At 40.3% G+C, this 71698-nt stretch overlaps 3 protein-coding genes across 12 annotated transcripts in view; 2 read left to right on the top strand and 1 right to left on the bottom strand.

The window, feature by feature from the left end:
• The first annotated feature begins 648 nt into the window (after window positions 1–648).
• On the top strand, window positions 649–21374 carry dnai4 (dynein axonemal intermediate chain 4). 3 transcript variants are annotated; one of them, XR_006372283.1, is made up of 18 exons: window positions 649–786; window positions 886–997; window positions 1362–1519; window positions 2873–2979; window positions 4913–5084; window positions 5188–5327; window positions 6499–6654; window positions 6757–6942; window positions 7137–7285; window positions 7759–7845; window positions 9030–9184; window positions 9499–9659; window positions 10809–10903; window positions 10996–11094; window positions 17271–17494; window positions 17601–17754; window positions 18075–18202; window positions 21348–21374. XR_006372283.1 is itself a non-coding variant. In XM_044133372.1 (17 exons), exons 1-17 carry the CDS (start codon window positions 728–730, stop codon window positions 18138–18140), a joined length of 2280 nt encoding a protein of 759 aa, XP_043989307.1. In that variant the 5' UTR covers window positions 649–727; the 3' UTR covers window positions 18141–18599. The 3 variants fall into 3 exon arrangements, 2 of the variants coding, with proteins under 2 accessions (XP_043989307.1, XP_043989308.1); XM_044133372.1 differs by lacking the exon at window positions 21348–21374 and having other exon boundaries at window positions 18075–18599; XM_044133373.1 differs by lacking the exons at window positions 886–997; window positions 21348–21374 and having other exon boundaries at window positions 689–786; window positions 18075–18599.
• On the bottom strand, window positions 19024–30134 carry LOC122840761 (dual specificity protein phosphatase CDC14AB-like). Of its 5 annotated transcripts, XM_044133376.1 has the most exons (14): window positions 29773–30134; window positions 28708–28798; window positions 25981–26056; window positions 25788–25880; window positions 25607–25686; window positions 23877–23943; window positions 23705–23767; window positions 23456–23543; window positions 22701–22931; window positions 22478–22616; window positions 21255–21492; window positions 21090–21181; window positions 20438–20560; window positions 19029–20344 (listed from the first exon to the last, which is right to left on the bottom strand). In XM_044133376.1, exons 1-14 carry the CDS (start codon window positions 29807–29809, stop codon window positions 20296–20298), a joined length of 1467 nt encoding a protein of 488 aa, XP_043989311.1. In that variant the 5' UTR covers window positions 29810–30134; the 3' UTR covers window positions 19029–20295. The 5 variants fall into 5 exon arrangements, with proteins under 5 accessions (XP_043989309.1, XP_043989311.1, XP_043989314.1 ...); XM_044133374.1 differs by having other exon boundaries at window positions 19024–20560; XM_044133378.1 differs by lacking the exons at window positions 28708–28798; window positions 29773–30134 and adding exons at window positions 26185–26375; window positions 26558–26577 and having other exon boundaries at window positions 19034–20560.
• Window positions 30135–43044: 12910 nt separating this feature from the next.
• LOC122840762 (xenotropic and polytropic retrovirus receptor 1 homolog) overlaps window positions 43045–71698 on the top strand; it is a 59681-nt gene continuing 31027 nt past the window's right edge. For 2 of the 4 annotated variants that reach the window (XM_044133380.1, XM_044133383.1), the window contains exon 1: window positions 49822–50290. In XM_044133380.1, coding sequence (XP_043989315.1) covers window positions 50222–50290 — 69 coding nt within the window. In that variant the 5' untranslated portion in view covers window positions 49822–50221. Of the gene's footprint in view, window positions 43440–49821; window positions 50291–71698 lie in introns of those variants that run through there. The other 2 variants (XM_044133381.1, XM_044133382.1) reach the window with 2 other exon arrangements.

A 71698-nucleotide genomic window follows, 5' to 3' on the forward strand; every position in this document is an offset into this window, starting at 1 on the left:
ACAGAAATCGCTTATTATGTAGCAAATTTGTAAAGATAATATACATCAATGTAAATGGTTGATGAATAAAAAGGTCAAATGGGCCAATTCCTCAGAAGATACGATTCATGAAGGAGCAGACAGACTGGAAGTTTGTAGATGCGAGTGCCTTGGGTTATAGTGTGGAAAATTATATTCCGTATTTTCCGGACTATAGAGCGCACCATACTATAAGCCGCACTTACAAAACAAAAAAACAAAACAAAACAGAAAAAAACAACAACTGGAAACGCACACACACACACACACGCACACGCACACACGCACACACACACACGCACACACACACACACACACACACACACACACATATATATATACAAGTCGCATGGTACAAAGAGTGGGAAAAATGTAGCGGCTTATAGTCCGAAAAGTACGGTACATATTTACAGCATCAGTGAAAACATCCAAATGACCATATAAAATTGAAAAGAGAAAACCAAACCAAACCAAAACAAAATAAAACAAACAAACAAACAAACAAACAAACAAACAAACAACAACAACAAAATGATCAGTCCCACAGTTCCATATTAATGAACCACACCCTTCAGTTCATTCACCCCAAGCTGGGGTCGGTTAGGGTTAACTTTAACTTTCAATCGTCGATAGGGGTCAGTGTTTGCCCTCTTCGCCGCAGTGACTTTGTGTTGCCCCGACAACAAGCCACAACAGAAGCCGTTCCATCATGTCTACTTCTGTAGCAAATGAAGGGGAAAAAATGAGATGTACAGTGATGCTGAAGCCGTAAGTTGACAGCTCAGTTCATAAACATTAAGTTCGTTAATATATTGTTAAATAAAAGCATTGGTAGCTGTGCTAATTTACCCTTATGGTGTTTCGTAGCTCTAAACGCGGCAGCAGCTTGCTCGCCTTGTCCAGCAGACGGAGTTTTACTTTCAGCGGTAGCAAAATTCTGGACAGAATGGCAGGTCCTACTCCGAGACAAGTTGTTCGGGTAACTTACACCGTGAACTCGACAAATAATTACAAATTCTTGTTAACCGCATGAATGCCTGAACAAAGGCGCTGGGTGACGCACCATGTACAGATGTTACAGTTCTTACCATTTGTTGCTAGTGTTCCCCTTCTTCTCCCTATTTACTATTAAATTAAGTGCCTAAGAAAATCTAAAAACATCAAAGGGGCTTTGTAGCCTAATATTTACTAAATTATGTCATATTAACTAAGTTAAAATTTGTAATATTTACTGAATAAGGAAATATTATGCATTTAAAGAAATGTACTTGCTATTTTGCTGCTTTTAAATGTTCAGAGGTGTTCAATGCAACAGATATAGCCGTCTGTTCTCCTGTGTTCAGGTGTTTGATGAGGAAAACAATGATGTGACTCCTCAGCCATTTTACCGGACAGATCTTGGAGCAGAGCCAGGCAGCAGGTTCTTGATGGATGAACTCTCTGCTGGATCAACATCAGACCAGACAACGTTCACTGGGAGCTTCACTATGCCTTTTTCAAGGTACGAGAGCTCAGTGCTGTGCACCAGCAGGAGGTGGGGAGTTGACCTGTTCAGGAGGGGTTCAAGCTGTTTATTCAGCAGCTCTTCTGTTTACAGAGTATTATCATCATTTGTACAGACATTTTTTTCAGTTGTATTATACCTTGTTGCTCATAATAGTTCTCTTAAGTTCCATGTCAAAAATTGACAATGATGTAATGGCGTGAAGAAAAAATTGTGAGCACACACCAGCCAAGTTCCAGATGAAAGTGGCCAAAAAGTAAAGACGTAACACATGTAGCATCAAACCCAGATAGCAATGTTTAGAACCCTGGTCCCCCAGAATGCAAGTAGTGATAACAAAACCTTCAGCTGAATGAAGAGCTCCAAAATTTAAGATTTACATGGTTATCTATTCAGTCATAAGGAGGAAGTCAGGAAATCAATTCCTTGAAGACTTATCAGGCCAGCATCCTACCCAGTGATTTAAAAGCACTCTGTGATGCAACTAGACACTAAAATTCTGACTGCCTTTCTGTAGATGTTGTTGTTTCAGCTATGGTTCGTTGTAGTAGAAATTTCCCCAAGTGGAAGCAGCTGAAGGTCTCACTTCTTTTTGACAAAATTAGTCTGTATTTGTCTTTTTTGAGGGGCAACTTTTCACAGGAGCTGCTGGTCATCTCCTATGCAGCCATTAGGCAGTTTAGCCTGTGTTTATCTATCACTTTGTGGTTTGACTCAGCCTCAAAATAGGATTGGTTTAAACTACAATGAACAATTAGGTTTGCAGAAACCATTGTCAGGGCTGACCAGCTCCACATCCAGGACTTGTACAGGATTGGGAATAATCCCACTTGAGCTGTGGGATTATTCCCACAATTTTTGTTGACAAAAATTGTGTAGATCTTTTCCTTCAGGTCTGCATTATAAAGCGCTATTTTCAAAAACTAACATTGTTAAATCATCAAATAGCAGTGGTGGGCACGGCTAGCTAAAAAGTTAACTGCATTGACTGAACTTTTTTAGCTAGCATAAACATTAGTTTAACATTAGTTTAGTTTATGTTTAATGTAAACTAATGTTTATGTTTAATCATTAACATTAGTTCTACTAATGGTAAAGCACTATAACAACCTAGGAGTTAGCAGCAGGTAATGCTAAGGCACCAAATTCAACCATGTTGATACCACCATGTGCCATTAGAAAATGTGAGAAAGCTCTAAAAATCATTCACATACAATATTGAGGGTAGAGCTCTTCAAAATTCAAATAAAATACAATTCAACAACCTTCCTGTCAATCAGTGTTAGTGAGGAAGATGCTTTTTGTCATGATGACTATGTAGTAAACATCTGCTCTGACGTTGTTTTTCAGGTCCGTTTTGGGTAGCAGCAGGATATCCAGCCAGTCAACCATAGAGTCTGTGAACGAGGAAATGGAGGAAACATTTTGCAGACGTGACTTTCCCTTCAACTTACCAGGTTCATGACCACAATATATATCAGGGGTGGGCACTCCTGGTCCTGGAGGGCCAGTGTCCTGCAGCTCTTAGAGTCTCCCTGGTCCAACACACCTGAATCCAACAGCTGAATCTCCTCCTCAGTGCAGTCGGGTTCTTCAGAGTTCTGATAATGACCTCATTATTTGACTCAGGTGTGTTGAAGTAGAGATATATCTAAAAGTTGCAGGAGACCGACCCTCCAGGACCAGGAGTGCCCACCCCTGATATATACAGTAACTTGCAAAGTATTCACACCTCTTCAACCTCTCCATATTTTGCCTTATTACAACCATAAACATAAATATATTTCTTTGGAATTTAACGTGACAGACCAACACAAAGTGGTAAACAATTGTGAATTAGAAAAAACATAATACATGATTCAAACATTTTTTTACGTATGAAAACTGAAAAGTGTGATGTGTAAAAGTATTCAGCTCTCTGTACCGTATTGATGTAGTTTTGCCCAGTCTTCTTTGCAAAACAACTGAACTTAAGTCAGATTAGATGGAGAGCATTTGTGAACAGCGGGTTTCAGATCTCGATTGGGTTAATGTCTGGACTTTGACTAGACCAGTGTTTCCCAATTCCAGTCCTCAGGGCCCCCCTGACTGCATGTTTCAGGTGTTTCCCTTCTGCCACACACCTGGATTGAATCTTTGGGTGATTAACAGGCTCCTGCAGTACTTGATGCCTGCAGAAGATGTCATGCAATCATTTGAATCAGCTGTTCTGGTATAGAGGCACATCTAAAACATGCAGTCAGGGGGGCCCTGAGGACCGGAATTGGGAACCACTGGACTAGACCATTCTAACACATGGATATGTTTTACTTGAAATCATTCCATTGTAGCCTGTCTTTATGTTTAGGGTGCTTGTCCTGCTGGAAGGTGAAGCTCTGCTCCGTTCTCATGTCTGTTGCAGACTCCATTGTCCTGTATTTGACTCCATCCATCTTCATATCAACTCTGACCGTCTTCCCTGTCCCTGCTGAAGAGTAGCAACCTCAGAGCATGATGCTGCCACCATCATGTTTGTCAGTGGGCATGGTGTGTTCAGAGTGATGGGCAGTGTTAGTTCTCCTAACAGCGGCCTAAAAAGCTGAATTTGGTTCTGGTCTGACCAAAACTTATTCTTCCACGTTTGTTGCGTCCAGCATGGCTCCTGGAAAACTGCAAACAGGACTTCTAATGGGTTTCTTCTTGCCACTCTTCCAGAAAGATCACATTTGTGCAGTGATGACTAACAGTTGTCCTGTGGACAGATTCCTCCTCTGAGCTGTGGATCTCTGCCTTTGGTCCAGAGTCACCATGGGCCTCTTGGCTGCATCTCTGATCAGAGCTCTCCTTGTTCAGCTGGAAGTTTAGGTGGACGGCCTTGTCTTGTTACAGTTGCTCCACACGCTTTCTAATTCCAGATGATGGACTGAACAGAGTTCTGTGAGACGTTCAAAGCTTGGCAAATCTTTTTATAAATTTTTTATTTGAAAAAATGTTTTGAGTCAAATCAAGTTTTTTTCTATTTCACATTTCCATACCGTTTTGTTTTGGTCTTTCACATAAAACTCAAAGGAAATATAATTAAATCACTATGGAAAAGTTCAAGGGGTATGAATACTTTTTCAAGCCACTGTATTTAGAGATGTACACACCGACTGTGACTTTACAACCAGTTTCTTTGCACTGGTTTTTGTAAAGCTTTGCTGCTGCTTCTATGTTTTGAGAGTGTAGATCGTTACCAAAAGCCTCAGGTTTCCAAAAGACAGCCGACGTCTCCAAATGCAGCGTGTTTCTTGACTAGCTGACGTTGAGAGCTCAAAGCATAAATCAGATATTTTGTTCTACTCCATTCATTATGCGCGTTTCTGTTCCTTACTGAAAAAGACACCTTTTTAACATTTTTCTGTTTTGTAGAATCTTTGTTGCCAGATGAAAAGAGGAAAAGAGGCTCAGTGAAAGAACAAATGACACAAGCTCTGTTGAAAGGGATTAAAGACATTCTAATCACAGAGACAGACACTATTACTCTGCTGGACATTCCCCCTACCTTAGTGTCAGTGAATGCTGATGATGCAGATGTCATAATGTAAGAGAAATTGTTTCTTTTTTTTTTTTTTACCAATATTTAAATAGATTTTATCTCTGATTGGAAGACGCTATTGTTAACTCAACCTTGTTTTGTATTTCAGAGAGAGAAATAAACAGTATTCTGAAGTTTGCAGAAACAGAGGAAATAATGAGCAGTATGTGGAGCGAGGCATGCAGACACTGAATGGAGCAACTAAGAACAAACAGATACAGAACAACCTCATGCTCATGGTGGACACAGGTTTGGTTCAAGACAATACGTTCACTAAAAAAAGTATATACCAAACTCAAAAAAATTAAAATGTTTTTTCCCATTATATAAGTGAAGAAAATCTGACAATGTTTTTTATGTCAAGAATTATTGACATAAAACCTATATATTGCTGAACAGGGTTTCCCCCAGTGTTTTGTCAGCCTGGTGGGTCACCAGGCTTTACTTACCCCACCACCAGGCTAAGTGTTGTTTGTTTCATTTAAATAGGTTTTTCATGGGGGTTTTTTGTTGCGTGATGTCAAACCTTTTTGCTTGACAGTGTCAAACTTTGCTAAGTTTTAATTGTTATTATTAAATGTTACGCCGTTTTGAAGCTTAACAAACCTTAGAAAGATACAGGGCCAACCCTGAGAATCAAGTTATTTAAAGATAAAATTTAGTTTCACACAAATACAAACATTCTAGCATAAATGTTTGGCTGGACCGTTCAAGGTTGCTAACAAGCTAATTTCCTATTTGCAGCTCGACAAATCTTTTCTATAAACATTACATATGCAAACATAAGACCATTTAGAGTTTAAAACATTTGAAATCAATTCTAATGTGGACAAGAAGCCAGTTAAGAAACTTTAAAATCAGTGATATGGGAGTTTGCTTTCTGGGCCTCATCAGCATTCTGGCACCTGATATCTGAAGTTTCTTTTTGTTAGCACAGCAATGTGTCTCACATGTTGTAAAAGACTGAACTGAATCAAGTCTCTGCATTGGACTAGGACTGAACAGAGTTTTGACCTGGCCTGAACGATTCATTGTCAGTGTTTGAAGTTTTTCTGCTTGAATTTCTTTGACAAAAACTAAAACTTTAGTTTTGTTCATATTTAACTGAAGGAAAATATGTGCTATGAATTAATACCTAAAATATGTTTAAACATTGCAGTAATGGGTCTGATGTCATCAGGAGATAATGTTGTCAGCTTAGCTATGAAAATGACTACATGAATGCCATATCTGCCAATGACCCTGCATAAAGATTAAAGAGAGTGAAAGCTAATATTGAGCATTGTAGGACACCATAGTTTACATCATAACATTCTGACAAATAGTTTTCTTTATAGATATTCATCTTCAGTTTTTAAACACAAACATAATCCTTCATACAGTGGAAGTGTTTTAAAAAGAATTTCATCCCTATCTATAGCCACGATTGTGTCCACCTTCGACATGTATGCACCTCCAGAGCAGGAAGTGATGGTTTACAGCCCTGAAAAGAAACAGACCAATGATGCAGAGACTGTCGTGGACTCCAGGAGAAGTCCAGAGAGGAGTCTGTCCCTGACCAGCTCAGCTAGTACAGGTAACCTGGTACAGGTGACAGAGTTGAAGTCATGTAAAAGAGATGTCTGGCTTCAGTTTGGTTGTTTTAAAACCAATGTAACTCACACATATTCCTTTACAGTTATTTCTTCCTGTTCGCTGAAAGATGTAGAAACAGTTGGCAGCAGTTTAAACACACAAGTAGACTTTGAGTTCATCATGATGTCAGATCAATTCCAGTACTCCTTACTTCTAATGGAGAGGACCGTACTGCGGAACAACTTCCAAAACCAGCTGGCTGCTTACAGAAAGCTGCCTTTGCTGGAAGGTAATTTCATATATATATATATATATATATATATATATATATATATATATATATATATATATATATATATATATATATATATATATATATATATATATATATATATATATATATATATATATATATATATATATATATATATATATATATATATATATTTGAGGTCAAGAAAGTGATTACAATGATTTTCTCAGACCCTGACAGACTTGTAAAACCCAAAGAAGAGGAACAGAGTGAAGCAGAGACTTCCTGCTCTCCAGCCCTACAGTGTCTCTGGGTTTTCCATTGTGAGCTCAGCAGAGGCTGTAGGGTCAGTAGCATGGCCTGGAACAAAAAAAACCCGGTAAGACACACACTACCCAGCTGATACATGTACAGGAAAAACTGTGTAACAGGACATACATTGAAATAATAATTTCCCACTAAACATGACTTTATTAAGTAGGCATCTAGAATCCAGATTTTTTGGCCCCAAGTTTCACCAAAAATGCTTTCTTTTTCTATTGTCATGTTACATTTATGGCACAAAATGTCACTGATGAGGTATTGCCTTCTATCCTCATTTCCTTTGTGAATAATTATCAGTATCAAAGAGCAGAATCATAAGTTGCATTTCCACTGACCGTTGATGTTATACTGGTCTTATTACCATTAAGCCATTTCCTTCAGCTTCTGGATTACAATTAGCTGCTTGTTGACTTCTAAGCCAAGACCTCACAATGAACATTTTTATGTGTCTCTGTTATATAATTGCACAGTTGTTGCCACTGATATCTTCACCTCATCATAACATTGACTGTGGTGTTTTTGTGCCAGGACCTCCTTGCTGTAGGTTATGGTGAGACTGACCACAGAAACCATGAACAGGGTCTGGTGTGCTGCTGGTCTATTAAAAACCCGACGGTATGACTGACTTCATGTCTCCTCAGTAATCAGATGTTTGTGTAGTGTCAGTAATAAATCTGGAGGATGTATAGGTTAGGACAATAATCAAACACTGCTGTCAAATCAAACAAGATGTTCTGACTGTACCATCCATCCATCCATCCATCCATCCATCTATCCATCCATCCATCCATCCATCCATCCATCCATCCATCCATCCATCCATCCATCCATCCATCCATCCATCCATCCATCCATCCATCCATCCATCCATCCATCCATCCATCCATCCATCCATCCATTTTCTCTTCACCCTTGTCCCTAATGGGGTCAGGAAGGTTGCTGGTGCCAATCTCCAGCTACGTTCCCGGCCACCCTGGACAGGTGGCCTGGACACTTTAATTCCCAAGGAAGCAGCCCATAACATCCGATTATAAAATCAGATTGCTAACCAGAAAATTAGATGCCTTACAGTATTTGGTTGTTTATAAAAGACCTTTGCAGAGGCAGAAATCACACATCAGAGTGCATGCAAAATCTCTCATTTATTCACAGGAATAACAGCAGATATAGTGTCACAAACAGTTCACCTCTACACTTTGTCCATGTTTGATCATATTACTTCATGCTAAAACAATGGAACAGCTGCAGCATGCAGGGCATTGACATGCAAGGAAGTTGCCATCATCTGGTCTACAGTAGTGTTGGGTTAAAAATCCTGTAGACCTCCACCATGTTTTCCTGTATGTTGGCCATTGACAACATTTCTTACCCAACTACTGGTAGATGCATTTATTTCTTTTTTTAATTTCCTTTATTTAACCAGGTGAACTTCATTGAGATCTAGATCTCATTTTCAAGAGGGACCTGGGTAGGTTACAAAATAAAAAATATTGCAGTTGTCTGCTTCATGTGTGAGTGTGAGGGTGTGTTTGTGTGTGAATGACTGAATGTAATGTGAAGTGCTTTGGGGTCCTCTGGACTTGATAAAGCACTGTACACATACAGGCCATTTACTGCTTCACTGACAACAAGTAGCTTTACGTATCAGTGTATAGAATGTTCAGCAGCCTTTGGACTCGTGATTTCTACTACATTTGTTCTGTCTTGTCATTGTTAGTCTCTAGTTGTCCTTCAAGATAGGTGATGGGCTGGTTAGGTATGTAGAAGCTTCAGCTGTTTTCCTTCTTCTCTTCTTGCAGTGGCCTGAGCGAATCATTAACTGTGACAGCGCTGTGACAACTGTGGATTTTTCATCCAACAGCCCTGGGCAGCTGGCTGTGGGGATGTGTGACGGCAGCATTGCTATCCACAATGTGCAGAGTGCAGATAATAAGACACCTTTCATCAGCAGCCGGTGAGGAATAAGTGTTGGTGGATGGTGCGGCTCTCTTATCATTATTTAAAGATAAGTTCAATTAGAGATGCACCGAAATGAAAGTATGGCCCAGTAGTGACACCCGATATCAATATCGCTGTCATAACTATTCCACAGTGTGAAGAAATGACCATACTGTTGAGATTCCTTCTCTGCTTCACTATGACACGCCCTCTCTTAATACACACAGCAACAAGATTGAAATAAACTTTGATAGTTAACACCAATGCCAACATCTGGTACATCCCTGAGTTACTTTCCTAGGTTGCTGTTCTGTTTCTTCCGGTATGCAGTGAATGTGCCAAAAGACACCTTGGACCAGTGTGGCAGCTCAGGTGGAACCAACAAGAACTGAGCTTCACTGGAGAGGAGAAGGTTGAGTCTCTGTACTCTGTGGGAGCAGACGGCAGAATCTGCAAGTGGTTTGTCATCAACGGTGGCCTTGACTGTACAGGTACAGTTCTCCACTGTAAAATCTGCCTTTTCAATTTCCAGCTCACAGTCCTCTTTGAGGCAAAATGAAGCAACACCTTATTTAAAGCCTCTATGGATTTTCCTAACATTTATATGTGAAAAACAAGATGCATATCCATATGTTCCAAAAACAAGATGTGTAGATATATGAAGGATTAATATAGACATTTAAAGGGACAGTGTTATATTAAATCAACTTTTTTGAGCTTTACATCATGTTATCAAAAACATATCTGGAGTGTTGCCTTGATTCTTTCATGTATGTTTTGAGAATTCTTTTGATCTCCCATGGCAACCATTCAGCTGTGCAAAACGCCTGGACCTAGTGCCACCTTCAAGATGCACTAGAAGGTTGTTGAAGGATTAATAGAGGAGTGATATTGTGATGACTTCCTGATGGTGGAGTTTCAGAAAGAGCAGGAGTTTTTAGAGACACAAGCCCAATTTCAAGATGCTAAGTATCAAAGTGCAATTTCTTTTAAGTCATATTTGATATACAGGTTGGGCCATAAGTTTCCATACATAGGAGAATGCAAAATGTATATTTCTTTTATATTTCAGATTCCCAAGAAGATGCATTTGACAGAAGAGTAGAGAAATGAAATTATACTGATGGCTGGATCAGGAAGCAGTCACATGGTGGCACGAAACTTTAACAGAAAACATGGAACGAGCATCACACACAACACTGTGGCAAAACTTATTTGCAAGTTTCAGAAAACTAGAAATGTGCAGTGATTGGACAGAGTCCCGCAAAAATAAAAATGGTTGTCCAATATAAAATGTTTATTGTTTTCTATGTATGGAAACTTATGGCCCACCCTGTATATAGTTGTTTAGTTGTTTTTATAACAACTGAAAGTAATAGTTACTTGATTGTGCTAGACATTTCCTCTATGTGTTTGGACAACACATAATACTACCACTTTAAGATTTGAAAAGACTTTAAAATGTTTCTGTGAGCAAATTTATTCCCACTTCAAAGAGCTAAAATTACTACATTGGTTGTTGTGAAACAAGCTAGATATTAAGGGTAGGTCGTTGTTTTGTTAAAGTCACCCTTTTTCTTCAGTTAAGATTATGCTCTTAATAAGATTAACAACTAAATATTTAATTTGTTATTGTATAGACCTGATGAAACTCAAGCAGATGAATAATAAGAAGACAGCAGAGTGTGTGCTGTCTGTTCTCACCCCTGGTCTGTGCTTTGACTTTCATCCAAGTGTAAGTTGCTCCAGAATATCTGTAAGTTACTGGCTGCTCACATGCCAGCTGGCTCATAGCATGTTTCTGTTTGTGGCACTATGCTCCTACAGGACTCCAACATCTATTTGACTGGTACCTGGGAGGGAAACATCCTCAAGTGTTCCTGCTCCAACGGTCACCAGTTTCTGGAAACTTACAGGAAACATCTTGTACGTTTGACACAGTAAAAGTCACCTCCTCTTTCTTCCACTGCAGTGAAATCCACTAAAACTAGGTCACACTTTTTTACATTTACAAACATAATATTACTACACTGTAAAAAATGAACTTAGGGGGTTATCAGATTAACAAAAGAATATCATGTACTTTTAACTAAATAATTTCATGTTTCAAACAAAAATGTGATACAATCATGTTGGATAAACAAGAAATTCAACAACTTCACGTTTATGAAATTTAATCATGTTGAGATAACATGATTCATTATAGTCAGACTGATGAAGTGCTGAAGCCGAGTGAGATCACAGGATGTCACGCGAGTTCACGCGAGACAATCGTTTTTGTCTCAACTTGAATAACATGTATTAAAGTTGAAATAACGTGATTCAATTTAGTCAGAGTCATTTCCCTCCGAAGAGGGTCTAGTGAGATCAGGGGATCACGAGAGATTATGAGACATCACTGTTTTGCGCCTGGGAAAACTTCAAAGTGGTTTTAGTTACACATTAAACTATAGATATTAGTTTTTCTCTGCAGGGAACTATTGGCATTTAAGAACTGCACTGTGACAGTGCAGTTCTTTCTTTCAGCATTTAAGAACTGTAAAAAAAGTCTTTTTTAAAGAAAACAACTTTTTTTGAATTAACGTAATTAAATCATGGAAAGGATTTCCACATGATTAATTAACTTTCTTTCAGCACGAAGCATGTTAGTTGAGCTAACTTAATTTTCATGAGTTGGATCAACTTAATAAGTAGTGTGAAGGTATCACTGTAACATAAGATGGTTTCTCCAGCGTGATGTGGTGGTGCAGCGGTTTAGCACACTGCACGTTTGGAGGCCTTAGTCCTCAACACAGACGTTACTGGTTCAACTCCCGGTCCTGGCAACCTTTACCATATCCTCACCCTGTCAGCCTATGATCTCACAATAAAAATATGAGCCACTAGAGCCGCAAAAATGCTTTGGAGGAAAAAAAAAAGAAGTTTGTTTCAACTAAATTGCCATTAATCTTAGTCAAGTAAATTATTTGGTCCAAAGCTGGTTCTTTTAAATTACATTGGGTCCAAATGAGTAAATGAGTTGAATCAACCTAAATAAATTATACTGAGCCAACACATTTTCTTTAAATTGGAATAACCAATTAACTTAATATATTAAGTTCAGCCAACACGTTTAATTTAGAATCAACCATAGAATAACCGTAATAACATAGGTTGAGCCAACACAATTGCTCTACATTGGAATAACCTTAATAAATTAAATTGTCCTAACACTAGGGTGACCATATTTTCATTTGGGAAAACCAGGACACCTTGGGGAGGCTGTTCTGTAGGCTATTGGAAAAAATAAATTAACAAATGAGCTAATTGTCTCGACCCGGTCTGAAAGCGGGGAAACTCTTTTGTAAATCGTCGGTAAACATACATTTGCGCTTTGGCATGTTGTTGGTGTACTGACAGCCACGCTATTTATCTTCTGATGAAGAACAGGGCTGCCCGCACTGACTCGGCTCAGGGTTAATGTCACACGCAGCGCCGGGCGCAGTGCCCTAGTGCCTGTAAATTTAATGGTCCAATGAAGGTAATTTAAAAAACAGGACATTTCCTCACTTCCTAAAAAAAACCCGGGACGCTTGGGACAGAACGTGAAATACGGACATGTCCCGGGAAATACGGACGTTTGGTCACCCTACCTAACACATTTGCTTTAAATAGTAGTAACATAATTACGTGGTGCTGAAATAAAGCAACGTAATCAGGTGGAAAACCTTTCCATGATTTTTTTTATGTTTATCCAAAGAGGTATTTTTTTTCAGTGTATGGTGGGATGTGATTAGGAATTTTATCAAATTATTTTAATTCAATTCAAGTTTTTTCATCCTGGGCAGTACAGTGAACAATGTTACATGGTAAAAACAAGCAACAGTTGTTTTGTACGAAGGTTTTCTAGCCACAGTCTATTTTACAAACTCTGTCAGGCTTGTCACAATAAGTAATAAATCAATTATTTATCCATAAGATGGATTTATCCATCCATCTTCTTCCGCTTAACCGGGGTCGGGTCGCGGGGGTAGCAGCTTTAGAAGGGAGGCCCAGACTTCCCTCTCCCCAGCCACTTCCACCAGCTCCTCCGGAGGAATCCCAAGGCGTTCCCAGGCCAGCTGAGAGACATAGTCCCTCCAGCGTGTCCTTGGTCTTCCCCGGGGCCTCCTCCCGGTGGGACATTCTCAGAACACCTCACCAGGGAGGCGTCCAGGAGGAATCCTGACCAGATGCCCGAGCCACCTCAATTGGCTCCTCTCGACGTGAAGGAGCAGCGGCTCTACTCTGAGTCCCTCTAAGGGAGAGCCCAGCCACCCTACGGAGAAAACCCATTTCGGCCGCTTGTATCCGTGATCTCGTTCTTTTGGTCATGACCCAAAGCTCATGACCATAGATGAGGGTGGGAACGTAGATCGACCGGTAAATCGAGACGCCGGATGGTGGACCAGAATCGCTTTTTGGCTCAGCTCTCTCTTCACCACGACGGACCGGTACAACGCCCCCTTGACGGCAGACGTTGCGCCAATCCGCCTGTTGATCTCCCGCTCCCTTCTTCCCTCATTTGTGAACAAGATGCCGAGACACTTGAACTCCTCCACTTGGGGCAGGACACCCCCCCTGACCCGGAGAAGGCACTCTACCCTTTTCCGGCTCAAGACCATTTGGAGGCACTGATCGCCATCTCAGCCGCTTCACACTCGGCTGCGAACCGCTCCAATGAGAGCTGCAGATCACGTCCCGATGAAGCCAATAGGCCCACATCATCCGCAAAAAGCAGAGATGCAATCCTAAGGCCACCAAAACGGATCCCCTCAACACCCTGGCTGCCCCTAGAAATTCTGTCCATAAAAGTAATGAACAGAATCGGTGACAAAGGGCAGCCCTGGCGGAGTCCAACTCTCACCGGAAACGAGCCCGACTTACTGCTGGCAGTGCGGACCAGACTCTGACACCGGTCATATAGGGACCTGACAGCCCGTATCAAGGAGCCCGGTACCCCATACTCCTGGAGAACCCCCCACAGGGCTCCCTGAGGGACACGGTCGAACGCCTTCTCCAAGTCCACGAAACACATGTACACTGGTTGGGCAAACTCCCAGAACCCTCCAGGACCCTGCTGAGGGTGTAGAGCTGGTCCAGTGTTCCACGACCAGGACAAAAACCACACTGCTCTTCCTGAATCCGAGGTTCAACTATCCGACAGACCCTCCTCTCCAGAACCCCCGAATAGACCTTGCCAGGGAGGCTTAAGAGTGTGACCCCCTGTAATTGGAGCACACCCTCCGGTCCCTCTTTTTGAACAGGGGGACCTCGACCCCAGAGATTGGAGAGCCCAACCCAGAGTCCCCAGGCTCAGCTTCCACAATGGAAGGCATGTTGATGAGATTGAGGAGGTCTTTGAAGTATTCTGTCCACCGGCCCACAACATCCTGAGTTGAGGTCAGCAGCACACCATCCCCACTGTAGACAGTGTTGGTGCTGCACTGCTTTCCCCCTCCTGAGACGCCGGATGGTGGACCAGAATCGCCTCGAAGCCGTACGGAAGTCTTTCTCCATGGCCTCTCCAAACTCCTCCCACACCCGAGTTTTTGCCTCAGCAACCACCCAAGCTTCATGCCACTTCGCTCGCCGGTACCCATCAGCTGCTTCCGGAGTCCCACAGGCCAAAAAGGCCCGATAGGACTCCTTCTTCAGCCTGACGGCTTCCCTCACTGAAGGTGTCCACCAACGGGTTCGAGGGTTGCCGCTGCGACAGGCACCGACAACCTTGCAACCACAGCTCAGATGAGTCGCCTTGACAATGGAGGCACAGAACATGGTCCACTCAGACTCCATGTCCCCCACCTCCCCCGGGACGTGTTCGAAGTTCTGCTGGAGATGGGAGTTAAAGCTCCGTCTCACAGGGGATTTCGCCAGAGGTTCCCAGCAGACCCTCACAACACGTTTGGGCCTGCCAGGTCTGACCGGCATCCTCTCCCACCATTTATTATTTTTATGAAAAATTAAAACAAGCTCAATAATTTCCATTTCCATACATTGTTCTCTCTACAAAAAACTCACTAGCCCTAGCTGATTAACAGCAATCAGTCATTTTTAAAAATAATCAAATACAAACATTTGGACCAAAAAGTGTTTTCATTTTGAATAAAATTTAGTTACTTACTGAATCAATAAATAAAGTAATTTGTGTGTGTTGAAGAGCAAGTTCTACATTACCTTGGTGGAAACTGGAGTGTTTCCTGAATTCTGTTTCACTTGGTGGCAGCGGGATGGAGTAGCTCTTTTTGAAAATGGTATTTTTAAATTAACTAGAGTACTTTTGTTCTTCTTGTATAAAGTAAAACATAAAAACGTTTTGAATAAAAAACATGTTAGCAAAGCAACACAACAGCTGTTTTTTGCCCTCATCAGGGAGTCTCAGTTCAAACCAGAGGTTCCGTGGCTTTAGATTTTAAATTTTAAAGTCTCTGCAGTAGGCCTGGTGATAAACGATAAATCAATTAATCGTACGATAAATTAAAACTATCCACGTCATTTTAATTATCGGCATTATCATCTCTTCCAGCCTTTTTCTCTTTCTGTTGATGACACTGAATGAAAAAAGGCTCAACTCCGCTGCTCTCCACTGACCCTCCCTTCCTCATTTCCTCAGTGTAATGTCCAGTTCACACTACACCATCTTATTGTCGGCCCATTTTCAAAACCTGAGAGACCAAACATTAGCCGACAGAAATCCTAGGTATAATGGTTCCATCATGCTGTGTGGTGTCCAACAAGGGGCAGAAAATAATGGCTAGAGTCCAGTGAACTCATTTTAAAACCAGGCATTAATCAATGCTTTACTACAATCTACCTGCAGTGCATGTGGCTCTAGTGTCAGTGTAACGTCCTGACTGAATGAAAATCATTAGAACCTATTTATGTCACGTTAATGAAGAACAGCTGAAAAGTTACCGGGTTCATCAACTGGAAGCAATTTGGCTCCAACTCCTCCCCTCCTCATTTCTATGTTCTTTGCATAAAATGTTTTATAAACATTAATATTGTTTCCACATATCATCTCCAATGTCCACTGGACTTCAGGTTGCTGTGTCAGCTGTTTGGGATTCCCCTCTGTAATTTCCCCTCAGAAAGGATGGAGGAGAATCCGGCTTTCTGATTGGCTACCTGTCACATTCAACAGGCTGCGTTAAGTTCCCAGTGGGGAAAACCCCTGATTTAGATCAGAGCGCCACAACGATCTACCGTAACACACCACACACTACAGGATGATCGGTTATGAAACCACAAGAGACAATCTTAGAACATCAACGTTCTCAGATTGTCTTAAGGGGAAAATGTAGGTGTGAACTAACGTGTAGTGTGAACTATTGCATCAGGTAGTCGATGTTCCATCTTCTCTATTTAAATCTAATGATTACTGAAGTGTAACATAGTAAACAGACTTCATAATCTGCACTCTTTTGGTTGAATGCAGTATTTATTTACACTTTTGTGTTTTTATTCAAGTATATTTTTGTTAATGGAGACTGAGAATCCATTTTATTTTTATTTTTTGTTGTTTAGTTTATTTTATCAGTTCCAGTGTTAAATGTTCTTTTGAAAATAAAGTCTATCTATCTTTGGCAGGAAATCACATGTATTATTATGTCATTTCCATTAAATTAGTGTACAAATGTTTTCAAACAATATTATTGTTTATCACAATAATTTTTGAGACAATTAATCACTCAGTAACATTTGCTATCGTGACAGGCCTATCTACAGTAACAATAATCTACACAGAATGTGCCACATTTAATTTGGATTTTTGAAGATGATTTGTAATATTACTGTGTGTGTTTTTTTGTTGTTGTTTTTACATCACAATAGGATCTGTGCTCTTTTGAGAACAACAGTAAGTTTCACAAACCCCAGTTCTGGTGGTTTGTTCACTCCCAACCGTAGCAAAATGATCATTCTCTAAGAACATGCAGCTGTTGTTGGTCATTGGAGCGGAACAGTAGGACCTTAGAAATCTACATTAAACTGATTAATAGCACCACACTAATGTGAAGCAATGATCCTAAGAATAAATAACATCATCATACTTTTTTTGTGTTTGTGTTGTTTCCTGTCAGTGTCCTGTGAACTGCATCACATGGTGTCCTCTCCATCCTGATGTGTTCCTGAGCTGCTCCTCTGACTCCACCATCCAACTCTGGAAGCAGGACTGCATTAACCCTTTGTTAAGCTTCACCTCCAACCAGCCGGTGGGTGAAGTCAGGTGGTCTCCAAAGCACGCCACAGTATTCGGTGCTGTTAACGAAGGGCAGCTTGAGATTTGGGACCTAAATTCCAGCTTGTAAGTCTGAGGAATTTGCTTGCTTCATTTCCCTCTGCCAGCATGCAGAAAAGAACTGGAAACAAGGGGAGAAAGTGAACCTGATTCCATAACTTCTATCTTCTAGTTTGGATCCGGTAATCGTGCAGCCTGCTGGTCCTGGACTGAAGATGACGTCCCTTCTGTTTGCATCTCTCACAGACTGTGTTGTGGTAGGAGACAGTGATGGCCAGGTGACGGCATACCAGCTGCAGAACCTCCATGTTGGAGAGAGCAGCCAGGTAAATCACACAAACATGTCAGCCTTAAATGGGTGGGAATAATTTGATTATATTTTCGGTGATTGTGAAAATTTATCTTTTGAAGTATCAAAATCCCGATATGGAAGATCATCATTCAATTAACAGACTTCATAATTTAGTTAGCTCCATTTGGCAATTTATGACCAAATATTGAGCATTTAAAGTCAAAGCAAAAGGAATGTTTATGACATTTTATTGCTGGCAAAGATGTGATAGTGTCACATCTTTGTAATGCACATGGGGTTGTTTACAGCACACATTAACACACTCAGATTGTGATTTGGAACCTGATGTTTCAGGGAGATATTATTCAAGACCTCCTCCGCTCTGCATCACCCAAAGAACTTCAGGAGACATTGATGTAGTGGACACAGAGCACCATGATGCATGTCTAGTTTAAATGTATCTACAACTCTTCAGCTACAAGGTAAATCCATCCATCTTTCATCCGTAGCTTATCCCTGCTGGTGCTTATCTCCAGCAGTCATTGGGTTGGAGACGAGGTCCATCCGGTTCACAGAGAGTGATTGAGAGAGTTTGATTAACACATAACACAATATCCACTAGGGGTGTTCTAGTGTGGTTTTCAAAACTTTGCCGGTCCAGCTTCATTTCCAAAAGGCAGCACATTGTTATGTTCTGAACTAACACGTTTCATTTATATGAAGCCTCAAACAATAACGTGCTTCTTGGTTGTTTTCTGTTTCTTCATATCTTTGATTGTCTAACATTGAAGGCAAATCCATATGAATTTATTATTATACTTTGAGCCTGTTCATTTTAACATGAGAAAGAAAAGCTTTAAATTGATCATCACAGTACAGGATATAACACTGAGTTATTTTCTCCATGTTTTTACATTTTAAATATTAGATTTACTTCCAGTAAGGGGAGGGCATTTATCATTTTGTCGTATCGTAGTTATTGTGATGAATTTCAATTTTTGATTTATTGTTGCGATAATAAATTCCAATTAATGTTTTAAAAAAACAAAACTGTCTATATTGTTGGGATTGTTACTTTTTCTATTTTCTCCACTCTTTGCTCAATGAGACTTTTACAAAAAATCTCCATTAAAATTAAGCCTAAAAGAAGCAAATGGTTCCCAGCAGAACACCAGTGACTGTCTTTGACCGGCAGGTGGCAGCATTGTGGTAATATTCAGCTGGTTTGCCTCTAGCAGCCGATGACGGGTGTAGCTAAAGTCAGGATGACAGCAGCCTACCAGCACAGTCTTCAAGGTATTCTGTTTGTGCCACCAAACATGTTCTTTGTGCCTCACTTGAAAACTTCTGTTTTCAAGTGAGGCACTTGTTTTAGTTCATCTCTAAAAGGTCTGTTGTCGACATCAGCAGCTCAAAAGTGAGAGAAAGCAACATGTTGCTAGGTCAATGTTCAGAAAAGCCCTGTGTGCATCACAGACAACAACCACCGGTTGTTCACGGTGTGAAATTCAGCTCGTCTAAAAGCAGAACTCACAATACACTCAAGGGGGATCTGTCACAGGAATCAGGTAAAGTAGGTTACACCATTAATTTGATAAGAAATTAAATATCCAACCACTCAATAAGAAATTTGTTGATTTTTAGCAACAATGATTTATTCAGAAAAAAAAAGACAATACCAAAAAATAATAATAGTTATCTTGATTAATAGATCAATAACCAAAAATCCCTCAAAGAATAATTATAGGTTAGATTTAAATCACTCAGTTTATATTAGCAAAGAACTTAAATAATTAAAGGTCCAAAATTTCCCGTTCTTTTTTTAAAAGAATATTGTTCCATATCCTCCAAAAAACTAAACAAAGTCCTGGAAGTATTTCTTCGTTTTAATCCAAAAGCCCGATCCAAAACGTCAACACCCCCCAAAAAATAAGAAAAAAGAGTGGTACCACCAAAAGTCCCCCATAAAGAAAAGTGAAGTCCAGATTTCACCGGGAGCGTCTTCCTTCCCCCTCGGTGGCGTCCTCTCGCACCAGGCGGCGTTTCCTGGGTGCAAGCTCCAATCCGGTTTCTAAATTCACGATCCGCGGCGCTGGGGCGAACTTTGATTGCTGTTTCATCTCTTTTCTTTGATTTTTAACTCATTTTAAACATTCACTCAAGTCAAATCTGACGATGTGCGTCTTCCTCTCCGGTTGCGCCGCCGCCACGCCCCTTTTTATTCACTAATTTCAACCACACCTAAAACCAGCATGATGCTGCGCAAAATCAACCTTAAACAGGTTGATTGTTCAGAAATAATCTGAACAATGAAATAACAGCAACTGTTCTACAAAACAATTTGATGCATTTACCCTTAACTGTATTTATTCAGAAAAACCCCCAAACATAGTGGTTATGTTACAATGGGTTATACAGGAAAAATCTAATTCTTAACAGCTGATTTGTTCATCGACTGTTTTCACAAATCAATGAAACACAGTTCAACAGCTTCATGAACACAATCTTTAAGGCCTTCCCAGACTCTGGCTGATCCAGTTTTGCGATCTGCTGAACCTGGTTCTCCCAGCTGAGCTCAGTGAATCAGTGCAGGCCTGGTGCTGAAAAGACTAAGGCTGAAAGGGCTGAGGAGAGAGGCATGCAATGTCAAAGAGTTAGCAAAGACAGAATAAGAAAAAATGGTGTCTGTGTCACCCAGCAGGACAGTCATCACCCACCTCTTGATCTGTGTGACAGTGGAAGAGCTTCTTCTAAGATTTTTAGAAGAGGAAGGAGGAAGGGAAAGGCAGATTTTAGGTGACTTAGGGGGAGGGAGGATGGAACAGTGGGACTTGTTTGACCTGAAAGAAAGGTAGAAAGAAATTTGACATCTTTTTGTTTGCATGCACACTGGAGATAGGAACCAGCATTACTGGTGACCTAATAAGGACGGACGGACGGACAGACGGATGGATGCAGGAAGTTTTGAGTGCTGCAATACCAATTTAAAAATGTATTGTGGAATGTGGTGAAGAAAAACAGCTACTTTCCGTTGGGCTGCTCTAGATAATTGTACAGTATTATTACAGTACAGTATTACGAAGTTACAGAATGTACTTCCTGTGGGCTCATTGCCAGTCGTGACAACTTCCTGTCCCTATATGAATCACCCTCATTGCTGTCTCGAGGGGTAAGAATTAAAAGTTAGGGTCAGGGCAGTTCTTGCTCCTTGTAAGGAAGTTGTTAACTGACCCAGGAAGACGGAAGACAAAATTCAAATTCTAATGAATATTTTATTCATTAGAATTTGAAGCTTTGAGTTTGAGGAGTGTTTTTTCTTTCTCCTAAGGATAATCACATGAAACCTGCTGCTGTATGAGCAGACAGTACCTGGAAGAGGAGGAAGCTGATCTTGGTGTCCGTTTTCCCTTCACTGCTCTCAGATTGTCTCCCTGGGTCAGACTGGTTTCCTTACAGTTGCTCTGCTCACATAAAAAACTGTGTTACTTTGACTACACTGCTTAAAAATAGATGCCAAAACCTTCAATGACTCACTTCATCCAAACTGTAGGATTTGCACAGAGTGGTTTTGATTGACAGGTCATTCATGCTTGTAACCAGATGAGGCATTGCTTCTTGTCTGCTCAGTGGTACCGGGTCAGAACCAGGAAGATGGTACTGCTGCTGCTGCTGCTGCTGCTGCTGCTGCTGCTGCTGTCGATTGAACCTCTGCTGGACAAGCTTCTGTTTGGAGCGATGCACGTCTCCCTGAACCCACAAGCTGTGCTGTTTCCTGCACACACACACACACACACACACACACACACGCACACACACACACACACACACACCCACACACTTTCTTATATTACACAATGAGTGATAAATTACTCTAGCTAAAAATATAACTTGTTAGCATCTTCTCATCAAGTTGCATCTTCTGGTGATTGTTTTGGGTGATGTGTCCTTTTATCTGATGGAAACAATTAACAGAGCTGAGAAATCGATTAACAATCTATATTAGTCAATGGAATGGAAATGTATTCACTTCAGATTGATAATGACATTGACAAAGTGCAAAGCTTTTAATAATAATTAAATAAGTTAATTATTAAGAGATAAGGGTTTGTTCAAAAAACTAACGGTTAGGACAAATATTTAAAACATCTGCGCTTTAGCTAGAGGAATTTCTGTGAGAAATAATTGTTGTCAAGAGTTAAAACTGATTTCCATTCTCTAAAACAAATATAGAAAAATCATTTGCTAAATAAATACAAGGTCTGATTGTGATTGTTTGTTTATTTTTTCTTTTACTGATTTGTCTAAAGACAACTATACATTGGAAATATGTTTTTGGAAAATATCCTGGATGATTCTGTTGTGTGGAGTGAGATAATGGATGTAGAAAAAAGTCAAGGTATAATGAGCCTGTGTTCCCACTTCACCTTTTTTTTTTACTTCATTTGTTTGCAATGATCATCAAAAGTAGAAGAAATAAAGATTTGAAATATTTCACTCTATTTATAGTGAATGTATGAGTTTCTGACATGAGTGACAGTAAATCTTGAACTTTCCACCATATTTAAGGTTTTTTGGGCGTACTTGTCCATACACTCCACATAATCCATTCATGAACATAAAAGATTTCTTGAGTTTCCCTCAGGGATTGAATTAATACCGATCTAAAATATGACAAATTATACTAGAAACAGGCGTCATCAAAATAAAAATTTCAAATGTAGTTTTTCTTGTTCATCCTTAAAAAGTCTTAAGCTTACTCTTCTAAGAAGTTCTGCTGGGGACCAATGATTGACCCGGGTCGGCAGATCCTGATCCAAGCAATCGCCTCAGCTGCTGTGAATCTGAAGTGCTTCATCAGATAGCAGGCGATCAGGGTGCCTGTACGGCCCAAACCAGCTGAGATCGGAAAGTGATACATTTAGCTTCGTCATGGATCTTAGAGAGCAAGAAAAAAAAACCCAACAAAACATCCAACCGCACCTTTACAGTGCACGGCTACAGCTCCCTCTGCACTCTCACACACATGCAGGAAGCGTCTAACGATCAGGTCAGAGGGTGTTGAGCCGTCCATGAAGAAGAAATCATGGTGTTCAAATCCTGCGTCCTCAAACCGTCGGCTCTCATACAGCTTCTTGTTCAGGCGGACCACATCAGTCACGTTGCTTTGGCTGAAGAACTCAAAGTATGCCTCAGGTGCATGGAGAGGATAACCTTAAGGTTCCCGAGGACAAAGTTACAGTGGGTTTAAGAAATAACACTTGATGGACGCCAGGATTTCAAAGCTGACAGTTAAAGACGTTCTTTATCCAGTCTGACTGAGCTTGAACTATTTTACAAAGACGAGGCAAACATTTCAGTCTCAGACGTTCAAATCTACTAGTGACAAAATCCAGAAGGCCTGCAGCTGGAACGGGAAGGAAAGGTGGCACTGCAAAGTGTTGACTCAGGAGACCTGGATCAATATAAAGTACACCACAACTTTTCAGATTTGCCTTTACTGAAAAGGTTGAAAACCAAATATATTTTCCATCTAATTCTCAGTTTTGTAGTTACTTTGTGTCAAGTCCAACCAAAAGTCATTGAGATGTAACTATATCAAGATGAAAGATGAAGAAAGACAACAAAACATCCTGACTTATAAAGGCATAATGGTTCCTTTAGTTTAGCAGTGAAAACCAAGGAAGACTGTTCCCTCCTTTCAAATTCCCTGCAGGACTGAGAAGTCCTCCACTCACCGTTCTCCACCCTGTTTCGAGCATGAGGGCTGCTGAAAGCCAGAATTTTTCCTGGGATGATCCAGTTCATGTCTCCATTTTCAACTCGCTGAAGTCAAACACAGCAAAAGCACAAATGGAAGTTACTGAATAATGTGCATCAACTATTCACACATGAGATCTCAAAACCCTTTATAGTTTTTCTGACAATTACTATCATGGAATAAACCCAAATCAAACTTAAGGGTTGCCACAGATAATCACTTTTACCTCGTAATGTTCATATTTCTCAGGACTAAAAGTTTCAAAATCCAGGAAGCTGTGCTGCAATGCCTGCAAGAGAGAAACATAATAGCAGTGTTCACTAGAACCAGAGAAGCCAACTGTCACTCCAGGGAAGGAGGAGATGGAAACATGAGGAGAGGCGAGCTGTGCACACTACCTTCTGTATTCCCTGCAAACAGTCCAGGACCGTGAGGTGGAAGGTGCTCTCTGCTGCTGCTGCGTCCCTGTGGGACACATAGATGTTAGTATGTCGATAAGCTCAACAAAGGTTTAGATTAGTTTAATACAGAAGCGTTCATCAGCCAGAGCTTGTCAATAAATTCAGGAGCAGTATTTCATTTGTATCAGAAATGTTCTTGTTATAGCAACATTTAAAAAATAAAAAAAATAAGAAAAGTCACAACAGTAAAACAGCAAAGAGAACAGAGGTCATATTGATCAGAGCAGATGGAACTTCTCCATAGCATGACATTAAATAACGTTATTATCAGATCACTGCTGCAATATAATTATGCACATATGTAAATTACTTAGCATTAGCACATTGCATGACAAAAGTTTGTTGCAGTTTTCACACAAGAAGGTTTTCATTGCAGATAAAAAAGTATATTTCTGTTACTGCATCAGGTGAGCAGAAAGACCATACTGAACTGTAAGATAAACTAAAGGCCTATTTCACAGTTTTTTAATAAATCTGCCCTTCAACTGACCATCTATAGCTTAAAATATTTAACATAAAAAATGTGAAGTAGATAACGGATGATTTGGATTTCTGTCTTTGTGGTTTTATTACTAGATTTTGCCATTTGAGCTTCTCCGTGCATCTGGACTTGCTTCTTTAAATCATGTATTTATTGTTAGCTCCAGGTTTTCCCCTTCAGTTCTCTAGTTTTAGCTCATTGTTCTTTCCCTCAGCCAGCTGTGATCCATCTCCTGATTTCCTTCTGTCTGCGCTCTCAGCTGCTTCCATTCACCTCGGATTAGCTACACTGGTTTCTTTGTCTCTCTCAGGGTGAGGGTTAGGTTCCCCTGACCCTCCTCCTGTTCATCTACTAGATTTTCTGTTTTGTCCCTGAGTTACTGCTGGTTTACTTTCTCTGCTGTTTTACCTGCTTTCTTGTTACAGTTGAAACATTTTTAAATAAAGATCATTCAATAATGGGTGGATAAGTGACACAGTTGGTAGCACTGTTGCCTTGCAGCAAGAAGGTCCTGGGTTCGATTCCTGGCCCGGTTTCTTTTTGGATGGACATGTTCTCCCTGTGCATCTGGTTCTCTCCTGGTTCTCCAGCTTCCTCCCACAGTCCAAAAACATGACTGTCAGGTTAATTGGTCTCTCTAATTTCACCTTAGGTGTGTGTGTGTGTGTGTGTGTGTGTGTGTGTGTGTGTGTGTGTGCATGGTTGTTGGTCCTGTCTGTCTCTGTGTTGCCCTGTGACAGACTGGTGACCTGTCCAGGGTGAACCCCGTTTCTCACCCAGAAAGTTAGCTGGAGAGGCAGCAGCACCTCTTGACCTCACTGGGGACAAGGGTGTTAGAAAATGGATGGATGGATCGTTCAATAATGTTCATTAGGGGCAGGGGCAACAACAAGGCAGCAGGGGCAACAACAAGGCAGCAGGGGCAACAACAAGGCAGCAGGGGCAACAACAAGGCAGCAGGGGCAACTTTACCAGCATGGAGATTCAGCCATGTTTATGAAATACAGAAAAATGAACCTTTTTCCCAAGTTATTGGAAGCAGCGTGATCATCTAGTGAACACACTTGGTTCAGATGAGCCATTAGTGTAAAGTAACTAGTTAACTGGTTAGATTTCCAAGTGGCTGGATTTTCTTTTTGTCAACAAGCAGAAAGCTGCTAACTGGTGCTTGTTAGTGGGTTTGTACCTGAATGGCAGGTAGGGAGTATTATTTCCTGAGATCAGAGTTCTGTAGGCTTCATCTGGACTCCTTTTCAAATAGATAACCTACAGAGTAAAAGTTAAACTGGGTTAGTAGCAATGAGCAACCAGACAAAGACGTATACTGATGGAGTGATGAATGAGGGGGGAAATGAAATGATATTTACCGAGTAGGCAGCAATGAGAAAAGCAGCGTTGGCTCTCTTCTTTTGGTCAAAGCTGGTGAAGTGAACCAGTTTCTTTCTAGACATTGTGAAGGACTAGCCAGACAAAAAACAGCCAAGGAACAAAAAGTCACTAACAGATAAATAATAAAGGTGAAGGAACAACATTTGAAATGGTTCAAACTTTCAGTATTACCTTGAGCTTCTTGTTGAGTTTGCAGCAGTATCTGTAGAGCATTGCAAGATTCAGGGGCCCAAAGTCTGCATAGAAACTAGAACATACAGTGAGAAATGTTGTGTAATTCCATTTGGTTGCTTTTAGTTATCAAACAATAAAAAATAAAACAACTTATGTAACAATGAGATATAGTGTATCAGAATGTAAAAATGGATCACTTACAGTCCAACAGGGCTGACATTTACTTTGACAGCGTTTGTGGATTTATTAAACACTAATATTACACGTTAGAAACAGGACGTAGTCAGGACACATGCTTGTTTTCAGTTTCCTGTTAATCCTTCCAGACCACATCCACCACACCTGAACCGGGTCGGACTATCAGACACACATCTAGGGTAAACTGGATTGAACTGGATTACCAAGAGAAAATAACAGACATGTAGGAAGAAAATGCAAGCGCCACATAGAAGGACTCTGGCAGTCAAGTCAGTAATCTGGAGTAACAGATTTGCTGAAGGTGCTTCATGTCACCATTCTGGGCTGTTTTGTGTTTGTATGATGATTTCCATGTTCATTAAAGATGAGATCTTACCTTTAGCAATCCATTTCTTCATATGGAGTTTCATTATTTGTTATTAGTTTGTATTCTTTGGATATTTCTGAGTTTATTTAGTGTTATGCCTTTTTCCTTTAGTTATTAACCATAACGCTATGATGATGATGGTAATAATAATAATTAATAATAATAATAATAATAATAATAATAATAATAATAATAATAATAATAATAATAATAATAATAATAATAATCCATTTTATTTATAAAGGCCGTCATGTCTGAAATCTCAAAGTAAGTAATCCAGATGAGATGACACGAAAACATGAATGATTTTCTCTAAGTAAACTCTGGAGACCATTTATCTAATCTTAGAAATATTTCTTAATTGAAAGAAACAAGAACAAGAATCAGCCTTAATGTGTGAGTCAAAGCCTAATGATGAGTCAAATGAGTCAATTTTTCTGGCTGATATTTTTATGCAAGTGACTGGGAGCAATAATCAAAGTTTCTGTCTTTCTGGCGTTTAGAACCAGAAAGTTACTGGAGAGCCAGTCACTGATACGGGACAAACACTGGACAAAGATGGCCGACCTGTCCAGTTGATATGGTCTAAATGAAAAATGCAATTGAATTTCATCAGCATACATGTGGTAAGAAACATTTGAAAAAGACTGAATAGTGCCAGCATTAATAATAAATAGAATAGAATAGAATAATAAAAGTGGACCCAAACTTCTGATGGCAGGCTACTGGACTGTAGCTACAGCTGCCCTGGGGCAGGCTGACAGAAGTGAGGCTGCAACCTTTGCACCATCAGCTCTTCTGACCAACACCAGAGGGCAAGTATTTTTCCCAGAGACAAACAGCGGACCATGAACTGAACCGATGAGCCTCCAATTGCAGGGTGAACTCCTACAGCTGTGACCACCATCAGTCCTCCTTCAGTTTCTTTCTCTTCCTACACACATGCTGTTGTAGGAACAACAGACGTGCCACCAGTTCCAATCAGCCATCTGTTTTTCATCCCAGTGCGTACACCCCTCTTCTTCCTCTAGTCCTCTCGTTCTTTCTATTTTAATATTTTTTTTGCCCTTTTCCCTTTCTTTTCTGTCTCTGTGACTATTACATTTAAAATAAACCCAAAGCTATTTCTAATCAAGTCTTTTATGTCTAAATCAAATGGAGCATCATAGCAAAATCTGTAACACTCCACTTGTGTAAGCAAGTTTGTTGGGCCTCCCCTTCACACCTGGACAATAATTCTGAATGTCTCTCTGCTGGACAGGAGAAGCTAAAACAAACCTCTCTCCCACGTTCCTCTCCACTGGGTTTTACTGCTGCCAACCTCTGTTCTTACAGCTTTACTAACCATGACCTGATTCCACCCTTCACAGTCTGGTTCCAACTCATGGAAATAGCTGTTGGAAGGTGAGGGCGTCATGATTAGGTCTGAAGTCTCTTTCTGCTCATTCTGCTTGGCTCACTGCTTTGTGCCACACTTTGTCAGAGAATCATCATCAGTGAGTTTAAATCTGTCAGGATGATTCAGATTCTGAGCATCTACAGCACATGTCAAACTCACAGCTATTTATGTGGTCCTCTAGACTCTGTGATTGGCTTCTATAGAAGTTACTCCATTCACACGATTGGCTGAAACAAGGAAGAGATCTCATTGGTTGTGTTGTGCCACGGCAGGGAGCCTAAACATTCCCAGATAAATGCAGTGAAGTCTGCAGACCGGAAGCAGCTTTTAAATCAAATATATTAGAAATGCAAGTGTGAATCTTTCTAAGAATTTGTGAATATTGAGACTGTTTCAGCTCCATATTTTAGTGTTTTTTCTCGGACTGCCTTTTGGAGAAAATCATTTTGATTTCAGAAGTCTTAATATTGTCACCTTCTTAAACAAAATAGCCTACATTATTTTTGTACTATGTATATTTGTTTGTTTGTTTGTTTTACCTAAAATATCATTTGGAAAGAAACAAGTGGAAATTTGTTTTTGTTTTTTTTTTAATGTAAAAAATGATTTAAGCAAATATTTGATGAAGGTGACAATATGAAAAACCAACAAACATAAATTCTTGACTTCCTTTGACATAGTTTCTTTCCAGGCTGTTTGCACCAACAGTCTGACGGTCTCAGGTCAGCCGGACTCAGACTGCAGCTGGACGGCTGCTCACCTCTCATAGACCAACTCCTCATCAGTGCTGAAGAAGTGTGTGTTTGCAGTGTTCTTTGGTTTGACACGAAGAGTAGCAAAGTACAGCCGATCTGCAGGGTACAAGACACGCACACGCATACACACATACACACGCACACACACACACACACACACACACACACACACACACAGACAAGATTTTATTATTATGACAGGTGTTGTGAACTGGACTCAGGCAGCTCTGACTCCATATCCCAGCAGCCCCTGCTGTGGTGTGTTGGTCTGGGTCTCATCACCTTCAGACAAACTAGATGCACCTCCAGCTTACTTCTGAATTGACTAAAACTTAGAATTTATATTTTAAGCTCAAGAATTCTTAAGAAAAGGACCAGTGCTTGGATTAGACAACTCCAACTTCTCCAAAACCTTTCACCTTAAAATGTAATATTTACCTAACATCAGTGAAATAATGTTAAAAATAAAATTATTCATACTTTGAAAAATCAAAAGCTGTAAACAGAAACCCAGCTGAAGAAGAAGAAGAAGACTTTATTTAAATCAAGCTGTCAGGAAAACTATTTCTGGTTTGTGATTCCTAAAATAAAAAATGATAGATTATTTTTAAATAGTTTTTGTCAATAATTTTTGAATCAACTTCCATTCCACCTTCTGTAAATATTACAGCAGTGAATAAAACATTGGAACATCTGAAAGTTCTCCTGAAAGGAATTACAGAAAATGAAAAGTGGTCACTTTAACATTGAATGATTGACTGTAATGCAGCTGCATATTTTTACCAATAACTAAATCTAACAAGAATAAGCAAGTAGTGTTTATTGTCATATCCATTGATAAATAATAAATGTTCTGGTGGAATGTCCTATTCTTTCAGAAAAGTTTCAGTGACAAACCTTTTGATACTTGAGTGTATCAAAAGGCTTATAGGTCAAATTTGTTAGTAACACCATTGCGCAGCTTAAAACACATGCAGGTTGTATTAGTATTGCTGAAATATGATGGATGTGAAGTTTATGCATTGAATAATTATTATTTGATACAAAATAAATATTCTTGCTGAACTTACCTTTGATAAATTCTGCCTGTTCGTATTCCTCTGCCATTTGACCAGAGAGGTTGAAGTGTTGCTGTCAGTGGAGTCTGACCAAGCCCAAATAAAACGGATTATTTCTCGGTCTGATTTAGCTGATATGACACCACTTGTGATGTGGCCAAAAGCCTGGGCGTCCACAGGGGAGGAGCATGGTCCGTTATCCCACTGAGTTATCTCTGCCTGGATCCAGCACTGACACTACTGACTGTAGGAACTCCTGAAGTTGGTTTTAGTTTGGTTCCTTCTGTTCAGCTCAAATGAAGAATGTCAGAATTGAAGATTGTGTCTTCTCTCCAGTTTCCTACAGCTGAAAGGCTTTCCAGAACGTTCCATCAAGCCGTCCACACACTCAGAAAACGCTAATCTCTCTGCTGATCTGCACTGCTTGGACACACACTCACACATCACACACACATTCACACACACCAACATGCAAGTTCCCAGAGCCCAGCAGGGCTGGGTGGGTGAACAGTCTATGCATGCTTATGCAGTAATCCCTTTTGCTTTATGTAATAGCTGATATGAACTCTTTCATAACATAGTTTCTACATTTGTGCATCACCAAGCAACCTCTGATGGTTTCCAGTCCCAGACTGGTTCAGCTGGACTGAGGAGTTTTTGTTCTGTCACCTGAAGGTGCCAACAGTCTGAGCTCCAGAGCTGTGAGCTTCACATGGCGCTAACTCACTCACAAGTGTTCATGGTGAATACAGAGTATTTTTTTCTCGGTTATCCAACTAAACATTTCAGAGTCTAGCGTCTGCTTAGGGTGTCAAAACAATTTGAGATATATTTACACTTGTTGCAATAAGGAATAAATCAATAATTATCTTTATAAATTAAAATGAGTTCAATACTCGTAAAAGTCTTAACTGAGGGTTTGGATGTTTTACATGTCTTGTGTCTTTTCTAAAATCTTGTTTGCAGAGACCTTATAATCCATTATGTTTATGGTTTTGGTGATGTTTGGTTTTTATTTTTTGTTTATTTTTTTATTTTTATTTTATCTAGCTTCAGTTGTTGTGAAAAACGTCTGTTTTCAGTTGTTTTCAGTTGTTTTTATTTTGGATATTTAAAATGTCCAAATGTCATGTGTTTTTCATATAAAGTGCTATGAAACAACATTTGCTGTGAATCTGTGGCTGCTCACCTCTCACCTCTCATAGATGAACTGAGTGCTGAAGAAATGTGTGTTTGCAGTGTTCTTTGGTTTGACCCAGAGAATGGAAAGTTTGCGCCAACAAAAATGCTTTACATTGTACCAACTGTGAAGCTTAGAGATGCTGGCATCTATAGATGAAATCATGTCTGAGATAGATTAAATTATCTTTTAATTTTTCAGCTTCCCTGCACTGTAACAAATGGCTGTAAAAACTACAGCAGGGAAATACAGTAAGGTGGCTGGGCTTTGAAAATAAGGCTCTTTACTGTGATCTGAAATGTGTATGGAAAGTAGAGGGGACATGATTGGACCGCTGGATCACGTGCGAAAATTTACACATGCAACCCTGCTGCCAGCCAGTTACTGTAAATTCTAGTGACTTTTTTAACAGTGTAATTTACACAAACTCTAAGTCTGAGGTCAGAAATATGAATTATGACCAGCCTAACCCTTAAAAAAGAGATTAAAAAAGAGAAAGTAGACAGAAATTAATAATAAAATGCACAAAATAAATCCAAGAATGACGTTGACACTGAGTGTTTGTAAACTTCTGAGCAGCGCTGTATTTAATGCTAGAGTCTAACACTCGTAGTCAGATATAGATGTTCCTCTGTGGGACACAGCCCTATTTCTGGTCTTAGCTGCTCCAGTTAGCCAATTAGACATAAGATTATATCCATGAAGGGAGGGAATGAGCTGAGGACACCTGAGGACGCCTGTCCAAGAGCGGAAAGTGGAAAGTGAGAATAAAGACAATCTTTATTGAGCCCAACAACAGGGCAGATGGTCTCATACTGCTGCTCGTCTCACAAAGACAAACTGTTTTCACTGTTTCATTCCACACACAGAGGAGTATTGGGACAATGCTATCATCAGCAGGAAATGGAAATCTTGATGGAAAAGACTGCCCCCTGGTGTCCATTTATATAATGAAGTGGGTTTTAATTTGACTCACTGTGGTCCCCAACCTTTTTAGTAGAGCGGACCGGTCAACCCCTCGTAAACTTTCTGCGATGCCGATGTTTCTTACTTACTCATTCTGCTGCATGTTGGCGCACAAGACATAACCGACAACATCCGGTTTAGGATTTTCAAAATAAAAGCTCCCCCAGACTCAATACATATAACATCCATCCATTTTCTGTTCACCCTTGTCCCTAATGGGGTCGGGAGGGTTGCTGGTTCCTCTCCAGCTGCGTTCTGGGCGAGAGGCGGGGTCACCCTGGACAGGTCACCAGTCTGTCACAGGGCAACACAGAGACATACAGGACACACAATCATTCACACACACACTCACACCTAGGGAGAATTTAGAGAAACCAATTAACCTGACAGTCATGTTTTTGGACTGTGGGAGGAAGCCGGAGAACCTGGAGAGAACCCACCATGCACAGGGAGAACATGCAAACTCCATGCAGAAAGACCCCGGGCCGGGAATCGAACCCAAGACCTTCTTACTGCAAGTCAACAGCTCTACCAACTGCACCACCGTGCAGCCCCAATACATATAACAAACATATTTAATTATTTGTTGCGCGGACCCCCTCCCCCCTGCTCCCCACGAACTGACGCTGTTGTCATGGTTGCTTAGAGACGACACTGCGCAGCCGCAGTGAGCTGCTATCAACCTGCGTCTTTTTAAAATGTCCACCGATACTGCACCGTAAAACCTCTGGCGAAAATACAGCTGGTAGTGGGAAGACACACATTCCAGGGTAAACAATTATAGTAATGTTTAATAGGGACATTCAAAAAAAAGTGTCAGCGATGTTCAGTGGCGCCCAGTGAAATCTTAGTGATATCTGTGTGATATCAGACAGAATGGGTCAGGAGAGGAACCGCAGACCCGTCAGAACCTAAAGAACCAGACATCAGTCTCTTCATCTTAGTCCCTCCAACTTTTCTGTAACTGGAAGTGAAGAGGCAACTGGAGAGACTGAACCAGAACCAGGCTGCAGGTCCAGATGGTGTCAGCCTCAGAGTCCTGGAGGCCTGAAGCTGCAGAGCTCTGCAACCCGTCTCTTCAAGAGAAGGTTCCATTGTTATGACTTCTTTATAATATGTTAAGCTTAATTTATGATTATTAGTCTCTAAATCTAACATAAGTGTACATAATTGCAAAAGGGTGAAGTGAAACTTATTTAAGTGCAAAGCATGATTTATTTTGAAGAATGCTTAACACAATCTAGTTTTTTCTTTTGTCACCATCTGACCTTGTATTGATTTCGGTTGCTATGTTATGACCAGCTGTTGCAGTTGTCATCATCTTTTGTCGTTTTTGCTCAATAAAGACTGAACAGAAATGTTCAGTAAAAGACACTTGAGCCTCTGTTGTGATTGAAGAAGCTTTCACTTCTTTGGTGCCAAACTCAGGAAAAAGGACTTTATTGGTTTTCCTGAATGAAGTGAAGCTAACTGCTCAGTCATTAGCTTCACGTAATCATGTGGTTGGAGATTCATTCTGCACATTTAATGAGGACTCACTGAAGTAATGTGTCAGAGTGGTGACACACTGAAGTGTCACTAAACTTTCCCATCATGTTGTTCTGCCAAAACCCAGAATTTGTTCCCAATTCTACCAGATTCTGACAACAAAACACAAAAATACAAAAAGAAAAGATGTACAGAATATTTAAAATGTGGCTGCAGCCGTCTTCAACCAGCCCCAGGTCATCAAGTTCCGGTCTGACTCTCAGCATTGGAGTCGCTCAATCATTACAAGAAGCTTCACATCCCAGAGAAGAGTACAGAGATCTGTTCCAGGAACTATTTATGATGAGATGTCCCATTACAGAAAATCTCTTGCAGGAATGGAAGGACAGTAATACTGCAGGAGAGGAAGAGAGATGAGTTTTGGTGTCAGGGAGATCTTGAGACAGTCCAGAGGGAAAACTGCCGGATGGTGGAGGACGGACAGGTTTGCAGGTATGAGGAAGAGGAGTTGGATGTTGCCAGTTGTGGAATGAGAACAACTGGCAACATGTACACAGTACATCACTGTCAGTACGCATTATGTTCCACATTTATATTTCTGTGTAAATTCCAAACAAGTAAAACATTTCTTACCTTTTGTTAGGAAAAAAAAGCCAACTCTTCAAGTCCATTTTATCCATAAAAATGAGAAAAAAGCACCCAACTATCTGCTTTTTTTCTCTCGTTTTTTTTAACTGTCCTCAACATGAAATTTTATATATATACCCTTTATTTTGTATTATTTTATTTTCTAAAGCATTTTTAACTTTTATTTCACACCAGTTGGTTATTTTTTTTAGTTTGTGCAAAGAGCAGCGATAATCTTGATTAAATGTTGAAACAAAATTTCCTGGACTTTCTATGTCTCATTCTCTTCATGAAATTGATGAAGATTGAACTGTTAAAGGGAAGTTGATTAAAATTATTCTTGTTCATTCTTGAATGAATTTCTATTTGGGGTTTTGGAGACTCAAGTCCTATTTATTGTGAAGTTCAAGAAAACAATTGACACTGGATCAGTCCACAAATATTGTCTATTTATTGATAAAATCATTTCAACCAAAACACATGGTGAGAAGAAATCTGTTCCTGCAGGGCACAGAAAAACTGATGTGTTGCTTCATACTGTAGATGTAATGTTTCTTCAATATAGAAAATTGAATTTACCAGAAGTTAAGGCTTGAAAAAAGCAGCCTGATTGTAACTAATCTGTATTTTGTTTCATTTAGTGAAATGATATATTAAAATAAATGAGCTTTTCAACAATATTCAATGACTGTACTTTATTTTTTGTCACTGTTACAGAACCTTTACTAGTATTAATTCAACAATGTGGTATATTTTTCAAGTGCTGTCACTCTCTTGGCTGAGAAGGAACCATTTGTATCCAAGTTGGACTTTAATAAGTCAGCAGAGGAAATATCACACATCCTCTTTATGATCATGTCTAAGCTGGTGGAGAATGGATGCAAAACCCAGAACAGCTAAATCAAAATGCACAGTCACGTTCAATTCCAGCGTTGCAGTGAGACTTCTCTCTTGGCATTCACCGCGTGCCTTAATTGACTGATTTTAAATCAAGGTCCACTGTGAACACGGAGAGAAAGGAGCCAAGAAACACACATGGTCAGGTAAACAGCAGGTAGAAATCATGGAAGGTCACAGATGTCCAAACGTTTACCAACTGCACAAGAACATGCATGTTCCTGACCGTTTGTTCTGCTTGACATGTCAAGGGCATCAGCAGACGGCCATGACGGAGCAGAACCAGGTGACTGATTGATACGAGAGACTTCCTCCTGTGCTCTGGTACACAGGAGGAAGTAGAATAGAAAGAAAAAGGTCTCTGTTGTTTTCTCTTTGTTTCAGAATACCACACAGCCTCATTTCCTTAATATGTGCATAAAAGAGTAGTAAGTTTGTAGTAATAGAAATGCTGGATTACATGATCAACATTTGATCGAAATGCAACGACGTGATGCATTCAAGACAGGTTCAATCACATCGTGATCCTTTTGGAGTCTTATATAACAGTGTTTTCCTCCACCCTCCCGACAATGAATGGAGCAGATGAGTCTGCAGGCCGACCATGCAACGTTAGCCTACATGATCCAAACAGGCCCGAACCGCCGCATTCCGCCTAACCCAATGCAGCTTCTGCCTTCAACCGTGTGTAATTTACAGATGCTCGCATGTTTCAGCGGACTCCGTCTCCATCAGGCTGTTCAGAGCACAGAGGCAGCGAGTCCCGCAAGAACCGCAGCAGGGAGAGGAGAAGCACCGGGAACGTTGATCTCTGCTGCTGCCTGTGTCGCATAATCTCCTCCAGGATCCATCCCGCAGCCTCCACATCCTCCCCCTCTCTCCTCCTCCCGTCTTCTCCTAGATGCGGGACAGGGAAAATATAGAGGAAAAAGAAGAAAGAAAGAAAGAAAAACAACTGACGCGTCTCTGCCTTCCGCTCCATGGATGATGAAAAGCACAGTGTGTGTTTCTGACGCTCAGAACGGATGAGTTGTTTGGATTCCTCCTCCCGGACGGTGCGGACGGCGGAGGATTCAGGCGCAGGAGAAGGCAGGGTGACGTCACCATGCAGACAGATGCTCTCTCTCTCTCTCTCTGTCACACACACACACACGCACGCACACACACGCACACGCACGCACGCACGCACGCACGCACACACACACACACACACACACACACACACACACACACACACACACACACACACACACACACACACACACACACACACACACACACAGCATCACCTCCTCCCTCTCTATGCCCTTGACAGCAGGCCTCCAGCACCGGTTGAGTCCGTCCTGTAGCAGTGACGCGGGATGCTGCGTCCGGTTTTACTGGCTCAGAATTAGGGAGGCATGAAATGGACACTTTGAAGAAACATGCTGTGTCTTGATTCTAAAGTTTATTTGCTGTTTGTGTGCCTCAGTAAGCTTTAAAACAAAACATTTGGTGTTTAAAAAAATGGTAAAGATGTCAAAGATGGATAAAAAGTTGTATCTTTGTGAAAGAAGCATAAAATGGACACTTTGAAGAAGCTTGTGCTGCTCTTGAATGATCACGTTCATTTACGGCTTGTATACCTTATTTACCTTAAAGTAAGTGAGTAAAATATTTAACTAGCTCAAAACAAAATACCACACCGAGCTAAAAGCCGCTGGTATCTCCGTCGCTCTGAGTTTTCCACAATGACGCAGCCCTCCGTTTCCAATTCCAATAACCTTGGATTTCAGTTTTTGTTCAGTGGCTCTATTTTCCTCCTGCACTACCAGAGTGATAGCCTTCAACTTAAAAGCTGCATCATATAAGTTTGAACACTGTAAAATGTAATAAGTTCACTTTACTTAAAAAAAGTTAGGAAACCGATTGCCTCAAAATCTTCAAGTAAAGTAGCTAATTCATTTTAAGGTGTTATTGCTAAAAATAACTATGTTTAGACCACTCAGATAAAGGCAGTAAACCTGAGTGCCGTTAACTCAAAATCATTAATTGGGTTAACTAAAATATTCATTCAGACAACTCATGCAATGGCAGTAAACTTGAGTGCCGTTAACTCAAAATCATTAGTAAAGTTGACTATAAAATGTCAATTATGACTACTTCCAATTGTGAGTTATGTCAATTAAGCAGTACTCATAAAAATAAGTTATACTTACACGTTTAAGAGTTCACATTACTTGCAAAATATCAGGAAACCGATTGCCTTGATATGTTCAAGTAAGATGAACCAAAAGTGTTAAGTTATTGGAACGAAGAGCCAACAGACAACAGTTTGAATGGAAAACAATGTTTAATAATTAAACAAGTTTACCTTAAATACAAGGTTATCAAGTGTGGTTACATACACACTAAACTGGAAACAAAGTTTTCCATAGACTTTTTTTAGGGAAAAAAAAATGACAACTTTTTTTCTAGGGTAGCCTTCAATCTAAAATTGAATCCTTCAAATGGCCCTCAGTCTTTAAAACTTTGAGAATTCCTGCTTAAATGTCTTTGTTGACTGGTGTGAAACAAAAACTCAATTCTCAATACTAGAGCCTAACATTTATCATAACATTGATAAAGTAAATAGTGAAGTAGTGAAGTGAAGTAATGTTTCTCCTCATTAACATAAAACCATTTAGTAGTCTGCAAGTGCAATGATGCTCTCTCCAACAAAAAAAGAATCAAACAAGAAATAAAAATCACTTTTCCAATAAGGGTAGGTATCAATGTTGATCCATAATGTCACATCACATTCACTCATTGCATCAGAAGATTTTTGAGTGATTGTATTTTTGGTTTTAGGGATTTATGTCCAAGTGACAGAAGCACCCTTTGGATGAAGTCAAAGGTGTACTTCAGTTGTTGAGGGTACTCCAAATTCAGAGAATAAATAAGTCCAAAGAGCAAGCACATGGCATGTGGAAGATTCCCAAGATCATTCATGACAAGACTTCCTTCCAAAATGATGGCAGTACTTGAAGACTGGAGGTGCAGTGAGTCAGTGGAGGCCTGCCTGTCCTCAGGAATGATGGTCAGGATCCCAATGGGGGTGTGAGACACGTCTGGGTCTTCGCAGTCCTAACAACAATAGAAGCAACACCACAACTACATATCAACATAACACTTCTTTAGGGTGACCAGACGTCCTCTTTTTCCCCGACATGTCCTACTTTTCAGACCTAAAAAAATGTCCGGGGGAAATTTAAAAATCGTCCGGGATTTTGGTCAACTGCCTCAAAACACATTACATAGCTTACAGTGCATTGTGATTACATTGCCACTCCGTTCCACTACTCCATTCCAGGTTTCTTTGTATGGAAAAGAAATGTGCTACCGATTTCTTGTGCTACCGCTGGTTCTACCCCCCCACCCCCCGTCTCCCCCATCTCCACCCCCCCGTTGGCGATTCTACCCCCCCGCCAACAAAAAAAGAAGTGTCCTCCTTTTCAGAAACCCAAATCTGGTGACCCTACACTTCTTCATCACAGCTGCTTCTCCTACAGTTTACAGCTGCCCCACCTATGGCAGTCTACTCATCATAAGCCTTCTATAACAGTACAGCGGCTTTTTTAACCCGTCAACATCTTTATCCTTATCCCTTTTCCCTTTTTGCTTTGCGCCCCGGACAGCTTTTTTGCTCTGCCGCTCCATCTTGTTGCCACTAAATAAACATGATATTTTCGACTAACGTTAGTCCCAGGCATCGCTAAATCATTACACATAAAGTTAACCTCAAAACCTGGACTTACGGATGAATTATACGGCCGAGATAACGAATATAAGTTTGCTAAAAAACAGTGGGACTTACCGTGACAAAACTTAGCTGCAGCAACCGCCGTATTGTTGACAGTTTGGCGTTTCTTTCAAACACGTCGTCACTCGTCAGTGTCCAATGCGCATGTGCGTTCAACGAGAGCTGCCGAATGATGCCGAGTTTTTTGCTGGTTATGCAGATGCGTTTTGCTCACTCATAACTCCAAGTTCAGGTTACTTGCTGCTGATGAGTTTGATTACTTGCCTTAGTAGAAAGTTGTCTTTGCTAAGTTTAAGTTAGTATAGTCAACAGAGTAAGCTGGAATGAGTTCAGGTCACTTTTCTTTTTGAGTACACTTTACTTTTACATTTTACAGTGAAGAAATTTCTCTGTCGTGCCTGCTGTTAGCATGTGCTTGTTCTAAATGAAAATCAGCACTTTCTTCTTTGATTTCCAATTTTGACTTCCAATGATTCACTTCCTGCCAAAGAGCCCCGTGGTGGTTGAAGAAAAATCCACAGGAAAGCCGCGTCTGGCTACAAGTCGCATGGTACAAAGCAGGGCCGGCCCAAGACATAAGCAAACTAAGCAGCCCCTTGGGGCCCCAGGGCCACTAAGGTGACCAGATTTCCAAGACTAAATCGGGGGACATTTCTCGCTCGGCGATAAAGAAAAAGCAAATTTATCAAAATAAAATGAAGAAACTGGGACAGTTACAGTTTACATATTTATTAATATTTAAACATTAAAAATCAAATATAAAAGCTGGAGCGCATCTCTTCACACAGTAGTAATATTACTATTAGTAATAATAATAACAGTAATAGAAAATTAAACCTAGAGATAAGGGGGCAAATTGTGTCCATACTTTGTAAGTGAGCATACATGAATTGTTGGTACCCCTCTATTAATGAACAAAAAGCACCACAGTGGTAAGAAGTTAGTTGAAACTGACAAAAGTCGTAAAAATTGTTTACTGACAAACTGATGAAAGTCAGATGCAGCTTTTAAATTGTGGCTCAATTAAAATGATGGCAGCTAAAACTTATTAGCATGTTTGTGTCTGTGACCAAAGAGCTGATGGACCTTTGGTCTCATTTCTCCCAGAACCTGTCTGGTAAATTCAGCCTCACTTTTTTATGATTTGCTTTCCTCCTTGGTCATTTCACATCAAGTCCACCTTGACCTTGAAGTTCACCTTTACTTTCTGAGACCGACTCCAGTCCTGTGGGCCTTAAGTTTCAGAATAATCTGTACAACTGTAGTCATCTTGGTCTGTCATTTTATTATTCTGTTGAACCTCAATTAAAAACAATGTCTGATTTTATTGGTTAATTTTCAGTAAATTTTTATTTATTACTTTTGTTGGTTTCAGGTTGTTTCAGAGCCACTGTGGGTTTTTCAGTTATTAACAGAAGAAACCAACAACTTTGTCCACCTGTGAATGTTGTGCATGAATGGACACATAACTGTCCATAAATACATGAGGTGTGTGTGTAAAGTTATGTAGCTGATATTTAAGGACACTGTGTGTGTTTGAGATGAGTGACCTCTGGTCAGGAAGTCCACCAACATGAGCTCATCTCTGGTTCTCCAAACCGTCCTCAGTCTGAAGAACCATCAGCCACATGATCATAGAGATCTGGATAGAATAAGAGCAGAAAAGATTATGTGAAAAACTGAGGAACACCACATTTATGTTTAAACACTTAAAAGGCAATATATAAGATAATAAATAATAATATGTTTATATTTCATCTTTCTCTTCAGCTTTGTCAGTTTTCCCATTTTCCTCATTCATTCAGTTTATCAGAATATTTTCATCAATCTGCCTCTATTCTCAAACAGACAAATCACAATCACAATCTCCTCCAAAAACATTAGAATGTATATGACATACTGAAAATGTACAATTTAATAATAAATAAAATTAGATTTGTTTTCTTTTAGAATTTGGTTATTTTGAGATGAGGAGCTGGATTCTTCCTAGTAAAGTCTTAGTGAAGGTAACATAACCCATTTTCAGCAACAAGGCAATACAAAGTGCTTTACAGGAATTAAAAGGAAATAAAACAAAATAACACACCAGAAGAAAGAGCAAAAGAAGAAAAAGAATCTACGGGTAATAATGTTGATCTAAAATAAATAAACTAGATTCTCCTATTCAGGGTTGGTAGATAAAAATAACTAAATGTCCTCTGGTCTAATTCCTTTTCTGTGTTGGGAGAATAGGAGTCTAAAAAGTGTTTGCTAAAGGAGTTTTTCTGGGTTCCAAGTTCTAATCCCTGTTCTGGGTTGCTAAATAAGTGTAAGTAAGTACACTTATTTAGCAACTTCTGGGTTACTAGATACTGTAAATATAAGTATTCTCTGAACTTTCAAAGTGTTCTCTAACCTTGTAAAAGTAACGAGTTCTCCACAGTTTCTAAGTAATAATAAAAACTAAATGTTCCTTTTGTGGGAGATTTTTTTCTGGATTCTAAGTTTGTTGTAAATCCTTTTCTGGGTTGCAATAATAGGAGTCTTTCTGCATAATAATCTAAAAAAATAATCTAATATTGATCTACATAAGGAGTTCTACACTTTCTAAAATGTAAGCTAAAGAGTGAATAATAAACTAATAAACTAGAGTCTCTGTATTCCAAGTTTGTTCTAATTCCTTTTCTGGGTTAAAAGTGAGTACTCCACAGTTTCTAACAAAATAAAATAAAACAGAGGAAAGGACACATGAGAGGGCTGCAGTTGGTTGAGTTGTTGCCTTGCAGCAAGAAGGTCCTGGGTTCGATTCCCGGCCCGGGGGTCTTTCTGCATGGAGTTTGCATGTTCTCCCTGTGCATGGCGGGTTCTCTCCGGGTTCTCCGGCTTCCTCCCACAGTCCAAAAACATGACTGTCAGGTTAACTGGTTTCTCTAAATTCTCCCTAGGTGTGTGTGTGTGTGTGAATGGTTGTGTGTCTCTGTGTTGCCCTGCGACAGACTGGCGACCTGTTCAGGGTGACCCCGCCTCTCACCAGGAACGTTAGATGGGGATAGGAACCAGCAACCCTCCTGACCCCATTAGGGACAAAGAGTGAATAGAAAATGGATGGATGGATGTTTACGGTACATTGAAGCAGCCAAGCCGCTTTGTAAGAAAGTAAGCTGAACTAATCTGACCTGGACTGCCTGGTAATCCACAGTAAGCATCTGTCTACATTTAGTCCTGAAAAGTGTCTCCGTGTTCATACTGGCTTCAGGTTTTACCTTCGCCCAGTATTTTATAAAAGTCTTGAACTCTGTTCCAAAATAACCCTGTATTGTCTTCTATAGACATACGCACACGCCAACCCATGCCCCCTCACACACACACACACACACACACACACACACACACAGACACGCACACACAGACACGCACACACAGACACGCACACACATAAATGCCATTTAACCACCTCAATTTTGCAAAAACATTCATATGCTTCTTTGAAGTAGCTATTGGTTTGTCCAAAAGGGGAGATGGAAATTCTTTCTTCCTTTCACAATGCATGCTGGGGGTTGGTACAGGAGCTTGTGGTGAATCCAATACCTACTTTCGTTCTTTTATTTTTAGTTAAACAAAAATCTCAAACTATGCACAGTGTGTTCAGCCGTACAGCTGCAGTCGCTACTGTTCCTGTTTATCATGAAATCTGCAAAGAAAGACTGCAAAGTTATCACTCAACACTAAAACATGCAAGAGAAATGATCTTTAAGGAAATCTTAAACAAAAGCATTAACAATGCCTGTGCTATAGTTGCAACAGTCAACAGACTCACAAATAGACCAGTGACTGTTGCATCCAAACTCCACTAACTGGGCCTGCAATGAATTTCCCATTTTCTTTGCACAGAAAAGTAAACAAAAAAATTAGAAGATTAATATTCACATCCACATTCAAGTCACAACGGGTGCTATGCCCAAACAAAACAATTGCAGAAAAAATTACTCAATTTCAACTACTTAACTATAAAACTTAAAAATCAATTAAGTTCAGGCTACTGCTGTCTTGATATCATACCCACAACTTTTATTAAAGTAGTTCTGTCTGTCATAGTATCTGATCTGATCAGATAGTTAATGTATCCCTCTCACCAGATGTTTCCCCCAGGCTTTAAAAATAGCACTTATCAAAGCAATGATAAAAAAAGAACAATCTTGTTGGGAAGCTGGGATTTGGGATCAGTGTGGATCTTTGTTCAGTACTACAGCTAACCACCAGAGGGAGCCAGGAGGTCGCTCCTCATTGCTGATCTCTTACACGCACCTGCAAATCATCTGCTGCATCAGCCAGAGTTTAAAAGGAGCCCGTTGTCAGTCCTCTGGTTCCTGGGTGTTAGCCATGCATGGTACTTTGTGGCTCCCAGTGATTGTTCTTTCTGTGATCTCTGTGGTTTTTGTGACTCACTGTTATGATCTCTTTTAAAGGTTCTTTCAGCAGCGTTCCTGTGCCACCTTGGTTTCTCCTGGTGTTTTCAACTGTCAGTTGACTATCAGTGAAGATCTCTGGTTTAACCCCCCATGACTGGCAACAACTTGCTCCTTTCCATCCTAGTCAGTGCTGTGTAACCTGTCTACCCTCCAACACCAGTGCTATCCAGCAGACTGCTCCATGGATCCCCCACTCCTTTCTTTCTATGACGGTGGATCAAAACTCCCACACAAGGAATCAACCACTGGAGTCCATCACATTCCCCCAGCGGACTCATCATCTTCATCTCCAGTAAGAACAACATTTAGTCATCAGCGCCTCTATTACTCCCAGTCCATTTGCTGTTTCCAGTGAACCCCGCTTCCACCCTTCACCTGTCTCCAAAGACACACATTAATTATTCATTGGTTGCTCAACAAGGTTTATTGACCTTTTTCAACTGCCTTGTGAAGTGATCTGCATGTGGTGAAAAACATTTATACCTTTTAAAAATGTATTTATACCAGTGCCTTGCAAAAATATTCGGCCCCCTTGACCTTTTCAACCTTTTGCTGCTTTTCAGGCTTCAAACATAAAGATCTAAAATTGTTCTATTATTATTATTCATTTGTGAAGAATCAACAACAATCATGAGGTGGAATAAAATTTACTGGATATTTCAAACTTTTCTAACAAATAAACTGCAAAGTAAAGCGTGCAACATTATTCGGCCCCTTGACTTAATACTTTGTAGCGCCACCTTTTGCTGTGATTACAGCTGCAAGTCGCTTATCAGTTTTGCACCTGGAGAGACTGAAATTTTTGCCCATTCTTCCTCTCAAACCAGCTGGAGCTCAGTGAGGTTGGATGGAGAGCGCTTGTGAACAGCAGTTTTCAGCTCTTTCCACAGATTCTCCATTGGATTCAGGTCTGGACTTTGACTTGGCCATTCTAACACCTGGATATGATTATTTCATTCCATTATAGATTTTGCTTTATGTTTGGGATCATTGTCTTGTTGGAAGGTAAATCTCTGTCTCAGTCTCGGGTCTTTTGCAGACTGTAACAGGTTTTCTTCCAGAATGGTGTGTTCAGGGTGATGAGCTGTGTTGGTTTTAAAAGTTGGATTTTAGTTTCATCTGACCAGAGCTCCTTCTTCCATGTTTGCTGTCTCCCAAGTGGCCTGTGTCAAACTTTAAACCAGACTTTTTATGGTTCTCTTTGAGAACTGTCTTTCTTCTTGTGGCTCTTCCATAAAGGTCTGATTAGTGCAGTGTACACTGATTGTTGTCCTATGGACAGACTCTCCCACCTCAGCTGTAGATCTCTGTAGATCCAGAGTGATCCTGGGCCTCTTGGTTGCATCTCTGATCTTTCTTCTCCCATCTAAAAGTTGCAGGACAGCGGCCCTCAAGGACTGGAGTTTCAGACCCCTGGTTTAGAGGGACGTCTGGGTCTTGATAGACTTGCAGTGGTCTGATACTCCTTCCATTTCAAAATTGATTGCCTGCTCAGAGCTCCTTGAGATGTTTAAAGCTTGGGAAACCTTTTTATTTTATTTGCCTGGTGTGTTCCTTGGTCTTCATGATGCTCTTTGTGCTTTAAACACAACCTTGAGACAACTTCTTCTTCTTCTTTAGATTTTAATGGCAGCTTGCATCCATTATTGTTGTATTACTGCCATCTATTGGATCCTAATATCTATACCTCAAATTCTCATAATGATCCCAGTATTTTAAAAAAAACGAAATATCTTTTTTTTTCCTTTAATACTATTTAACTGATCAACAACATTCTCAAATTTCAATTCCCTATTAAAACCTAATTCTGTTTTTAGTAATCTCTTTTGATTTACATATTTTCTACAACTAATAAAAACATGTTCCATTGTTTCTACAGCATCACACCAACTAAACCAGTAAGATGTTTCCCCATCTTAAAAATAGTTCAGTTTAAAAACTGTCAGGTTCTTATTCTATTTATAATTATCTCCTCCCTCCTATTTATTCCTCTAATCTTTGCTACATCAACTGTATTTTGTATTTTATACAAATGCCTTCCATTTATTTCATTATCCCACATAATTTTCCATAACTTCTTACTTTCTCTCTAAACTATACTTTTGCCTTCAGATTTAGATAAATTTATTGGCATATCAATATCTTCTTTTTTAATAGCCTCCTTAGCCAACCTATCTGCTCTCTCATTACCCAAAATACCCACATGAGCAGGAGTCCAAAATAATATTACATTTTTATTTTGTTCACATAATCTTTGATAAACAATCATAATCTCATATAATATATTTTTATGATTATTTGTACTTCCCTTTTCAATACTCAACAATGCAGATAATGAATCACTGCAAACTATTTTATTTGTATTAGTATCCTCCACCCATTCTAAAGCTAATAATATGGCACATAATTCTACTGCATTTATACTGAGATAATTAGATGTTCTTTTTGAAATATTAATCTTTAATTCAGGAATCACTACTGCTACACTGGTTGTTTAATTTTTGGGGTCTTTTGAGCAATTGGTATAAATTTGCAAATAATCATTATATTTATTTTGTATCTTATTCTAAAATTCTTGTCAGATATCTGTTATATTTCTTTTCTTAATATTTAATAATGATCTATCTGTATTAACATATTTCCATGTCCATATAGGTCTCAAAGGCCACAAAACTGTTGGACTAAATTCCTTGTTATATACATTAAATGTTTTTGCTCTATCATCCTCAACCCACCCAGAACTATTCATTTGTTCCTTTCCTCTTTCCCAACAATTTTCTAATACTTTCTTAACTGGATGATTCAAAATGATGTCCTTTTAAATTAATCCAATAAGGTACCATTATCTGTTGTCTTCTGATATATAATGGCATTTCTCCTGATTCTACTTGTGAAGCACATACTGGAGTTGATTTAAGTGCCCCTAAACAAATTCTCAATGCTCTAGTTTGAATAACATCTCATTTTTTAAATCTAGTTTTAGCCACTGGACCATATATCACACTCCCATAATCTGTTCTTAACTGAATTGGTGACACATAAACATTTTTAAGTGATTGAAAATATCTTCTTGATTGCAAATTTAAAACCCCACTTTATCTATTCCTTCCTAAAGTTTTAAAATAAGATGTTCTACATTTCTTCCCCTTTTCCTTAATGCTACATCAACAGCAAAAAGTGACTTGCCAAAACTAATTGATAATTCTTTAAAAATATCATTAATCATAACTGAGAATAATGTTGGGCTTACCACACTTCCTTGAGGAGTTCCATTTTCTATTTTACATGATTGTGAAACATGAGATCCTATTTTGACTTGAATTGTTTACCTATCTGATGTAATTTAATCATTAACCCTTCTCTCCATAACATATCATATGCTTTTTCTACATCAAAAAACACAACAACCGTTTTCCTATTAATCTGAGCTTTTTTTTTTTTTTTTCCCCTCCAAAGGGTCTTTTTGTGGCTCTAGTGTCCCTTATATGACAGCAGGCTGACAGGAAAGGGGGAGAGAAAGAGGGGAAGACATGCGGCAAATGTCACTGGGTCCGGGAATCGACGGCTGCGTCAAGGACTCAAAGCCTCCAAACGTGGGTCGCGCTGTCCACTACGCCACCACAGCACGCCCCTAATCTGATCTTTTCTAATATCATCTTCTAAACATAAAACAGGATCTATTGCTCCTCTCCCTCTATGGAAGCCACTCAGATAAGGAGCAATTAAATATTGTATTCATCTCTCATTCACCATCTTTTCCATCAGTTTACACATATTAGACATTAAAGCAATCCGTCTGTACTTTCCAGGATTACTATGATCTTTCCCAGGTTTCTTTATCGGAATTACAATATAACAATGGCTTCTTTCCATTTACAAGGCAGTCTACCCTCTTTCCAAATCTTATTATACAAAATTAATTTATTTAAAACATCATCACTCATGTCTTAACATAATGTAACGCACTTCATCTTTACTTGGAGCACTATTCCTAGATCTACCCAGAGCTCTTTTCAGTTCTCCAATAGAAAAGTGATGATTCATCAGATCATCAGTATTCCTCTCCTTCCTTCTTAACATTTCATAATTTTTCTTTTTAGTTTTCTCTTCCCTGTATTTCATTAACTGATAATTTTTCCCACTATGTATCTCTACAGATGTGCTTACTAAAATATCAGCCTTTTCCCTGTCAGTTACTGCTATTATATTGTTCTTAAGTATCTGATAACTCCATTCTCTTCTATCCCCCCAACCCTGAGACCATCCCAGAGCAGGTGAATTTATACATTACACACAGGTGGATTCTATTTATCATCATCAGTCCCTTAGGACAACATTGGATCATTCAGAGATCCTCACTGAACTTCTGGAATGAGTTTGCTGACGGTAAAGGTGCCAATAATATTGCAAGCCCCACTTTGCAGTTTTGTATTTGTTAAAAAAAGATTAAAATAGCCAATAAATTTCGTTCCACCTCAAGATTGTGTTCCACTTGTTGATTGTTCACAAAATAATACAAATTTTAGATCTTTATGTTTGAAGCTTCAAAAGTGTGAAGCGTAGAAATGATACTGAATACTTTCCCAAGGTACTGTATACATGCACTGCTCCAAAAAATAAAAGGAAGACTCGAATAACACATTGTAGAGCTGAATGAATGAATGAAGTATTGTCATTGAATACTTTGTTCTGCACAAAGTTGAATGTGCTGACGACAAAATCACACAAAAATCATCAATGGAAATCAAATTTACTAACAATGGAGGCCTGAATTTGGAGTTGTACACAAAGTGGAAAAACACCCTACAGGCTGATCCAACGCTGATGTAATGTCCTTATAACAAGTCAGAATGAGGCTCAGTATTGTGTGTGTGTGTGTGTGTGTGTGTGGCCTCCATGTGCCTGCTTGACCTCCCTCCAACACCTGGGCATGCTCCTGATGAGGTGGCAGATGGTCCCCTGAGGGATTGAGGAGATTCCTCAGGAAATTAGCGGGCCAGTCCATAGCTTCAATGCCTTCATCTTGCAGGAACTGCTGACTCACTCCAGCCACATGAGGTCTAGCTTTGTCCTGCATTAGGAGGAACCCAGGGCCACCCGCACCAGCATATGGTCTTACAAGGGGTCTGAGGATCGCATCTCTGTATCTAATGGCAGACATGCGACTTCTGGCGAGCACATGGAGGGCTGTATGACCTGCAAAAGAAATGCCATCACACACCATCACTGACCTACTGCCAAACCAGTCATGCTGTCAGATGACACAGGCAGCAGATTGCTCTCCACGGTGTCTCCAGACTGTCGCGTGTTCAGTGTGAACCTGCTTTCATCTGTGAAAAGTACAGGGCGCCAGTGGTGAATATGCCAATCCTGATGTTCTTTGGCAATTGCCATGTGTCCTTCACGGTGTTGGGCTGTGAGAACAACCTCCCCCATCTGTGGACGTCAGGCCCTCATACCATCCTCATGGAGTTGGTTTCTAATCATTTGTGCAGACTCGTGCACATTTGTGGCCTGCTGGAGCTCATTTTGCAAGGCTCTAACAGTGCTCCTCCTGTTCCCCCCTTGCAAAGGCAGATGTAGCAGTCCTGCTGCTGGGTTGTTGACCTGCTACAGCCTCAACCACATCTCCTGGTGTACTGGTCTGTCTCCCGGTAGCTACTCCAGCCTTTGGATACTATAATGACAGACACACAAACCTTCTTGCCACAGCTCGCATTGATGTGCCATCCTGGATGAGCTGCACTACCTAAGCCACTTGTATGGGTTGTAGAGTCCGTCTCATGTTACTACGACTATGAAAGCAACACCAACATTCAAAAGTGACCAAAACATCAGCCAGAAAGCATAGGTACTGAGAAGTGGTCTGTGGTCCCCACCTGCAGAACCACTTCTTTATTGAGTGTGTCTTACTAATTGCCAATAATTTCCCCTTGTTGTTTATTTCATTTGCTCAACAGCATGTGAAATTGATTGCCAATAAGTGCTGCTTCCTAAGTGGATGGTTGGATTTCACAGAAATTTAATTTAATTGTAGTTATATAGTGTTGTTTACATGTTCCCTTTATTGAGCAGTGTATTATGTATAATCAAAGTGTCGGAAAGGGGCTTCCATAATTTAATTTAGACAATTACTGAGCGTGGTTGTTTCGTTTCTAGGTTTTATTTGGTTATTTTGGCCGCAGAGAGGCGCAGGCACACACAATATGCAGTGGAAAGTTTCCACATGCATTTCCCACCTCACAAAAGAAACGATCTACATCTACGTCATTTTTTCCCAAAAGTCGCTGGGCGACGTCACTTTCGTTGTGTTCACGTAACCTCGGAATGCTCAAATGAAAGCTCACGATATTTTAGAAACCCGTTTAGGACTAGCAGAACAACTCTACTTTCAGGAGAGATAATCTGTAAACCTTGTCAGAATTTTAACTGATTAAATACGTAGAGCAAAAAATACTTCCAAAGATTATGTGATTGTTACATAGGAACAACAACAACAACAAAAAAAACTATGCAAAGTTAAATTTACCTGAGCAAATTCAATTAAACTTCAAGCATTTCTTCAGCCATACATTGAATTTGACATCGAAAAGGAAAGTAGATATCCACCGACAGGTTGTTTGTTAATTTTCCCACTGCACCTGAAGGCAGCAGGGCAGAGGAGGTGGAGAGAGGCAGAGGATGGACGAGCGTCAGAGAGAAAGAGAAGGTAGAGAACGGGGGTAGCAGGACTTAGCTAACACCAACACTGTCAGCTTGTTTATCAGAGCCTCAGTGCTGTTAACGGCATTGATGCTGCCCTTCCAGCAAAATTAACGGAGTGTTCATTTTAAAGTGTGATTCAACAGACACTTCGTTTAGAGATTAAAAAAAAGACAAAAATGTGTTGAGCGGAGATAGAGAGCAGACAAAAAGGGCATCTCTGACCGAATCAGCAGCAGCCACCGCTCGTGTTGTAGTCTGTGTGTGGGACGCCTTCAGTTCAGTAGCACAGAACGAGCTCTGCTGTCGAGCACAACCAGCTGATTTCTGTCAGTAAAAGCAGCAGAGGGGGAGAAACAGCAGGCTGTCAAAATGAAATTCACAGAGCATCTCTCCGCTCACATCACGCCGGAGTGGAGGAAACAGTACATCCAGTATGAGGTGAGTGAGCTTAAAAGGTTAGCCTTGTTAGATCAGTGGAGATCTGGATGCCTGTTCAGCTTTATGCCATTTATTTAATTTTAGAACGGGTAGTGGAACATGGCTACCATTAGGGCTGCTCCCCTACAATGAAACAACAGGAAGAGAGGAAGTGCTTGAGTAGATAATGAAACAACAGCTCGGTGTTAGCTAGCAAACCAGTCAGATGGGTTTGTTCTGTTGCTCCGCAGGTTCCTCCGCACCTCCATAGAACCGGCTGAGGGTTGTTTGCGTCTAATATCTGGCCGATTGAAATGCGTTTATGGGACAACAAGATGTCCGGCTGACTCAGCGTGTATTAGTCGAGTTAATCTTTGCGCCCGTTGACCCGGGCTCAGTACTGAAACAGCTGAGGCAGCTGTCGATCATGCTGCTGCTGTTTAAACATCAGGACACAGAGGTGCTGATAACTCCATCTGCAACCTTTGACCCATTAGTGCCATTTGGACGACAGCGCACCTCCTGCCTTTACTTTGCCCCAACTTGTCCACAAGCCTCACATGGCTCGGTGTGTAAATAAAATGAAAAATTTCTAGAAAGTATGTTCTTATAGTAAACCGAAACCCGGCCACGATACTGTACCTTAATCAGTGGAACTGGTTTTAACTTGGTAACTTGTCCTTCACTAAACAGATCTGTTGCTTATATTTAGTTTGCAGCTAAATAAACAAAGTAAGTTAATGTCAAAATTTCAGTGGTCAAAAACGTCATTGAATTGGAGCTGAAATGATTAATGTGAGGAACAAATCGTTTTCCTGTCGCTCCCCGTGATTAAACTCACAATTACGATCCTCTGTACTGAGCAGCTCTCTGATAGCAGACTGTGTATCCGTGAACAAGTTCAACTAAATATTGTATTATAACCGAAAAGAGAGATGTAACTTCTATCATGAATATAGATTAGCAAAAAACCCTACAAATTACAGTGAAATACTGCCACTTCCGGTGGGCGCCGGAAGTAAGACCCATAATTGCTTTCCCATTAAGCCTCCCAGGAATAAGGTGGATAGAGCGCACCTCACTATAAGCCGCACCCACAGTTTTTTGTTTGTTTAAAATTTAAACTGGAAAGCTGAAAGCCGCTGGTATCTCTGCTGCTCTCTGTTTTCCACAGGGATCCTAATAAATCTGCTGTTAAGGACGCAGACCTTTCTTTTTTTCTTTGGGTTGATAACTGTCATTTTAGGACACAGTGTACTTAATGGTACAAAAATCCCACAAAAACACTAGTGGTTCTTCAGCTGTCATCAGCTCTCATCCACAGATGATGGATTGTAATTACTGGTTTTGTTTTTTCTGGTATTAGTCCCATATCTGCAGGGTCATAAAGTCGTTCATCAGCTGCTGGAATCTTTCTCTTTGTGGTGGTCCAAGTATTTTTGGAATTAAATGTTTACTAAGTGCAATTATATTTGCAGTCAATAGACAGTTTACGAACATGAAGCAATAGCAGCATAGATGATAGGATGGGAACCGTTTTATTAACCAACATCTCTTTGTGCAAACAGTTTTTGAGAGACTAGGACTGATCAGTGCCAAACAAGAAGCTTCCCTTGTTAACTTAAGCAGATCTCCATTTCTGTGAACACCCACTGCTCAGGTTCAGAATGGACTAGACTGGTGTCCTGTGATAGAGAGACATGAAATAGAAACCAAAGCTGCTTCTAACAACAAATACCATTTTCACACAGTTACTGTTGGCAGATTTGCAGGATAAAGCCTGCAGTGAGCTGAGCTTGCTGCAATTGATTCTAGATGCGTACAATTCAGCAATGCATCTTGTGAGTGAACACTATGTCATCAACATGGCTTAGAGAGGTAAATAGCCGTAGTTGTTACTTTCAAATGGGAATGAAGCTAAAGATACAGTGGAGAAAAAGCATAGTCAATTAAGAATAGTCAATGTACAGTTATAACCACAATGTCTACCTGACGTACTGCAGATGCTGAGTTAATGTTTCAAAATGTCATTAGCTGCAGTTATTATAGTGTGCTGATGTAAATATTGTAGCGTATTGGTCCTTTCTTGACAGTGGGTTGGTTAAAATTTACTGCACAGTGTTTGTGCTGATCTTTATGGAGTGATCTACTGTTGTCCTGAAGGACTGTGCAGAATTATATTTCTATCATGAAATCATAAGAAATACAGTTTATTTTCTTCAGTTTAATTTTTCTCTTTATTGAATGAGTTCATAAAATGCCCTGAAGCAATAGCACACTGTGCTGCTGGGTGTGCTGCCCCCTATCATACCTCTATCAGCACACCACATGCTGATTTAACTTCAAATCAAATTTCAGTTCTTATATTGTTATTACAATCACACCGATATATCGGTGCTGATTTCCCTAATCTTAGGAAATCTGTGATTGGCTGATTTTTACACGTGGAGCCGATCTTAACCACCGATTTTATCTACCTCTGCAATCTCTGTTGTGAGCTCTGCTGTGCAAGAGGTTTGACTAGCAGACTGACCCACCAGATCAGATCCACATGTTTGCAGGTAACAGTAGTCATCTCAGTTTTGCTTTTGGCAACTTATCAACTTTCTTGTTACATTCAGCAACATTTTAGACAAAAAAATTGGTATCAGCCAAAATCGGAATCAGCAGGTCAGGATCTTTAATAGATCAGTAATCAGTGATTGGCCAGAAAACTGCAATCGCTGCACACCTACAAAGGACTGTTTGTTGAAAAATTTGGTTGCCTGTTGCACATCAAGTGAATTTCTAATAGCATTTTTTCATTTTTCTCTGCCTTTGATGGCCACACCTGATGTGGACTTTAATAGCCAAGATCCTACAATTCATGGATAGTTGTGGAGAAATTCTTGTATGTATAATATAAAGTAATGTTTCCATTAAAGGTTTTCCTTTATCCTTTCTTCTTTTGAGACAACATAGTAATTCACAGTTCAGTAGTTAATTGTGTAACTTCTTATGTTCCTTTTAGATTAAAAATTTTATTTATCATTGTTATTATTCTCCTTTTTTGGAAGAAGCCTGTAATGATTTCTGTATTGAACAGTAATATATTGTTTTATATTGATTGTACCTTGAAGAACTACAGATTTTTCCCACGTCGTTCCATGTCATTTTCTAAATTGTCTGTGTACAAGCAAAATTTGGCAAGTATGTTAGGAGAAAACGATGGTTTAGATTTTTTTTTAGGATTGCTCTGTGAGGTTACTATCGGTAGTATTTCTCTTACCTGTAGTCAATCTCTCCATTAATTCACACTTTTTTTTCCTCAATCAAAGTCACTGATTTTGAGGTAATGCTTCAGAAATATTTGCAAGGAATTTTGCAATATTTGCTCTTACAATTGAGGGTAAATATGGCTGATCTGGAGTCTTTGTTTTGGTTGAAAACATATCAGTGCAACATGGTGTTGCAGTTACAACTGTCAATGCAATTTCCCTCATTATACGCAGATCTTGCTTGGACTTGCAATAGCATCGGTCATCTTAGCCTTTCCTCAAATTTACATTAGCGTTTCTTATGCTTCCTTCTTTTCTGACCAATCATCGTAACTCATCTAAATTTTGACCAGTCCCCTAACCTTCTTCTAATTTAATGTTCTGCTTCAAAACGTCTTTTTCTTTTTTTTTTCTTTTTAAGGTTGTGTTGTCTCTAGTGGCCTTTATTTGAAAGTAGTTTGACAGGAAACAGGGTAATGAGAGAGGGGGAAGACATGCGGTAAATGTCGCCAGGTTGGGAATCGAACCTGCGACCACCGCCATGAGGACCAAGGCCTCAATACGTGGGTTGTGCTTTACCCCTGCACCACCACAGCACCCCAAGATCAAAACGTCTCTAGAAAGCTGAAGCACAACATTGCAACATCCTGAAAGGACTGACTTGTTGATCAGTTTTGTTCATGTTTTGCCTTACCAAAACAGGACTTGTCTTTCTGAGTGTTGTACAATATTAAGGCTGATCATTTTCAGAATCACAGTTCAATATGTATGTGTAAAAACACCCTATTGAATTACATTAAACGGCATTGCAGTGCAGGTGTCATGTATCCACCTCAGGGTGGTCTGCCTGAACGCTGCAGTGATTGCAGTGTTCTGCAAAGTAGAAACAGTTTTTTTTCCTCAGTGTGACTGCAGCACATTTTTTCAGTGAGCCAATTCATTTCTAACAGTCTCTCGCATCATTAGAGATATTTAGCAATGAGTCACTTCAAACACCACGTTCTCCTATGTAGTTTATTTCTTACTTGGTATATTCATGTTATTATAATTCCTATCTATTTCCACTCTTGTTATGTTATTTGCTTCTGTGCTTTTTGCAGCACAGTCACATTAGGCATGCAGCCAAAGGTCTTTTTCCATAGTTATTATGAGGAACTTCAGCAGCCAGCACATTTTTAGAATACATTTCATCTTAGCTTGGCTCTGGAGAGCCGAAAAGGCATAAACAGTTGTCCCTTCTAGTGGAAAGGTCCTCTGGGAGAAATGAAAAAGTTTACCGCCTTTGTCTTAAGTCCATGTTAGATCAGAGTGCCTTAAAATATCTCTTAATATAAGTGATCTTTTATATGTTTATAGAACATCAAGAAGCAGAAAACTATTGACTTAGGCTAACTAAGTACAAATGCAATAACACAATTTTTCAGATAAAAAAAGAAACTTGTATCAATTTCCTCTATCGTAGCCATGCACCCACTTTTTGTTAGACTATGACATAAACTCCTAACAAGAAGCTTGTGGTTGTAGCATGATGAAAATCTGAAGAGGTTATTCATGGGAATAGATGTTATTAATAGGCCTATCGCGATAAACAATAACTCAATTAATTGCATGATAAATGGAAATGATCATTTTAATTTATCGGCTTTATCATTCAGCTCCAGTGCTCTCCACTGACCCCTCCACTCCTCATTTTCCTTAGTGTGAACTATTACATCAGGTAGTTGGATAAAGCCATCGTCTGTATCTAAATCTAATAATTATTGAGGGGAAGTACAGTATACACACTTCATAATCTGGACTCTTTTGGTTGAATGTAGTTTTTATTTCCACTTTGGTTTTATATTGTTTAGTTTTTATTCAAGTGCATTTTTTGTTAACAGAGACTGAGAGTCTATTTTATTTTTGGTTGTTTTGTATATTTAGTTTACCAGTTCCAGTGTTAAGTGTTCTTTTGAAAATAAAGTGTATTTATTTTTAGCAGGATGTGCTTGCATTATTATGTCATTACCATCACATCAGTTTAAAATGGTCATCAAACAATATTATTGTTTATCGCAATAATGTTTGAAACAGTTAATGGCTTTATGATGGTGAAGATGCAGACGTCCTGCTGTGGGCCAGGCGCTGTGCAGCGTTGAGGTCAACACCCGGGGGCAGGCCTGTTTGTAGCTGTGGAAATCTGAAGCATTCCCATCGTTTCTGCTTTTGTGAAGCTCCTCTCCTCTGAGGTTTCACCCAGTCTGTTTGTCCATTCCCTGCTGTGTTTGGAGACAAACCAGATGTAGGATGTTGTTGCACTCAGCTGTAATTCTAGCCTTCTGTGTGTTCACTCTGAGTCTCTTGAAGCTGTGGAGAACTGAGCCTGTGAGCATTTCAAAACTGTGCTCCTTGGGGCCGTTGCATGTCTCCTGTGTGTTCCTGTTGCAGCTATGCTTGCTTAGACATACTGCAGGGCTGTTTGATTCACAAGGTGAAGCCAGGGCTGTCATAAAGGAATGCATGCAGAAACATTGTTTCTTTGTTTCCATTTTTCCTGAGACGTTAACTGTTCATTGAATTCATTGTAACTGAAATCTAACTATGGGTGTTCTACCCTTTGTTTTTCTGTGTTTGAACTGCAGAAATTTTCTCTGGTTTAGTCCAGAGCATGGCACCATTGGAGAGTGTGCTTCTAAAAATGTGATGTAAACAGCTTTAATAAAGCCGACGTGTATCTCACATGACTCTCAGACATTAAGTTTAAAAATATGAATGCTTGATGGGCATCTGAACTGACTCACCAGACTGACTGTCTGCTGAGACAGCTTTGCTGATTTAGATGTTGGTGTTAGATTCCTTAATAATTTGTTGAAAATTTCACCAAGGCTGTAATAAAACAGTCTCTCTTGTTTTCTGTTCACCATTCTGAAGTTTATAGCAATGCATGTGAAAGGAAATTAAAAGCAGTATTGACAATACAAAGTTTTAGTTTGATAAAAATCATAATTTTTGCTGATATTTAATGATAGCTTTTCTGTAACTTAGCCCATACATAGTTCATCCAAACAGAGTCATTTTTATTAAAGTACCAGAAAATAAAATCCTATAGAAATTGCATCAAATCAATTAGTGAGTAGTCAACTGATTTTTAGCTTGACCATCCCTAAATGGTGAAGGCCTGTCAGAAACTCAAAACCCCCATCTGTTTTAAATCCATGAACACACCGTACCGACATCCTAAATACAACAATCTTCATCGTGGAAGCTGCTACAGGAAGAGGAAGGCTTATATGTAGTATCGCAGCCGGGTATAAACGATATTTGACTCTGCATTATTGACAGAAGTATTTGGTCTACCATCCAGATCATTAAATTTAGTTGTTCCTGTCACTTTGATGGTCACAGATTTAGAGGATCCAGCACATAGGCATGCAGACTGCTTTTACAAACATTACAGCAATGGAATTGGGAGTTGCCAGGACAACAACACTGGCCTGACTATATCATGTCAAATATAAAGTTCAGTGGAGAAAGGACTAAGGTGTGGGGTGGGACTAAATAGAACTCCTAAAGCAGCAGTATGTAACTTATATATATATATAAAGGTTTTTTATAAAAAACTATATTTTGGTGGTGGCAATGGAAGACGTTTTCCCTGCAGTCTGTGTGTTGCTGGTTTATTTCCCGCTCCCCCTGCTTCTGTTGTTGTATCCTTGGGCAAGACACTGCCGCTGCCAGTGGTGATGGTCAGAGGGTCTGGTAGCTCTGGAGCATGTCAACCTGCCCCGGGGCAGTCATGGCTATTATCCAGTAGCTCACCACCATCAGCATGTGAATGTATTTATGAATAGAAATAACTGTTGTCATGTCAAACATCTTTGAGTGCCCAAATAAAGTGATATATAAGTTTGATGTCATTTCATTGCATTTTACATATTTCATGAAACTGTCAATGTTATGACAGAATGAGACATAATTAGTGAAAAATGTGAGCTCCATTGCCTTCTCCCTTATGGACGTGCTGTTGTCTGAACAAGTACACACAAGTGCCAGAATCAACCCTGGTGGAGGGTCTTAGCGCTGTCAATTATGCTTGCATAAATGCTGCTCACACACTCACCCTTTCTCTGTGCTATGCTGCAACTGCTCACAGAATGCACACAGTATGGGGCAGTTTTAGGTTTGGAGTGGAATAACTTTGACAGGAATAAAGATGGCAGTGTCGTACCAGTTCAGGAAAGAGAAACGGTCAAACAGACTCGGGTGTGGGATGCAAAATGGACTTTATGTGGTTCTGTTTTGAAATGTAAAGACTCTTCAAGCTCCTTAAGTTATCCTCTTAATACTCATTCAGCTGAGCTGTTGCACAGTGGAGCAGCATTAGCTTCTCATTCAAAAATGACTGATGTCCTATGAAGGCGAGAATGTGATGACAGAAAAGCAGAGCACATAACGCATTACATAAAGTGCAATATGGAAAAAAACGTAATGTCAATAGAGGGTTAATTCTGAGGGCTGTCGTGAGTTAATGCTCTTCTTGGAGCAACCACAGAAAGTCTTTCTCTATGAACACCTCTGTTCATGGGCAACCAATTCTTTCAGGTATTTTATTTTTTTCAACTTTTATTTTTCTGTTCAGTAGCCTGAGGTTCTGGAAACATTATGGTTCTTCAGTAGCAGATTTTATCTACAAATTAAAAAAGGAGGAAGAAAATATACAGTTTAAACATTCAAATTTATAAAACTAAGTAGTCTTCTAGCTATCAGTACTTAATACTAAAAAAACAAAATCTGACAGAACTAAAACAGCACTCGGTTCAGCCTGGGATGTACCACTATCATCATAACCTTGAATTTGCAGAAATTCATTGGAATATAATGCATGTTTTTTGCTATTGATAAGATCTTCAAAGTTGTGTATATATGTATATATAGAGAGAGACCACCCGTGGAAGGTTATATATATATATATGTTATATATATATATAACATATATATACACACACACACACACTGGTGGACTCTCTCTCTCTCTCTCATCCTCTGAGCTCTGGTCCAGAGACCTGGGAACTTTATGTGGTTCTGTTTGTGCAGTATCTTGGCTGTGCCTACAACTGCACATTTCTGGATTGAGATGTTGCTCCTGGGATCTGTTTTAGCTATATATATATATATATATATATGTGTGTGGTGTAGGTCTTTTATTCACCAAATGATATTCAGCATGTTTTTTGCGTAGTCGGTAAAGTTTTGCTGTTGAGGTCATTGGATTTTCAGCAATGCTAGAGCACAGCAGCCACACATCATGGGAAGCTGGTTGCTGATGGAAGCTGGTTTCAGGTATAGTGAAGAATAGAGAAAAAGACAGTAAAATAAGGGTGAACCAACAACACTGTTTTGACTTGCAGGCACAGTCCTTGTCAGCAAAACTCAAGGTATCGGTTCTCCAAAAAGGGAACAAAGGGTAAAAACACAGGCCTTTAAAATGTTGACGTCCCATTGGCTTAAGGTGGCTGAACTTGTGGCAGCATGAGCTTAGTAGCTTGATGTTTTAGCACGGATGACTAAAGGATGGAACCATACATTGAGACTCGAACTTAATTTCTCAGCAGCAAATTGCTAGGCACCATAGAAAGGAATAAAGTAAAGAAGTAACTGTGAGAGGACAAATTAGAGGTCATTAAAAGGGCTTTGTCCTGAAAATATTGACAAGTCACAAAAAATGAAGGCTATTTCAGGATTTCTCCCAGTATATTATAAACGTGGTGATCCACCAGGCTAAACATTGCTTGTTTTTGTTTTTAGAAAAACAATAATTATAAAAAAAATTGGGCTGAGTGTTTCACCAGGGGAGTAGAATTATTCCTAAAAGATGGGTTTATAAAGGGATGCTCTGATCAGGTTTTTTGCTGCCAATTCCGATACCAGTCATCTCTGATGATAACCGATCACTGCCCCTCGCCTGGAATGGCTGTTAATCTTTTGGTTTAGATAAATGATACTATGTTATCTGGCAATAAATTCACCTAAGCTAGACATATTTTAATACATATCTAAAATCTTTTTTTTAAGTTACATGATGCAGCTTTAAGCAGATGTTTGCTGTGAGAGTTCACTGCCTGGTGGAGGTTGAGCGGCGCCACGCCTGTTAAATATTATTACCAGTAGCAAGTAGCTGCGGCCTAACAGCCAGAGCAGAACCAGTGTCTTACACCACCAGCTCAAAGACTTGAATTATGTTTCGGGTTATTTGTTTAGCTTTCTAACATGATGCTAATCCGGATGAGTGCTGCTTTACCTGCTGTGACAGATGTCCTTTTTTTCCCAGCAGAGAGCCTCGATGCAGCCAAACTCCATATAGTCCTTGTTTTTTAAATGCCATATTAGATTTGTTGTGTTGATGCATGGGCTGCACAGTGGCGCAGTTGGTAGAGCTGTTGCCTTGCAGCAAGAAGGTCCTGGGTTCGATTCCCGGCCCGGGGTCTTTCTGCATGGAGTTTGCATGTTCTCCCTGTGCATGGTGGGTTCTCTCCGGGTTCTCCGGCTTCCTCCCACAGTCCAAAAACATGACTGTCAGGTTAATTGGTTTCTCTAAATTCTCCCTAGGTGTGAGTGTGTGTGTGAATGGTTGTGTGTCTTGTGCGTCTCTGTGTTGCCCTGCGACAGACTGGTGACCTGTCCAGGGTGACCCCGCCTCTCGCCCGGAACATAGCTGGAGAGGAACCAGCAACCCTCCTGACCCCATTAGGGTCATGGATGTTTGGATGGATGGGTGTTGATGCATTGTGATGTGCTTCACACCCGAAGAAATTTTCTGGCGCAACACACATACATGCCTATTCATTCTAAGAGCGTTATAGTTCCGCACAACAGGATTTGTTGCTGCGCGCTTGTTCAGTGTGAAGGAAAGAGGAGATCAGCTGCCACATAGGCTGCGAAGTGAGATCAATGTGATCGATTTTGGTGATTGTCTAAAAGAGACGGTGATCGGCGATTACCGGTCATTCACTTTTTCACAGAAATCGTCTGATTATGATCAGTGGTTGATCCATCGGCACAAGTCTTAATGTATAAACCCACAAAGCAGATCAATCACGACGCTGACGCCTCTGCGCCTTGCCTCGCGTGCTGTTGCTGCTTGATGTCTGAAGTTTACCTCGGCACAGATCACACGTGCCTCCTTTCACTCAAACTGGACAGAAGTTGACATGTATGGATATTTACATCAACCCTCAGTTTTCAATGAGGGTTGATCTATGCAGTCAATTGACATGATGCCGGGTCCTCCCCCATGCTGATGTAGAGCAATCCTCCCCTAATCATTCCAGGGCACTTGTCAGCAACTGACCAATCATCGTTCCAAGTACAGCACTCCGACAATATTGACAATATCTGTCATAGAAAACATGCTGCAGTCAGAGAGATTTTGAGGAAAATAATGGATAATCATTGTCCAAGTTGTCAGAGGGTAATATGCATTCCCGACAGCCGTCACCCAATGTAATAAATGCAATTTAGAATAGAATAGAATTCAACTTTATTGTCATTGCACTGTCACAAGTACAAACAATGAAATGTAGTTTGCATCTATCCAGAAGTGCTATACAAGATATAAATATTTATTTACAGGTGTACAAGACTAAATATAAATATGGGAGCTATATGCACAGATTATACAGATTATTATACAGAATATACAAGAGTGTTAGGAAATGGATTATATATGTATTAGTAGGTTTATAATCCAAGATAAATAAAGGCAGATAAGAATTACAGATTGCATATGTGTGTGAGGAAAACAGTCCGTGGTGAGTGTGTGTGTGAGGATAGTCCATGTGTTATTGTTGTATGAGAGGATAGGGGAGTACAGTCCTTATAGTTTATGTTTTATGTAAGGAGGCGTTGAAAAGCATGACAGCTGTGGGAAAGAAGCTGTTCTGGTGCCTGGTGGTTCTGGTCCATAGGCTTCTGTAGCGCCTCCCAGAGGGCAGGAGGGAAAAGAGTGTGTGTGCTGGGTGAGTGAAGTCCTTTGTGATTTTCCTGGCCCTTTTCAAACACACTTCCTGTAGATGTCCTTGATGGCAGGGAGCGGTGCCCTGGTGATATACTGGGTAGAAGTTCGTGAGGATCTCTAAGGACAGGTGGTTCTTCCTCAGGGTCCTCATGAAGAAGAGGGGCTGATTGCGCCTTCTTGAGTTTGGAGCAACTAATCGTCCAAGTCAGAGATGGACGGAGATGTGGACTCCCAGGAACTTAAAGGTGTCCACACACTCCACCACTGTCCCCTTAATGTGGATGGGTGGATGTAGGTCAGCGTTCCTCCTGAAGTCCACAATAAGCTCCTTGGTCTTCTCGGTGTTCAGCTGCAGATTGTTTTTGTCCCACCACTCAGCCAGACGGTCTGCCTCCTCCCTGTAAGTGGCGTCATCATTATCTCTGATGAGGCTGATCACCGTGGTGTCATCTGCAAACTTGATGATGGCGTTAGAGGTGAAGAGGGAGTAGAGGAAGGGACTCATCACTCCGGTGTTTATGATGATGGTGGATGAGAAGTGGTTGTCCAGCTGGACATGTTGAGGTCGACTGGTCAGGAAGTCGAGTAACCAGTTGCACATGAGTGAACTGATGCCAAGGTCTGTGAGTTTGGTAATGAGTTGTGATGGGATGACAGTGTTGAATGCTGAACTAAAATCTAAGAACAGCAGTCTGGTGTAAGTGTTCTTGCTGTCCAGGTGAGAAAGGACAGAGTGCAGCGATATGGAGACTGCATCCTCTGTGCTCCTGTTCTGCCTGTATGCAAATTGGTGGGGGTCTAGTGTGGGAGGGAGACAGAATCTGAAGTGTGCTAGGACCAGCCGCTCAAAGCACTTGGTAATGATGGGGGTAAGGGCTACCGAGCGGTAGTCATTGAGTCTGGTTGGGTTGGGATTCTTGGGGGTTGGGACGATGGAGGTAGACTTGAAGCAGGTGGGTACCACAGCGCGGGCCAGGGACAGATTGAAGATGTCCGTCAGCACTCCTGCCAGCTTCCCAGAGCACGTTCTGAGGACACATCCAGGTATGCCATCAGGACCCTCAGCCTTGTGGGATTTAATCCTGCTCAGAACCACTCCTGCGTCAGTGGGGAGGAAAGTCTGGCTGTTGGTCTAGGGTGGTAGCTGCTTTGGTTACAGTTGTCGTATTCCCTCTCTCAAAACGAGCATAGAAGTTTGTTGAGGAAGGAGACATCCAGGCACGTGCAGAGGTGGGAGCTAAGGGGGCTTGAGCCCCTGCCCTTTTTAGCCTTGATGCCCTAGTGCCCTTTTTTTTTTTTTTGAACATTCTTTATTATGAATCCAACACACATACATATGTATATTTATGCATGTACTTACATAAAGAAAAACAAACAATAAAAAAAAAATAAAATAAAAAAAAAGGGGGGGGGGGGGTCTCAGCAAACATTTAAGTCCATTTTGGCAATTGACATTTCTTTGAGAGGTTCTCATGGGCTCACATGAAAGGGAAATGTACATATCCAGTGTCTTTCATTAAAAGAGAGAGACATATCAAGGGGACCAGCAGCTTTTTATAACACTTAGCATCTTTATCAGAGTGGCCATCCAAAGTGGGAAATAGCTGGGGTCCAAACACTCAGAAAAATTTCCATTTTTAAGTGAAGTTTTGCTGTTATCTTTTCCATTATGTACACATTCTTCAATCTTTCTTGCCATTGTTGAAGAGTGGGAGGCAAAAGCTTGAGCCAAGACAAAGTTATCATTTTTCTTGCTACTAGTAGCAGAATCTGTAGTAATTGGACTTCCTTTTTCCCAATATCTTCTCCTGGGGTCAAACCCAGTATATAATGCAGTAGGTTCAGTGGTGACGTGAACTTGAGTATTTTTTGAATTTCTGTCTGAACCCTCTGCCAGAATGGAATCAGTACTGGGCAGTCCCAAAAATGTGAGTGTGATCCCCAATCTGATTACAATTCCTCCAACACACATTTGTAGCGTTTCTGTTGTATTTTGAAATACTAAAAGGTGTTTTAAAGAATCTCATTCTTAATTTCCAATCAAATTCCTTCCAATTTGGACTGTGGGTGATCTTAAAACCTTTTTCACAAATCTCCTCCCACTCCTCATCTTCAATAACAATATTCATTTCTAGTTCCCACTTTTGCTTTATATCTATAGAACTGTCAGAGAAATGCATCTGTAAATGTTTATATAGATTAGATATGATCTTCCTCTTATTATTTTCCTCCACACATTTTATCAAAAATATTTCTAAAGGTAATGTATTTTGTTTCAAGGTAGGCCATTCTTTGTGTGATAAAAGATAATCCCTTAATTGTAAGTACTTATAGAAATCTTTTGAGTATAATCCATATTTATCTTGTAATTGCTTAAATGACTTAATATTTTCTCCACTGAATAACTGACTAATTCTTATTAATCCTTTCTGAGCCCATCTCTGGTAACCCGTATCTAGTTTGTTTGGAAAAAAGTCGGTAATCTTGGTTATTTTTATCATGCGTGATATAGTTAAAGGTGCTCCTATTTTCTTCCTCACTAGAGACCAGACTCTGTATGTACAATTAATCCACTCGTTTTCAATTTTTAAATCCTTGCAATTTTTTCCCTCCACAAATGGCATCGCTTCAAGAGGTACCAGTGGGCAAGCATTGTTCTCCAGACTAATCCAGGTCGTCTCCTCATCCTGTACAAGCCACTCGACCACAATGCGAAGTTGTGCTGCCCAGTAGTACAGTTTCAAATTAGGCAGACCAAGGCCACCTTTTCTTCTTGGGCTTAACAGTAATTTCTGTCTGATTCTTGGTTTCCTCCTTTGCCAAATAAAGTTATTAATAATTTTATCTAAAGTTTTAAAAGTGGAGGCAGGTATCCAAATAGGAAGTGCCTGAAATAGATACATTAATTGTGGGAGTACATTCATTCTCACTATTTCTATTCTGCCCAAAAAGGACAGAGGGAGAATCTCCCATCTAGACAGGTCTGATTTTATCTGTGTGATTAATCTACTAAAATTTTCATTAAATAGTTGTGAAGTTTGTGGTGTAATCATCACACCTAAATATCTGAATCCCCTCTTGGACCAATTGAAAGTGACCTCTTTATCTAAACCTGTAGGCCATTTTACCACTAACATCAAAGCTTCTGACTTGGTTTCATTAACTTTATAGCCTGAGATTTCTCCAAAATCTTTTAAACTAGTCATAAGTCTAGGAATTGAGCTCAGAGGATCAGAAATATACAAAATAATGTCATCCGCATATAATATTTTATGAGTGACTCCACCTGCTGTTACTCCATGAATTCTAGGGTCTGTCCGTATTCTTTCTGCCAGGGGCTCAATGCTGATAGCAAATAGTAGAGGCGAAAGAGGACAACCCTGCCTAGTTCCTCTTTTTAAACCAAATTTCCTTGAGGAGTATCCATTCACCCGTACTATGGATGTGGGTCCAGAGTATAGCACACTAATCCATTTAATAAAATCTCTATGAAATCCCATTTTTGCCAGTGTGTGTTTCAGGTACTGCCAGTCCACCCTATCAAATGCCTTCCCAGCATCAAGGCTGAGAAGCATTGAAGGATCCTGTTTCTGCCTCGCCACAGAGATCACATTTAAGGTTCTCCTAATATTATTTATCCCTAAACGTCCCGTTATAAACCCTGTTTGGTCTGGCTTAATTATTGTGTGGATACATTTTTGAATTCGGTTTGCCAGTATTGTAGTTAAAATTTTCAAATCACAGCAGAGCAAACTTATTGGCCTGTAGGACGAGCAATTTATGGGGTCCTTGCCCTCTTTGGGAATTATAGATATTATTGCTTCTGACCAAGACTTTGGGGGGTCCTTATTTGTGAGGGCATAATTAAATACTCTTTGTAATAGGGGGGTGACCTCAGTTTTAAAATGCTTATAAAATTCTGCCGGAAATCCATCGACTCCTGGCACTTTGTTGTTCTTTAAATTTTTTATGACCTCCTCAATTTCCTGTTTTGTGATTGGATCTCTCATCGCTTTAGCATAATTTTCAGTTAATTTTGGTAACTGAATTTCACCCAACACATTCTTAATCTTCTCTATTTTACTGTCTATTTCCTCTGAATCATAAAGTGTCTCATAGTAAACTGAGAAAGCTTCTGCGATGTCTTTAGGATGCGACAGCATTTTCTTTGTGAGAGGATTCATTATCTTTTCCACTGTGCGATCTGCCTGTTTCTTGCGCAGCTGAAATGCTAGAAGCCTGCTGGCCCTATTCCCTGATTCATAATACTTTTGATTAGCAAACCGTAATGCCCCCTCTGCTTTGTGCGTCAACAAAGTATCTAGTGTTTGTCTGTATTCGTCAAGAGATTTTAAAGTAGTTTCATCATTAGTCTTTTTATGTTCCTCCTCCAATTGTCGTATATGATTTTCTAACTCTACTTGTTTTTTGTCGCGTTCTCTTTTTATTTTGGATGACAAAGAGATTAACTTACCCCTCAGCACAGCTTTTCCAGCTTCCCAAAGAGTTGACACTGATACTTCCCCATTGTCGTTGTGTTCCATATACTCAGTCCAGTCTCTTTTAATTCTTTGAACTATTTCTGGATCATTTAGAAGTGAGACATTCATTCTCCACTGTTTAGGTTGTTTATTGTTCTCTAAATTTATTGTCATAACAACTGGACTGTGGTCTGATATTGTTATTGGTTCAATATGGCAATTTGTAACTTTATGTGCATCCCTCTTTGAAACAAAAAAAGAGATCTATTCTGGAGTAGCTACCATGGACCTTTGAATAAAAGGTGTAATCACGCCCCTTGGGGTGGCTTTGACGCCATATATCTACTAGCCCCATTTCTTCAATCAAACTGGGCAAAATTTTAGCCTTCTGGGGCACCGGTCTCTGTTCATATGGGTATTTGTCCAATTTGTGGTTCATCACACAATTAAAATCCCCTCCAATTAGTATAAATCCATCAGCTTTTGCTGTCAGAAGAGCTGAAATGTCCTTGAAGAAGCTAGGATCATCTTCATTAGGCGCATAAATGTTTAAGAGGGATATTCTCACTCCTCTAATTGTACCTACAACCAAAATGTAGCGTCCCTTTTTGTCTTCATACGTGTTCTCTACCCTAGTGCCCTTTTTGAGTTGTTTTTGTTTTTTTATTTTTTTTTTAAATGTTTTTTAAATTTTTTCTTTTTAATCTGTATGTCAGAAGGCCTGTTTGTGCCCCTCAGCAATAATATTTAGCTAAAAAAAATAATTTAGTAAAAAAAAAAAAGCTAGTCTGACTGCCCTCAGTCTAATAATGACTCTCAGAGCCTCCATATTGTTCAGACATTGGGTCCATGGTGAGGAGGAAGAGCGGGCGGATCTGTGTCTCTATCAAATTATGGGCAAGAATGTTTTTTTTCATACACTGGTTTGTGAATAAAAACGTAGGTCTGATGTTGACGTTAGAAAAACTGTTTCTATTTATATTTTTATAATCCATCCATCCATCTTCTTCCACTTATCCGGGGTCGGGTCGTGGGGGTAGCAGCTTCAGAAGGGAGGCCCAGACTTCCCTCTCCCCAGCCACTTCTTCCAGCTCCTCCGGAGGAATCCCAAGGTGTTCCCTGGCCAGCCGAGAGACATAGTCCCTCCAGCGTGTCCTGGGTCTTCCCCGGGGCCTCCTCCCGGTGGGACGTTCTCAGAACACCTCACCAGGGAGGGGTCCAGGAGGCATCCTGACCAGATGCCCGAGCCACCTCAACTGGTCCCTCTCGACGTGAAGGAGCAGCGGCTCTACTCTGAGTTCCTCCCGGATGACTGAGCTTCTCACCCTATCTCTAAGGGAGAGCCCAGCCACCCTACGGAGAAAACCCATTTCGGCCGCTTGTATCCGTGATCTCGTTCTTTCGGTCATGACCCAAAGCTCATGATCATAGATGAGGGTGGGAACGTAGATTGACTGGTAAATCGAGAGCTTCGCTTTTTAGCTCAGCTCTCTCTTCACCACGACGGACCGGTACAGCGCCCCCTTGATGGCAGACGCTGCGCCAATCCGCCTGTTGATCTCCCCCGCTCCCTTCTTCCCCCATTCATGAACAAGATCCCAAGATACTTGAACTCCTCCACTTGGGGCAGGACACCCCCCCTGACCCGGAGAAGGCACTCTACCCTTTTCCGGCTCAAGACCATGGCCTCTGATTTGGAGGCACTGATCCTCATCCCGACCGCTTCACACTCGGCTGCGAACCGCTCCAGCGAGAGCTGCAGATCACGTCCCGATGAAGCCAAAAGGACCACATCATCCGCAAAAAGCAGAGATGCAATCCTAAGGCCACCAAAACAGTTCCCCTCAACACCTCGGCTATGTCTAGAAATTCTGTCCATAAAAGTAATGAACAGAATTGGTGACAAAGGGCAGCCCTGGCGGAGTCCAACTCTCACCGGAAATGAGCCCGACTTACTGCCGGCAATGCGGACCAGACTCCGACACCGGTCATATAGGGACCTGACAGCCTGTATCAAAGGGCCCGGTACCCCGTACTCCCAGAGAACCCCCCACAGGGCTCCCCGATTATATTTTTATAATCGTCCTTGCAATAGCGGGACAAAACCCGCCTCCCCCCTAAAAACAGAAATGCTTCAGCTGCAGAGAAAACTTCTGACTTTAACTTAATCAGGCTGCTAAATGCCCGGTTCGCTACAGGCAGACTGAGTTGGTCCCACCGACAAATAGAAAGAATGTCTGTAACACACGGTACCGGCTGTCACCCAGGTACCGTGTGACCCCGCCCCCTCCTAGAACCGTCCTATTAAGAACCTCAGCATCTCTAACATGTTTAAATATCTATAAGGTGAATCTGTGAGAGGGAGACCAGGTATATTGGCAGAGTTTAAAATCAATCACTGATTATTGGCAGTGTTGTAGAAAGTACTAAAAAAATGTACTTAAGTAAAAGTACAAATACATGGACAAGAATGTACTCTAGTAAAAGTAAAAGTACCACATTAACACTAATACTTGAGTAAAAGTAAAAAAGTACTGGCTTTTAAAAATACTTAAGTATTAAAAGTAAAAGTACTTCCTGAATGCATTACTTGATCTCTAATACAATATAATTAAGTGTACCTATCATATTTAATTTTAATACATGAAATATGTGCCATTTTAATTAACAATACCACAGATAAAGCATGTTTTTAGTGTGTTTACTCTCTGTGACAGTTTAGGTTTAGATTTGTGATTCTATGCATCATAATTTCAGGGATGGAAACATCTTAAATCCACATTCCCATAAAAACACCTAGATATTAAATACTGAGAGCTGAAATAAATTTAACCAATATCATTATCAATTCAAACTCTTCATTCTGCTTTGCTTCCATCTCTGTGGCACAATCCACAGTGGTTTCCTACCAACCCTAAAAGATACCGCCCTGGACGTTTGCCCATATCACCCAAGTCAGAAACCACAACTGTCTGCTCCATTAAACATAGAAATTAAGGCAATGTCCCAATGGTAAACAACACTCAACTATGAATACTGTCCAAGGTGCAAGAAGCAAGAAGTAACCAGGCAGAAGGACAGTGACGGTTCTGACCCTGTCTGCCACCATGACAGGTTACCAACACAATCAAAGAGCAATGAGCAGCTCTGCGTTACACGTTCTTGTTTTGTTTATTGGCCAATTAAATAAATCTATATATTTTTTAATTAAATAAAATAATAATAGCTACTGCAGTGTGTGCAGAGCGTCACAAGAACAAAGAACGGCTCTCAGTGAGGCTTCAGTCCTACAGGACTTAGTAAAAATCCGTCCAGAAGAATCGGATTGTTCATCACTATCACTATATAGCAGATTTTGGTCACAGCGTTGTCCCATATATGCGACACCTAAAACAACACTTCCACACAATAATTAAACGCATGACTGACAACGTTTTGTCATCGCAGAAGCACCATATGTGTCTCTGTACAGCTAGCTTTGCTAACATCACGTCCACATAGCTTACCTTCCTTTAAGCTTCCTTTCCAAGTGACGCTAAAAGTTGGACGAAGTTTCCACCGTCTGTGAAAGTGAAGCGCTGCTGATTTTACATGTCGCCAAATCTTATGATTTATGTAGCGAAATTCTATTACTGACGATTAGACACAATCATCTCCCGCTTAGTGGAAACCACTGCGCATGTCTGGGAGCTCCGCGTGCAACTGAAAGGAGGAGGCGATGGGTGACGACAGTAATTAGTTGGTCACGTTAATACTTGGATTTACAGCGCCTTGTTAAGTCCCTGAACTTCATATTTTAACGGGGGAAAAAAGCGCAATGCGACTTGGATGTAACGAGTAACGGGACGGTTTTGTAGAAATGTAGTAAGTAGAAAGTACAGATACTTACTGTAAAATGTAGTGGAGTAAAAGTCGAAAGTATCCATTATTAAATATACTTAAGTAAAGTACAGATACACGAAGATTGTACTTAAGTACAGTAACGAAGTACATGTACTTCGTTACTTCACAACACTGATTATTGGTTATTTGCTGTGATGTATTTGTGAACAAACCCAATTCAAACACAAAGATTACACCATATTGTAGCCATGGTAACACAACAATCAAATTATTAAGTTGATTCTTTAAACTTTTACAAACTAAATGTCCTAATTAAATCCTAAAGGTACTTTTTATTTTTCTCAGCGGAATGCATTAAATAAAATATAATAACATTGTCATTCTCTATAAATAATGCTACAGGTTTAGATCTATGGTCTGTGTTACAATTAAACCATTTCTAGGGGCCCCTGGATGTCTGGAGGCCCCTGAATGGCCCCTACCAGCAACTACTGAGTTTTCTTTGCCTTGATATTCCAGTCTTATAATTCTAGGTCTTAGAGGTGCTAAGATCAAACTATTATATAGAGTTAACTCCTTTGAGCTCTTTAGATCTATAAATCATTCTGCATCCAGGTTGTTGTAGAGGTTAAATAGATACTATTGGGGTTTAATTAGTACAATGGCAGCAAATTAGCTTATTTCATAACTTTATAACCAGAGACCTTCTCTCCTCTCGTCTGTTTAACAGCTACAGTCTCAGATCAACTCAGCCCTCCAGGACTGTCAGCAGCAGAAACAGAAACATTATACCTGTTGGGAAAAATATAGACTATATTTACTTTGGATTTCCCCATCTGATGGCAATGATGTAGTAGGATCCAGTTATATTATTGATTAATATGGGTTGTTGCTATGTTGTTGTACAGTGTTTTTGTTCAATGTGCCCCTTTTTAAAATTTGAGCCCCTGCCCCTCCAAAGGTCTCTGCACGGCTCTGGAGACATCAGAGGAATTAGGGTTCTTGTAGTCTGTGAGAATCTGAAGGCCTTCCCACATACGTCGGGGGTTGGAGTTAGAAAAATGAACCTCCACCTTCCTTTTGTAGTGGTGTTTGGCCTTCTTGATTCCCCTTGTCACCTTAGCCCTGGCTGCACTGTAAGTCTGTGCATCCCCTGACCTGAAGGCGATGTAGTGGGCCTTCAGCAGGAGACGAACGTCTCGGTTCATCCAGGGTTTCTGGTTGGGGTACATGGTAATGCGTTTGTAGGTGGTGACATGTTCTATGGTGTTGGAAATGTGGTCCAGTACAGATGAGGCGTACTGATCCAAGTCTGTATGGTGGAAAATTGTCCAATCTGTATTCCTTAACCAGTCCTGGAGCACAGCGTCGGAGCCCTCTGGTCACACCTTTACTGTCCTCACGTTGGATGAGTGATAAGTACCGAGGTGTGAGGAACAGGGAGAGATGGTCTGATTGTCCGATGTTGGGGAGGGGTGTCGCATTGTAAGCTCCAGCCAGATTGGTGTAGACATAGTCCAGGGTCTTGTCTCCTCTGGTGTGGCAGGAGAATGTTGGTGGAATCTGGGAAGAACTGTCTTCAAGTTGGAGTGGTTGAAATCACCCGCAACAATAAAAACAGTCTCGGGGTATTTGGTTTGGTGTTTGCCAATAGCCGCATAGAGTTCTTTCATGGCTAGCTTGGCATTAGCATCCGGGGGGGTGTACAGTGAGAATGATCGAAGTGAATTCCCTTGGGAGGTAATAAGGTCTGCATTTGACCATTAAAAACGCCACATTCTGTGAGCAGTCACTCTCTGTAGCCTCTGGTCTTGCCGGAGTCCTCTGCTGTCCTGTCCGCTTGGTGTGTGTGGCG

This window comes from Gambusia affinis, linkage group LG12 (genome assembly GCF_019740435.1).
Source record: "Gambusia affinis linkage group LG12, SWU_Gaff_1.0, whole genome shotgun sequence".
NCBI classification, from domain to species: domain Eukaryota; kingdom Metazoa; phylum Chordata; class Actinopteri; order Cyprinodontiformes; family Poeciliidae; genus Gambusia; species Gambusia affinis.

Excerpts from the sequence above, each read along its gene's own strand:
- dnai4 (XM_044133372.1), top strand. The coding sequence starts at position 728 with ATGTCTACTTCTGTAGCAAATGAAGGGGAAAAAATGAGATGTACAGTG. Across the intron at positions 787-885 it reads TGTACAGTGATGCTGAAGCC|CTCTAAACGCGGCAGCAGCT; the intron begins GTAAGTTGACAG and ends GGTGTTTCGTAG. Across the intron at positions 9,660-10,808 it reads CGGTGGCCTTGACTGTACAG|ACCTGATGAAACTCAAGCAG; the intron begins GTACAGTTCTCC and ends GTTATTGTATAG.
- LOC122840761 (XM_044133374.1), bottom strand. The coding sequence starts at position 29,809 with ATGGCAGAGGAATACGAACAGGCAGAATTTATCAAAG. Across the intron at positions 25,881-25,980 it reads AACTCAACAAGAAGCTCAAG|TCCTTCACAATGTCTAGAAA; the intron begins GTAATACTGAAA and ends TTGTCTGGCTAG. Across the intron at positions 23,944-25,606 it reads ACTCCCTACCTGCCATTCAG|GGACGCAGCAGCAGCAGAGA; the intron begins GTACAAACCCAC and ends TGTGTCCCACAG.